Genomic DNA, 72,089 nt, shown 5'->3' with positions numbered 1-72,089 from the left:
CTGTATATTTAAGAAAGGTTTTTATCAGCCACACTCAGCTCAACCCCAGAAGGCTACTAGCCCAGCTACTAGTCCAGCGGAGTCCATCAGTCCAGACGAACTCTTGTTCCATGAATGCTTCCTGATGGTCAGACATACTCAAGCTTTCCTCACAGCATTTTTCCTTGAACCATCTGTTTATCTTTGTTGTGTTGCCATGCCTTTGCCCTCCTCCTCTGGGAACTCAAAGACTTCCACTGAATGTTATGCACATGGAAATATCATTGCCACCTGGCAGGAAGAAAATATCTTCCACGTTGTGGATGTTATACCATTTTAAAATGAAACCATGTTTACATTGAAGAATATAGCATTCCTACAGCCAAATCTTCTTTCCTCCAGTGGGTACTGGGCCAGCTAAATGGGGCCACTTCACTCTCTTTCCCAGCTGCTTTTGGGCAATCCTATTAGATAGCAAGGCAGAGAAACAAAAATGAAGAAAGATGCTGGCAGCAACACTACTGGAGGAGGAAAGGGCAGATCTAGAAGAAGATGCAAATTTTCTGTAATTATTTACAGGTAACATGTATTTGTTGTTGGAAAAACATACATCTTACAAATACTGTGACCTTGTTGGGCAGCATAGTGATGTTTTACAGCAGATCTTATAAATGGGAATATGGAATAAATTAGTAAATATCCTCAGGTAAATCCCAGCCAAAGTCAAGTCAGTGGAATTCTTTTCCTTTGATTTAAACACAGTTGAGATTTCACATCCATTATTTAAATGTTGCCTTTACAACGGTAAAGAAATAAACCAAGCGAGACAAAGAGAAGGTGCTTGGAATACTTTCCTATCAGACTGAACAGTCTTGGTTCAGGGGCCTAAAAGTTTTCTGAGCTTAAGGACTCTCATCTCACTGATTTAAACCACTTTCACATAGGAAACTGTCCCAACATTCTGTCTTTATAACTTATCTGATGGAGGATAACATCAGCCTACAGGGACAAAGGGTACTGCAGGCAGCTATGAAGGTGAGAGCAGTTCTGCCCACAACCCACCCCAAATCCAAAAGCTGCGTGATCATGTTAGCAAGACTCTAAGGCTCAGCAGCCTAGCTAGCTCCAGCTCAGCACCCTGGCTGCATGGCTTTTGCTCACCTTGGAGACCAGGCAGAGTAGAGGCAAGCATGCTGTGCAGGTACCCCTGCCTTGCTTAATTTGCATATTGTAACTTCTTTAGTCAGAAAATGCATAAAAAAGGCCATGCAGATGATCAGAGGTATTTATCCACCTCCATCTGAAAGAAGTCAAAACAGACTAAAACTTTTCAACCAGGACCAGGATGACTAATGTGGTTTAACCCCAGCTGGCAATTAAGCACCATGCAGCCGCTCGCTCGCTGCCCCTGCCAGTGGGATGGGGGAGAGAACCTAAAAACCCCTAAAACTCATTGTTTGAGATAAAGACAGTTTAATAGGACAGAAAAAGGAAGGGAAAACAACAACAATAATAATAGAATATACGTAACAAGTGATGCTCAATGCAATGGTTCACCACCCTCTGACCGGTGCCCAGCCAACCCCCAAGCCACAGTGTCCCCCAGACAACTCCCCCTAGTTTATATACTGGGCATGACATCATATAGTATGGAATACCCCTTTGGCTCATTTGGGTCAGCTGTCCTGGCTGTGTTCCCTCCCAACTTCTTGTGCCCCTCCCAGCCTCCACTGGCAGGGCAGTACGAGAAGCTGAGAAGTCCTTGACTTAGTATAAACACTGCTTAGCAACAGCTAAAGCATCAGTGTGTTATCAACATTATCCCCATCCTAAATCCAAACACAGCACTATACCGGCTACTGGAAAGAAAATTAACTTTATTCAAGCCAAAACCAGGACACTAATAAGACAAAAGTCTGCAGATTTGTGAATGATAGATGGAGAAGGTCTTTCACTTGTTCATAATGTGACAAGCACGGGCATTCAAATGAATTCAAAGCAACGTTTTCTCATACAGTCCATAATTAAACTGTGGACTCCACTGCCACAGAATAATTTGGTGGCCAAAAAGCCATGAGAAAAATTCAGGATGGCAAATAGATTAGTAGTTATTAAACATAGATTAGTGAGTTTTAAACATTGTCTTCCAAACGTAACCTCTGCCTCAGGAGCTCAGTAGATCTCTCCCTGTTGCAAGACCCAACAAGGGAAGCTCCATTAATTCCTTGTGCCATTAGATTATTTCGCTAAGCATCTACTTCTGACACTCTTAAAGACAAGATGCTGGTCTAAACCGGTGTGGCAGCTCTTAAACTATATGTTTTCACATCCCTTTTTTTATGCTTTGATATGTAAATTATACCAGTTTAGACTTCTTTACACACTGCTATTCTGCACATAAGTATGACAAAAAAGCCTAACAGAATAAAGGCCTGCACTTGTAAGAGGGTCACGCTTACATTGCTTTGCACACTACCTTTAAACCTAACTTATTATTTACAGAGAATTCCATTTTAAACCTTTTATTTCTTAAAAAACAGATGCCTATACAAGAATTGCTGATGGAAAAAACAGTCACAAACAAATATGAAGAAATGCCATCATCTTGCTCTGAACTTCATTTTGTGGTAATGTGTGATGCCACTGACACACAGCGTCTTCTCTCCCACTTACTGGAAAGACAAAGGTTTCTTTTATCCCATCATTTCTGTGACTGCTTGAAAGGGTGAGGTAGGATCTATTCATCTGTTAGTGCTTACAGCATCTGAATTCCTTCTCCCCCATGCAAGGCAGAAAAAAGGCTGTTGGTCAAACAGCAGTGTCCTAAGTCACCTGCTGAGGTCTGCAGCTTCATATGGTTTTGAAGCCACATGTTAAATATCACTAAAAAGCCTATGTAGGTTTATTTCTAATGACTTGGTACAATCTGACATTGGCTACGCTTGACAAGTACTATAGATTTCAATATGAAAATAGGAATTTCATGAAAAAAAACCACCACACAAAAAGTAATCAACTTTTCAGGCATGCAAAGAATACAAAAAAAAACCCCACCCCAAAACCTCAAATGCTTGAAGTGGTATTATACAAATCTTTTCCATTGTTTTTACAAGGACATAAATTAATATTTGGTTTTCTTAATAGATGGCTTTTGTCACTTACTGAAAGTGGCAGCACCATACAGATGATCAGTTTCTATTTAGCTGAGCCATTTGTCTCTAAAAACGGGGTGCACATAAACACAGCCTGGTAATTTTCTTATTTGAACCCCCTCTCTATTTTACTATTCAATAAAAACTAAGTATTTAGCATTAAGTCTACATGGTGCTTAACTACTGAATACTGCATAATTCAGGTGCAAGGGCCACATTTGTGATGCAGCTGAAGTGCGGTTCTATCACAGTGCTAAAGAAAGCTGAGCAACTTGACAGCAGCGAGTCATCATTAAGCAGCCGGACAGGGGTTTAACAGCACAGAGCTGTTCTCTGACTTAATAAGCAAACCACAGTTTTGTATGCTGCACAGCCACATTTGTTCCAGTGCTAGGAGATGCAAACAGTGTTTAGATCTATGGGACTATGTCAGTTTCACCACATAAATAAGTGAGACCCTAAAGAGTTGCACTTCTATAAGTTTTTGAAGAGTATCTAGCAAGAAAATATGAGCTACCCCAGCCCCCCCAAAATAAAAGACTTTGCTCTAGCTAGCATTTCAAAAGGCAAGCATTTTTCTTTGTATTTACTTCTATCCCTGCAGCTATAATGAATTATTTAAGCAATATCTATATAGTACAGGATTTGTGCTTTTATTTTATTTATTTGTCTATTTTATCACAGGCTACTTACAAGGGCAAGTGTGCTGAGTCAACACAGGTATAAATCACTGCACTTTTACTTTAATCAGTGGAACTAGACAGACTGACACCCATCACAAAGCTGATCCAATATATTTAGTGCAGAAGAGTTTTTTATTGGGTTATTAATAATGGACTTTTTTATTGCTATTTCTCAGGCAACAGGGTTGGCAAGGTACGCTTTCCCTTTTTTTTTTCCCCTCTCATTTCTTTTTAGTAGCAATAGAAAACCAAGAAATATTCAGTGCATGTAACCAATGCCTAGTCTAGCACACAGTCACACCTTTGGGAAGGACTCTCCAGCTAGGCCTAGCACTGTGAAATGTGCTGCAACGTAAAAATCTTTGAGCTAGTTCTGAATGACCTGATATATCCACTTGGCAGAGCACTTCACTACACAGAAGTGTCAGCTTGGTTTCTAAACACAGCAAAGTTACATCAGTGCTGCCTTCTGCCAGGACTAACTGGGTCAGCAAAGCACCCCATGAAGTCGGCTCTATGGTTACTAGTTCTAGAGGTCATTGTTTTTGGAGCTAGGTCGTATCTCTGCATAGTGCTCACTCTCCCACTTTAAGGTCTAGACCCTCAGCTGATGACTCCATGCCTAGTTGAAAGATCTACATTCATTAAGTCTCACTTCCAAGTTAACTGCATTTATGAACAAAGATCTCTGCAGTCTGTCTTTGACTTCAGAGCATTTCTAAACATTCATTTTCATAAGAAGAATTCAACGCTGTCAAATTCCATGATAGAAACATGATAACTTTTGAAAGAACCTCCACCAGAGGACAAAAAAATGTAAGACCACACTCTGCATTGGCAAACCTGCACTGCACTGGAAACAAAGCAGAGGAAAGGCTAACAAGATCGTGTAAATGGCTTGTTTCCAAGACCTAAGGTAATGTCTGAATGACAGTGCTGGCTCCTATCAATACTTTCTTGGCACTAGGAGGCAAAATATGTGGACAGGAGATGGGGCACAAGTCCAAAGAGTCACTGCATTCCAGGTAATGCTAGCTGGCACAAAACCCCCTTGAAACCATAACCGGCTATTAGTGTTTATGGCAGCACTAAGAATAGAGACACCACAGACATACAAATAACAGCTGACAGTCTGGTCCCTTACGTTGTTTTGTATTGTTTACAGAACTGTATTAAATGCTATTTGTATAAGTTACACATTTATACAAATGTATTAAAATGTAAAATGCAATAATACTCTTTTCTGTTAAATCCTTGACTTGAATTAGTGATTGAAGTATCTGAGCCTAGATCGGTGTAATATAAAATATGTAGACCTCCAGGTATTGTTACAGAATGAGATCAAGTTGTGTCACATTAGTTTATTGTATTGCCATAGCTACCCTTCACTTCCTTGCTGTAACACACGCAGGGGGTCAATAGCCTGGCTTTGGTCATTGCACATGAAATGAATCGTAACTATCTTGCTAATATTTCCAGGTTTGCTGAGACATCTTGCCTTATGTTAGGAGTTTTTGGGGGTGGAACCACGCTGTCATTTTTATTGTCTGAGGTCAAAGATGGCCATGATTGTTGCCTAGGTCCTGCAGCATTTATCCTAAACCAAATCATGAACATGAATTCCAGGGTCCTTTGAGGTATGAATTTGTAAGGTATCTGCCTATCTGTGCACACTTTCCCAATAACAACGTGACACACAAAATGATTAATGCAGGACTGCTAAACAGATCCAGATTTGTTGGCCAGTAAGATTAGCAACTTATTGTAACTTTGCAGGAGGTTTTAGCTTAGAGATGATGGAGCGGGAGTTCAGAGGCAGTCAGAAAGGGAATCCTGCCTTCATCCAGGCTAATCATTCTGATCTGAACTAGCCTGGCTTAGGTTTTTCACTAATGTGAAGGTGGGATCCATGACATCGCTTGCTCATTTGAAAAGAACCCCTGCAGATTTCAATTTAACATAGTCCATGTTTTAAGGAAAGTTCAGGACAGCTGTCTAGTCATTGTATTAGTGAAGTGCCTTTAACTGTAACAAGCAAGAGAAAGTACAAGTGAAAGGGCAGAAAAGCCAGGGTGCCTATTAATGCCAGGCTCTCCATTTGATGACATTCTTTAAAATGTGGAACAAAGCTTAAATTCTCGTTATTCGGAACTCTAAGACCAGAAGAAGCTTTTGGCACCTGAAGAGCAGGTTCAGGTCATGTTCATTGTAAGATGCAAAGGCAAAAAAGCAGAAATGGCAAATCCGTGTTCCAGCCAATGTCTTTGCAAATGTTAGGAAACCAAAGGTAGTAGCAGGGTTTTAGGCTACTGATAGTAAGCCTATATTATATAGATCCCAAGTTTACATGTAGATACACAGGTATCTACATATTTCATGATAGTGTTTTGACTGAGTACTGTTGAGTGCTTCAAACTAACATTCAGATGAATTCAAGTTCACTTATTTTGAAGCACAAACAGCATTAGATTAAAACTAGATTTAGAGCAAGATCCCAGGGGTTACGAGAAAAAGAGGCTTGTATGCTGCTGCTAAGACTAATATAGTCATAGTTTATTAATGTAGACAGTAATCCATAATGAAATGTCATTAATTCTCACATGTAATATAGGTTTCTAATTTGAGGAATTGTGTCCAATTATCTGTAGTTTAGTTATTCAGATTTATAACTTGGCAACTGAGAACAAGAAAGTGCTGAATTCTTCTCCGTTACCTGAGAAGTCGAAAAATAAAGTACTTGTTCCTTATAAGGGCAGCCTGTGTATTTCTCAACCCTTTTTGCTGTTATGGATTTATGATTCAGTTCTCCAAGGGAGTCACTGAAAAGCCATTTGGTAACTTTCACTGCACGCATTATGCCAAATCTTCTTCCTTCATGTTAACTCTTTTGTCCGTAAAAGGGCATTTTATTTCAGTGCCACTCTAAGGAGCTGGGTTTTTTGGTGCTCAGAGGCACCTTCCAGAAAAATTTGTCAGGCTTTCATACTGTCATACCAGTTATGAAGGTCACCAAGTTTATGTTTAGTATCTCAGACCACACCTTTTTATCAAGCAACTAAGGATGTATCAATGTAATGTCAGCCAAGCTAGTACTTGTTGTTGCCAAAGGTAACTTTTTAAAAATGCCCATTGGCATTTCATGTATTCTGCTCCCTACCTGAGTTCAGGGACACTCTGAAGCTCCTCACTGAAACGACTTAGGAATTGGACCCTTTAAATAAAAAATGTAAGTCGTTCCCCATAGAAAGTGCTGCTGATCTCAGCTGCAAGGCTTCTTCAGCCTGCTCAGCAGGGAAGCATGAAGATGTCAGGTAAACATAATCATGCTATTTGTGGAAAGTGTGAGATGAGAAAGAGGGAGGGTAATGAAGCATAGACAGAGCAATTCAGTTTCCCAGCCTATTTAGGTAGATTGTCTTTCTCTAATTGTTTTTCTCCCTGGAGGTATAAACACAGCGAATTTCGATACCATAAAGTTAAGCTTTATTATTGCAGCTTTCAGTTCTTTCACAAAGAAATATGTACTGTATTATAGCAGCGCCTAGTAGCAATGCTATACTTAAGGATGTGTCAGCAGTTGCGCTACAGACCTCTATTTTTCCATGAGATGTAAAAACTAGTTTTAGGCTAAAATTAGGCATATAAGGTGGGTGTCTAGATTCATATCAGTTTATGGAAAAAAATTCCTAGGCATGTTCCTTGGTAATTGCAGATTATAACACTTCTTCCAAAAAAAAAAAAACCAAACCCCAACCAAAAAAAAAAAACCCCACCCTGACACAATATCATCTATATTACAAAAGGTTGGATAGATACATGTTAAATGTATCATTTTGCAAGTGTTAAAATATTGCCCCTGGTGACTTCAGTCATTATCTTCAGTATGAAATGAATTTCATCTTAATGTAGCAAAAGATCTAAATTTTAATGGGCTTTGTCCGGCAGAAGCCAATCCAACAAAGCACATATTTATCTCATTAACACTTAAACACATGAACAGTTCCTTTGAAACCATCAGGACAAGATTGTTCATCACCTTGCAGGACAGAGTTCAGAAGAAAACAAAATGTAGGCATATTTTAAAATTCAAGCAGACACTCAATATTTCTGTGTTTCCTTGCTCTATTTCAAAGTGAAAATTAGCAACTTTAATAACTAAAGAGTTTATAAAAAGTCCTTAGGCAGCCAACATATACTGAAGAAAGTTTATTCTAAAAAGTAAGGTCAGTAAGCATGTATTTACATTTAGATACTGGGTATGCATTGACATCCAAAGTTATAGCCACACAAATGCAAGACGCCAGTAAAGCAATTAACTTCAAAGTAACAGAGAAGAAAGCGAGCCCCAAAGTTAGATGTAACAACTGACAGGAAAGAAAATTAGTGATGAAGTAGTAAGACCTAACTCTTATATTGTCTACTTATGATTAGATCTTAGAGTGCTTTCGAAGCAATTTGATAGAATCACCCAGATTTCACAGAGAAGGAGAGCAAAGTATATGCAGATTAAGAGATTTAGTCAAGGTCATCCACCAGGCCAATGACAAGAGTTAGGAGCAGTAGCCCAGCAGACCAGTACAGTTCAGTCACTGCTCATACAATGCTTTTTCCTGCAGTGGATGAGCAGTGCAGTTCAGCATGCCTCCTGCCCTCAGCAGACTTGGCTGTTTGAGCCACTGATTGTACAAGGCAGCCTGAACAGGTGTCCTGGTTTTGGCTAGGATAGAGTTAATTGTCTTCTTAGTAGCTGGCACAGTGTGTTTTGGATTTAGTGTGAGAATAATGTTGATAACACACTGATGTTTTAGTTCTTGCTAAGTAGCGCTTATCCTAAGTTAAGGATTTTTCAGTTTCCCATGCTCTGCCAGCAAGCAGGTGCACAAGAAGCTGGGAGGGAGCATGGCCAGGACAGCTGACCCGAACTAGCCAAAGGGATATTCCATACCATAGAACGTCATGCTCAGTATATAAACCCGGGGGAGTTGGCGGGGGGGGGGCAACTACATTGCACATCGCTTGTCTTTTCTTGGGTTTGTTTTTGGGGGGGGGGTTATATGCCTTTTCATTATTATTATTATTGTATTATTTTATTATTAGTGTTAGTATTATAGTTTACTATAGTTATTAAATCATTCTTATCTCAACCCACAAGTTTTACTTTTTTTCTGATTCTCCTCCCCATCCCACTGGGACAGGGGAAGGGCAAGCAGTGCTTAGTTGCCAGCTGGGGTTAAACTAGCAGCCACCTAGTAGTGACCTACCACTCCTCAGCTGCATCTTGTTAACCACCTGATCTCTTACCTGTATTAAATAAGAGTCAAGCTGACACTCACCAGCTACTTCACACTTACCACAAAGTGCAGAAGCCTGCACTGGGTGGTTACCATGGCAGAAGTGATGCACAGCAACCTGCTCTCCTGCGATAAGTTGGCTTAAGTTGCACAACTCCCCTCGCTAAAACAAGTGCCACCAGCCTGGCCTGGCCCCAGACGAGCCATCGCTTTCTGGGCACCTGGGTTAGAGCCAGGGCTTGCACACCTGCCTGCAGACATGGGGCAGAGGAGGAGGGAAGTGGAGCTGGGACCGCGCAGTAGGAGGGAAATGGGCATTGGATGGTCAGGTTCCTAGGGTGACATATGTGAAAAACACATAAAAGATGAAGCATGGGTCTAGGTGCAACAAAATGAAAGCCAAAGGACAAAAGATACTGCAAGTTGCTGGAGACAGTGTGCAGAAGGTAGTACAATTGGAGGGTGCGTGATTGCACAGAATGTCACAGCATCTGGAGACACGTACAAGGAAATAGCGGTAGGGAGCCTGTAGGGTCAGATTAACATGCTAATAGATGCTGTTATTTAGAGGACTGTGCTACAGGTTGTAGAGTACTACAAAACCTGGGCTCTTGAGTATGCAGCACAGGGAGTCCCCTGAGTGAGCTGACCCTAGATCTCATGAAAAGAGAGTAACAAGACTGTCTCATTAGCTGCAGGTCTTTAACGGTCTAACTATGTATTTGAATTGCATAATGCTAGATCAGAGAATAATTTTGACCATTCTCTACAAAGCTATTAGCTTAGAATGGAGAAGTACTGTTTATTTTCTGACCAGCCCCCCCCCCCAAAAAACCCACCCAAACAAACTCCAGCAAAAAAGCTTGAGAAACACAAAAAAAGGCTACAGTAGACCACAAAGAGAGCAGATCAAAAGAAATTATTTCACCATCTGAGGGACCCTGTCACAAGGTCTACACTGTTGCCCAGTTCTGAGGTCCCCACTACAGCAAAGTGTCAAAGAGTAAATAGCTTAATGAAGGGTGCCTGGCATTCTACCCCACTGGAAGAGGATACAATGCATTGCCCTAGACATGCTGCCCACCAACATTTTGACACTGCTGTATTGCTCTGGCAAATGCACAATGTGACCTGTAAGTGTAAAGCATCTGGAAGCATAAGCATAATCCAGAAACAGATAAGAAAAGTGAAAAAAGTCAACTTTTTTTTTTTTTTTACTGTGTTTTCTCAGTAATTACCTTATGACCTACGAACTCTACCAAAAAAGCTCTTCACTACCATAATTATGTTCAACAAGGGTGTTTGCAGACTACTAATAACAGACTCAGGATTTCTGCTGTTTCTCATTATTTTAGCTTTTGCCTTTTACATTCCCTTTCTCTTACATCATCTCATTTGCAACCATGAACAAACAAGTCAGTCAGAACTGCATTCACATTGACAAAAATGCCAGGGAGAAAAGAAACCTCAGTTAAATACTTCTGTGGGTTGGTGGGCTAAAAATATGCAGGATGCTATGCTGCAAATAGCATAATCCAAAGTGATAAAATTCTTTGATTTATGATTTGCTTTCAACAAGAAACATTGGCTCCTTGCCGTAATGATGGGTATTTCAGTTGGTCATGTATTAGGTATGCATGTATATATAAATATATATATAAATGTGTACACATATATATGTACACACACCCCACTACACATCTGAGAGGAAAAAAAAAATGAGTTAAAGAGCTCCATTCCCCCCAATTCCTTCCAGCTATCCAGGAAAAACAATAAGTAGTTCAGCAGGTGGCATCATGTGTATGGGATGAAGCACAAATTTCTGTCAGGAAACAGTATGTGATAACTTTTTACTTATAGTGCAGAGAGGGAACACTCAGTTTACACAGCCAGTTGTCAATACTTGTCTGAATATTTTGATAGCTTTACTTCATTCCCTGCAAGGCAGTGTGCACCAGTGCTGTTGTGGGGTTCACATAACATCTTTTTCACCACTGTATGCAAAACAACTTTTTTCCTTGTGTTTGTACTACTTCCTGAACTTCTACAGAGCCAGCGGCAGTTTAGTGCAAAGTATTTTGTATGACACGAGTGCACATCTATAGTTACTGTAAGGCAACACCATTCTTTGAAGCTAACAAAGGCAAACCTGTGTATACTAGCTGAAGATCACACATATTCTATGCTGTCCTTAACAACATAGTAAGAATTACTTCACAGATAACAGAAAACATTAGAGAATTTAACAGGAAATAACCTTACCAGGATACAACTTTTTGAAATATAACTGAGTATTCAGAGAACTTAATTAGAACATTAAAAAGTTACCTCAGTTTTTTTTTTTATTAATTCTATAAATTTGGGAAAAAAAATACAACCTCCAAACAAAACCATTTTAAAGTTAGATAAGAGATACCATACTCAACGAAACATATTCCCCAGTGACATCATGGGACGCATGAAAAACTAATGAAAATGTCATGAGTTAAAAGGGAGTAATTTGAGACTGTCATACTCTGTGTATACTGCCAAGCATTTCAAAAAAGAATATACACTTGTTTTCTAACCCAGTTGACAGGACATAGACCAAAAAATCAGACTAAAGTGGCACTCTGCTCTGACTCCGCTAAATCCTAAACCCATGCTAATATAATGGCAAGGAATGAATAGTCTATGGAAATAACAAGCCAGCACATAGAAGCAAGATTCTGGTCTCTACCTGGTAGACAGTGCTTTTGTAATCATGGAGAATAATTGCAAGAGGACACCTATTCTCTTAAGTGCACAGTCATTTGCGAATCTTAAAATGCAACTCCTGTCAAGCTGCACAGTGCCCATCGTGTGCATACTTCTGGCAGCGAGGCACTTAGATTCATGATTGAGAATGTACAGTTCACTACAAGAAATCGGTCATTTGAATCCAGCAGTGATAAGTATTGATTTTGAACCAATGTGATTTCTTTCTGTAATAAAAAAAAAAAAGAAAAAAGAAACCTCTGCGAGGGTTTTTTCTTCATTATATCCATGGGAACTGAAAAAAGAATTATGAAAAGAGGTGATAAAGGTTAGAAAGTTAGTTCTTAGCTTCCTTCTTTTTCCTCATCATTCTTATATTGTTTGTAATTTTTTGGAAAAGCTTATTTTGGCCAGTGCAAATCCATTGGTGTGGTACTTTTCACCCACAGGAAAGAACGATGGGACGATAGTGCAGTAACAAACTAACAATGTATCTCTCCTTTATAAAGAACATTAGTAGAAATAAGAAGATGCAATTAGATTTTTAATTCTTCAACGTTGACTTATAAATGGCAGCAATTAAATACACTAGTATAGACAATAAAGGAGTGTGTGATACCAGATTAGTTACCTGGCTTTTGTTGCATATTTTTTGTTGCTCTGTTTGCTAGTTAGCATCCATTTTCATTTCCTATTGACATACGTCCCCTTATACTGGCTAGAAGCTTTAAATATGTATGTCTTCTCCTATATTCTAATGATACACTTAAAATTACAGTACTAGCTATGTTGAAAAGTCACTTCTATATAATACTGGAAACAAGTCTCCTAAACAAAATTACAAGTACAAGTAGGTAGAAACTGTGCAGGAATCCTATTTTTTGTGGAGCTGTTTTCAAACTATTCCCACTATTTAATTATTGAAGGTGAGGGCTTGCATTTGCACAGATTTTGTCTGCCACCAGCTTTGTTTCTTTGATAAGACAACCAAAAGTTCCCTTCTTCTAACTTCTATACTTGCAGTTATTAGAAACCACATTTATTATGAGGCTCCATAAAAGCCAAGGGTAAGATAGCTCCATGTATAAATCTAGGGATGTCAGGAAGGGTCACAAAAGCCTGAGTGGTACTTGCCTTCAGTAATTCAGGACTTTTCATCCTAAATCCATATATTAAAAAAATGCTGATTCATCTTATTTTCAGGATTTAAAAAAAAAAAAAAAAAACAACAAAAAAAAAACAAACCAAAACACCAACCCCAAAACCCAAAAAAATAGTACAAACTTTTCTCTGTACTTTAATTTAACAGATGAAAACAATATAATATTTCCTACCTACTTAAAAGTCACCGAACTTCCTGGAAGAAAAGTACAGATTCACACAGAATGCAATATAGAATATTGGAGACAGATTAATTGAAACATTGCAAAGTTGAAACTCATAAAATATTTAGAAAACACAGAAACAAGAAGGAATAATACCAGCTAATCTGACCTCTTATGCAGTATTAATTACTGTTTAGTGTTACCGTTATTGCTGAGGTGCTTACACAATTATCACTCCAGGAAATTACTGAAGGAGGTCTCGATGAAAAATAAAGAATTAATGTATTAAATGCTTTTAAAAATACATCATTGATTAATAGATACAAAGGTAATGCTATAAAAGCTATATGCCAGGATCCAAATACCACTACAGAAAGGCTGAGATGTAATCTAAGACTTATACTTCATTTCAAAAATGAACAATAAACATTTTAAAAATTAATGTAGTGAAACTGGTTTTATAGTAATTATCCTGCAGAGCAGTTCGTATTACCATGAACACGGGAGGTAGTGTAAAAAGAAAAAAAAAATGCTTTTTTTCCCCAAGAGTGGTTCAGAAATGGCACATCCTGTCAGCAGTATCACTCAGTATATCACTGGCATAACCATGTTTTACCTCATATTTTATTCCTACAACTTGAAATTGCTGTTTTGCTTCTCCTACCACGCAATGCTGTCTAGTTGATGCCCATTAGGGAAACTCAACCTGCGGACACTGACACTTTGTTAGAAAACTATCAATACTGACAGCAAACACTGTCCAAAGAAATAATACAGGTTTAGTTACTAAAATGGATGAATCAATTTCTGGTTTGCCTTAAACAACAGTTTGCATTCATATATGATGTAGCATGAAATAGAAACAGGTGATATGACCACAGTTTAGGCCATTGTAGGCACTTGCAGAAATCATAAAAATCATAAATCAGGCTGGCACAGCTTAGAAATTCTGTATAGGAAGGAAACACTTCTGGAAGAGAGAAAGTTGTTACAAATATATATATATAGCACTGGACAGTGGTGTATAGTTTTTTATTGACTCAGTAGGATTTAAGATGTCAAAATGAGTAGTGATTTTACAGAAGAACAGAGTAGGTATTGTGAAAGACACAAGATGCTTCAGTATCCACCCCTGTGTACTTTAGCTGGGCATCCAAAATCACAAGTTGCGATTTTGAAATTTAGAGGCAAGCTATATAAATTTACAAGACCTGTCCTAGGAGCAGCGTACTTTTTCTGGTGCCAGTATAGATCAAATCCTGTTTTATAATTACGTACTTTATTTTCATACCTTTATCCTGTATGTGAACAGCAATAGTTTTCAAAATATTTTAAATAGTGACAAGCAGAGTAAGTGATTCTACTTCACAGTGTTAAGGAGTATGACTGCACATTTCTCAGTTGTCAGGGGAGACACTATGTTTCCTTGCAAAGGCTCCAACTTTTTCCTATTATCTGTTTTTAAAAGTACACGCAGTTTGCCCATTATATGAAGAGATCCTTCAAATAGTGCTGAGTGGGTAGAAGCTCCTTAATAAAATTACTTTATTAATAATTTTCCATTAGTTATAATCTTTAATCCATGGGGTCAATTTGTATTTATTCATTTCCAGTAAACCTTTGTAAAAATGGTCACAATGACTTCTAGACAAACAATGCACATGACCAAAAATTCAGCCAGCCTCAGATGCAGAAGTGTGACACCATTTGAAATTTTATATGAAGCTTAGATCGTTTTTCCATCACAGTTTTAGCACTGCTATACAATTGCCCATCAGATACTGAACGGCAATGAAAACACGACAGTGCAGATGACACTACAGCTCTAGTATATGGGGTGTTACACTAAGGTCAGTGCCAAAATAAAGCAATATAGCATTAGCAGTGTTTCTTATTTCAAATGTGTGCTGTATTTCAAAAGGAGAGTAGTAATCTATATTTGAAATACAGATACAAATCAGCAATAGACTCCCTTTGGTTTGTTTTTTTTCCTATGGTGCGCTGCATATGGCTGGCCAACAGAGAAGCTAGTCTAAGGTTTGTCGTGGTTTAATGCTGGCCAGCAACTAAGCATCACGCAGCCGCTCACTCACTTCCCCCCCTTGCCCAGTGGGATTGGGGAAAGAATCAGAAGGAAAAAGGTAAAACTCGTGGGTTGAAATAAGAACAGTTTAACAGAACAGAAAAGAAGAAACTAATAAAGATAATAATAACAATAATAAAATGACAATAATAATAATAGGATTGGAATATACAAAAACAAGTGATGCACAAAGCAATTGCTCACCACTTGCTGACCGATGCCCAGTCAGTTCCCGAGCAGCGCTCTGCCACCCCCCCCCCCCCCCAAAAACCCCAGTTTATATACTAGACAAGATGTCACATGGTATGGAATACCCCTTTGGCCAGTTTGGGTCAGCTGCCCTGGCTGTGTCCCCTCCCAACTTCTTGTGCCCCTCCAGCCTTCTGGCTGGCTGGGCATGAGAAGCTGGAAAATCCTTGACTTGGTCTAAACACTGTTTAGCAACAACTGAAAACATCAGTGTGTTATCAACATTCTTCTCATACTGAATCCAAGACAAAACACTATACCGGCTACTAGAAAGAAAATTAACTCTATCCCAGCTGAAACCAGGACAGGTTTTGTAACACAAAGAAATAAAAAATGTTCTGGTTTGTGTGGTTTCAAAGAAAAACAACATGAAACTCAATATCTTTAATGTAAGGTTTGGCTTAGATCCCTGATTAACCAAGGTATCAAAAAAAGCCATTTCATGCTACATAGATACAACAATTCAGTAATAATCAAGGTTTATATTTTGGGTGCCACCTGAACCTGAAAGTCACTGTGAAGTAGGCTCTCAACTGATGCAAGTCCCTTCAGATGAAAGAGTGTTGAAAAAATACTGGTAAAAACTATTTGTGTGGTAAGTATGCCAAGTTTGGCTCTTCTGTTAATTTACCAATCAGTATGTTCCCCCCCCGAGGATGGTGCATTGAGAGAAACATTTTTTTTAATCAAGGATTTTCATGCCAACTCATTCGTAAAATCTTGAAGATAGCCTTGTGTATTTTTCATGTTTCATAGCAGTATCCACACCAGAGCAATAAGACAATCCACAGACCGCACTGTGCTGCCCATCTGCAAGTGATCAACTCGCAGAGCTGCACTTGTAGCTGCCACGAAGATGATCAGGGGGCTGGAGCACCTTCCCTATGAAGACAGGCTGAGAGAGTTGGGGTTGTTCAGCCTGGAGAAGAGAAGGCTCTGGGGAGACCTTATAGCAGCCTTCCAGTACCTAAAGGGGACCTACAAGAAAGCCAGAGAGGGACTTTTTACAAGGCCATGTAGTGATAGGATGAGGGGTAATGGCTTTAAACTGAAAGAGGGTAGATTAAGATTAGATGTAAGGAAGAAGTTCTTCACTATGAGGGTGGTGAGGCACTGGAACAGGTTGTCCAGAGAAGTTAGGGATGCCCCATCCCTGGAAGTGTTCAAGGCCAGGTTGGATGGGGCTTTGAGCAACCTGGTCTAGCAGAAGGTGCCCCTGCCCGTGGTGGGGGGGTTGGAACTAGATGATCTTTAAGGTCCCTGCCAACCCAAACCATTCTATGATTCTGCAATACATTAATGTCTAGCAAATCTGCTTGGTTTATAACTCTTCCCTACAACTTACAGTACCTACATCTGCATGAATACATCTGAGGTTGGTCTTGCATCCCTTCCAGTGTATTTTATTGCTACCAGTCTCTTCTCTAAGCATGAGGATTCATGACCATACCTGTATCTCAGCACTCCTACTTTTACTGCTTCAAGTACCATGCTTCCCTTTTCCCTTCTCTTTACAGCTGATTACATGGAAGGTGAATATCCACTTATGCTTTAAAGGAATTAAAACACACGAAGCCCCAAGTCTCTGAAGAAAGAGCTGAGAGTAAATAACGGTGGACAATATGCCTCAAATACAGTCCTTTTTTTCTACTGGTGAATGTGGTAAAGGCTTTTATGATTTCATTTATTGCATGTATAAATTGTTAACTTAATAGTTGCTGTGAATAATTCTAGCACTGTATTGCAATATAGCCAGCTATCAAGTTATTAGCCTTTTGATTTCTGTTCCTTGTATCATTAAGTTTCAATCTCTGTGCGAAAAATTCAAACCATTGTGTGCTGTAGTAAGAAGGAATAGCTTGAATTCAACCAAACAGAAGTAAAATTCATGAGTTTTCCATTTTCATTGAAACACCAAGCAAGAAGAATTTCATCAACTTTTTGGAGTGAAACAGCCATTTAGCTTTACTGAGCATGATACAAACTTCTGTTTGTCCATATATTCACTTTGCTATTTATTTGATTGTTTTATAAAGCATCTTGGTACTCCATGGGTAGGAAAATATATCATACAAGACTGAAATTAAATTGTCTGTTCTGGTGAAGATGAAACATTCTCTTAAGTGTTTATCCTGCTACAGACTTAGAGCTGTGTCGAGATAAGTGGGTGTTTTATAATTACTGAGCTTGAATACTACTGTCAGTTTTATATGTTTAATAATATATAAAATATTTTGATCCATGGGGTGCCATATAAAGACAGAGAAATGAAAAACAGACCTCATTAACTAGTGTTTTGTTCTTTACAGGGTCTTGCTACTACCAAATACTGAAACTTGCCCGAAAAGTTCAAATGGCACTTTGTCGGAGAAATCAGCATCTGCAAGTGTGTCCACTCTGCTTTAAGCTTTGTTTTTGAAAATCCTTATCTGCCTTTATAAATGCTACTGGAGATTCAGAAGTTGAGAATAAGTAATGAAATTGCAGATGCCTATGGAATTTGAGGAAAGCTATTAAAAATGTGCCCAAGTATCAGCCTCTTTCTTCTTTCCGTTAGTGATGGCACTATTTCTTCAGTCAGTGGCTCTTGCAAATGACCTTTATGTGTCAGCAGAAGGAAAATAATGTACTTTGTCTACCTCAACAGATGGTAGTAGAAATACCAATTAGAACTTCAGCAATCTCCTTTGCAGTTATTGCTATCTACTAATTTAGTGACGTGGAGGGCATACAAAACTTCCTTCAGACTTGCACAGCCATAATTTAATTCCCATTATTCTTTGTTTCTTCCCTGTATCACCAAAAAAGGTGCAGAATGCACCTGCAGAGATAAGGCTCATGGACCTACTTTCTCTGTGCTCTGATGGCAGAACAACAGGTAAGTGAATTAACTATAGGAATTGAACTATAAGAATTATGAACTGAAGAGCAGAAGGACCTTACCTCTCTGAATTTAGGTTTACAGGATAACCCATAAGATTCACTCTGCTTAACATGCCTGCAGCCTACAGACTAATTAAGAGGCAGGGAGAAAAGACACAAGTGGAGAAAGCACTATAAGAAAATGACAATTTAGTTCCTTTCTGTAGAGAAAAACAGCTAAGTAGCTAATTCTTTCATGAAAAATGGTGTATTCCAGCTGATGTTGGCCAATATGGTTCGTATGTTTTTCATGGGGTTTACTTATTGCCAAGAGCCCCTACAACATCAGTGAAGAGGTTTGACTCCTGCAGAACTGCCACAATAAGTTCCTTGCTGGCTTCAGCCCGTTTCCCCCCCCCCCCCCCCCATATTTTCAGGATACAAAACTGTCCACTCCAAACTTTTAACTTTCTCAAGGATTCAACAACAGTTTGAGGTCTGTTCCAATAGTTATTCTTTTGTCAGAAACTTGAATGAATGGTCATACCCTTGAACTATCCTCACTAGGAAGAAAAAGAAATGCCATAGTAAGTCCCTGGGGTGGTCAAAACAAAAAGGAGTGCTTCACTGGAGTCACAATACTGAAGATAAAGATGGATAGCTGCAGGTCAGTAATTAATTCAAACAATGAGAGGAGGAGAGATGCAATATTTGTCTCCCACTTACCTTCATCCAAAAACAGTATTCTGTGAAATGATTCTTAAAATCAATGAACATAAAAAAATGTAATACAGAAATGCATAACCATGGTGGGGTGCAAATGAAGTAGAAAAAAGTGGATCTTGCATAAGAGATATTAATAAAAAATTCATGTTTTGATTTTGTTATGTGGAAGGAGCAACACAACATGAACATGATAACATATTCAGAAGTTAAATTGACATACAACTCTGATTCTGACTGAAAGTTAATTCAGAAATTATGGTTAATGACTGAGCTAAGAAAAAGGGAGGCTATAAGTGACACAGGAAATGAGTATAAGACTCCTGGCAACAAAATAAGGTAAGCAGCAAAGACAATATTCTCCAAAGGCAAGAGTAAAGTGCCATACATAATGCCTTCTACAAGCATCGAGTTTGCTGGTAGAAATGTGCAAGTCACAAGAGAGGTCTAGTATAAATATATTTTTCTTAACTCGGAGGTCTTAGGAAAAAGCATCCTAGGATCACACAGCCAAATGAACAAGGAGAATATCTCCAAGCAAAGATGGAATGCCAACTTCCTAAGCTCTTTCTACAGAAATACTTTCTTAAGTAGCCTTGAACGATTAAGATGCATAACCTGCTGTCAAATTCCAAGTAATTTTCGGGCAGATGAAAACAGAATTTCTGAAGAGGCCTTGATGGCAGCGCCAGCTCTAAGTGAGGCAGACCTGAGCTGGCATTCACTGACCCAGGGGAATGTAAATGTTATCTGCTTCCCTTACATAATAGCTACTGCAGCAAGAACTAGATTTTTGGTTGAGGGTAGTTCAGGTCACCTAGGGCAAATCACAGGTATTGGGGAAGTGACCATAAAATAGCTTATTGAAAAATTATTAAAATGAATAAAGCATTTCCTTTGTCTTCAAAGGCCTTGTGGACAGTGAACCAAGGAAACCTGGACAGCGTTTTGTGAATGCTGTTTCAAACTGCACATTGTCCAAGAACAGACACTCAAATATTCTACAGTACAGAAGCGATTAGTATATCCTCTTTACAACCAGCTCAGAAGTGTTTGTATTCAATGGCCAGAAAGCATTATTCATCATCCTCAGAGGAAGAGAATGCAATGTGCTTCTTTCCCTAAGCAACTGTGCTAAAAACTGTCATGCTTTCTGGAAGATTTGAGCTAAAACTTCCACCTCATCCTGCAATTCTATATGGTTTTTATATATATATAAAAGAAGAAATCTGTTGGATATAATCCTTTAATGCGTGTTTTACAATTGTACCAAAATAATAGTCCACTTGACAAATATTTTTTCCTTGAGTAAACTCAGTACGTAGTTAGATCAATACAGCTAGTGGTCAAATGCTGTCCTTAGAAAGCTCAGATTAATCCATTTTCCTCTTTATAGCAGAGCAAAGAACAAGTTTAATTTACAATTGCTTTAGCTGCAGCAAAGTTGCTTGGGAAACAAATTCAGCAGATAGGAATACACTCTAATTCTTTCTTTTCTCTCACCCATAATTCTCACTTTTAGTAGTGGATATTGGCAGGGGAAATGGTAATTGAGGAGAAAATGCAGTCTGCAGAGACATGTGAGATATATCATACCATAAATGCAGTATTTTCCCACCACCTGTCTCAATTTCACATGTGCCTGCCCAGGTTTACTCCAGTAGATCTTGGGTACAAAAGAGCTATGACGCTGGTACTCAGATAACTGGGTGTACATAAAAGCTCCACATAAGCAATAGCTGTTTTCAATTATTGCTTTAGAGCTGTTGGTTTTGAGACTTAGTGAACAAAGTGGGATTGGCAGGTAATAGTGGAGGAATTTGCATAGGGTCTACAGCATTACTTGTAGCTGTTCTTGCTTGTCAACAGCCTAACTAGCTAACCAGAAGTCTGTTATCAAGACTTGCAGTAAGATTGTAAGCACCAGTGTTGCTCTGAAGTATTATGCATATATGAGTTTTGAATGATTTTTTTTTTCCATGTGAAAATTTCAGTGACCTAGGAAATTGTGCAGTGTGCAGATGTCAGGGAGACCTTTGAAAAAAGCCAAACCAACACAACTTACCAGTATACCAACACTCTAAATGGAGCATGACTGAGATTAGTGAAACATAATTTGCCTTAAGTAAGAAGAGAGGAAAATCACTACCATCAAGACTGGAGAGTACTATATAATGGGTTACATCTATAATACAAATTACAGTCTCACAGCAAAACAGAGTAAAACTTTCCAATTATTCAGCCGAGTGCCTCACATAGCCAAGCCCTGACTTCCTTCACCACAGTGGAAAAAAACCCTTCTACTTCCAGAAGACATGATTTTTTTCACACGCACACCAGCATGGGAGAGTTTTGTTTAGCAACATGACTTCAAAATCAAGTGCACTATATTCAATTGATGAGGTAATATATGTAAGGTGACTGAAAATCAAGACAGTTTGAGCCTATCCTTCATTAAAGCTGACTTGCTGTCAGCCAGCTGGCAAAGCCCTCAAACTCTGTGTGCCCAAGTTTAACCACCTATAAATTGGTTTTTAATAACACTGTTCTACTGCACACAATGAGACCTCGTGAATTAGCATGTGTAATGTGGAGGAAAATAAATGGTAAATCATTACCTAAAGACTAAGTGCTATTATTCTAAATGTGTACAGTGATAATAACTTGCTTTTATAGACTAGTAAAATCATGAGATCATAGGAATAAATTCAGATTAGCACATGTCAGAGGGTTGCAGAAGACTAGATAAGGTGACATTCTGGCTTAATCTTCTAAAATGCATTTTACGTAGCAAAACCAGGTTTAGAAGTGTTGTATAAAAAATGGAATATATTTCTTTCTGGATTATGGAAAGTCCTGAAAAATAGTAATAATTTCAAATATCAATTATTCATATTTTTCAATATAGCTCAGAAAACTCAATAAACTTTGAAGTGTGGAGTTAAACACTCACAACAAAGCTATGAGAAGGGGAATGTTTTCTTTCTTTAAATTATGTAAAGAATCGGTTAAGCTATCTGTCTTTAATTTACTACCAATTCTTCAGAAGAATATAAATTCAAAGATCTTTCCTCATTAGCGTACAGAATGCTTTCCTTCAAAAACTGCGGTGACATGGTGCAACACAGCAACATGATCATAAGCAGGACTTTGGTGCAAATTCTTTCAGGTACAAAAAGGTGCTGTGGCTTGGAGAGAAAGGAAATAACCTCATAAGGAGAGAAAGTACTGTTCAGCGAGGCAGTATTTTGGCTGGACATTCTTGTGCAAAACAGCTGCAGATCCAATGCTAAACCCACACACTGGATTAAAGAAATTACTGGGATTTCAGCAAAGGACCACAGCCCTGTGAAGAAGGCTGCAGTAGTGGTCTAACACTCAAAGAAAGTGATGGGGAAGAAGCCCTGCCTCTCAGTCAGAGGGGAAGATTAACAAGATGCCCTTCTCCTACTCATTTGGGAGGTGAACATGGATCAGTAACTAGCCCACTGCAGCAATACCAAAGTGTATATTGCTAACAAGGGGACTAAAAAGTCCTGTTTGATTCTGAGTGGTCATCTGTCATAGCTATGAAGCAGTGTGTGTGTGTATATATATATATATGCATATTTATATAGAATCATAGAATCATTTAAGTTGGAAAAGGCCTTCAAGATCTTCAAGTCCAACCATTAACCATGCCCACTAAACCATGTCCTGAAGTATCCTCACTTATGCACCTGTAAGCTTGTCCACACTTGCAATTACATTCAGGGCAGGAGTTTAACACTTCTTCAGCTCTCTGGAGTTAAATGATAAACTGGGTAGTCAGAATGAGATTTCATTTTGTTCAAAAGACACAGAAAAATAGCTATCACTGCCCTCTGTTCTTCCCACTTCCAGATTTGGGACACTTACATGCACATGCATGCAAATATTTCATTTATGACCAAGTACATCGTGGGAACTGTTGCAGTAGCAAACTAGGATCTTAGGTCATGATCAAGTTGAGCTAAGAACAGTTCCAAACATGAACAAAATGGTCTCTTTCCCTGAAGACTTGCAGTTTAATTAAATGCATGTTTCTCATTAGGGTTCTGCTTGATATTTTGATTTCCTTTACTGGTTAAGGAACAAATCTTTGCTTGGCCATGTTCAATTACCAAGAAACAAAGTCATCATCTTAAAACACTACTATTTTTATTGAATAAGGCACTGTATACCTTTTCTGATATTGACATTTTTCCCCGTCTATCAGATTTATAAAATTTCCATTCAACAAAGAAGATGGAAACTAAGAATGTATTGATGATGGTATCTACTGCTTCCCCCCACCCCCCAAAAAAAAAGATTTAAAAAAAAAAAAAATCAGCAAACAACTAGTAACATTTTCCACAACAGAGGAAGTAGTATTATTTTAGGTCTTTTGGACAGATGAACTCCTACTTTAAACCCTATGATGCAGGAGTGGTATTGTGAAGTTCATTTCCAATTTGGCAAGAAGTCTCACTCTGACTTAAACCTAGAACTTCTGTTGCCACTGTTCTTTTGTGTACACTAGAGAGGGACTTATTAGGGTAGGGAGAAGAGGTTTAGTTATAGACCTCGCCATGGAGTAACTGACCATATCACAAAAAATTTATACCATAGTATACTGATGTAATACAGGGCTTTTTTTTTTTTTTTTTTAATAGGATAAGAAGTGTCTAGGAGGAAGGTGGAATATGTGAGCTGAAAAAACAAAACCAATATGTAGTACAGAACAAATGGAGGCAATACTACACAGAACAGATAAGAGAGAGCAAAAAAGAGACACATAATTCCAAGACAAATACAAATGCCTCACATAAAAAGGTTATAAAAGCAAAAGAAAGAACAAGCAACAAAAGAAAACAGTGAAAACAACCACACTCCATTCAGAGATTGGAAAAATCAACAAACAAAAGAAAGCTGGCATAGATTTACAATACAGTAAAATAATTTTTACTGCTTTGAAATAAGTATTTTTGCATCTACAGGAATACAAAATGTCAGAAGAAATGTATAAGAATCAAGAATACACTAATTGTATATTGGTTTGATATAAAAAACATTATCAGCAAATGAATGGCTTGTCTAAATAGTAGTTTGTTGACAAGTGTTTAAACTTAAAATAATGCTTGCCAAATTCTCTAGGAGGGTCTGGGGAAGGTAATCTGAATGACTTTTGATTTTAATTTTTATAATTTGCCAGCAACATGTGAAATATTTCAAACTACATCTGAAATACACTGATTGGGAAATACTAAAAGAATGGGTCATTACCCTGCATACAAACCAACAGGGAGAAAACTGTCAAATTCTCTTATTTCCTTTCATCCTCTTGCCCAGTTCTATTCTAGAAGAAGGATAAAATAAAGAAGATCTAAATCAATTACCTGGACATTTGATCACTGACATAAGAAACCACTTTTTCCAAGCAACTCAAGGGGTTCTGGAAAAATATCAGAAAAACACCCCCCCCGCCCAAGTTTGCCAAACCCCTATTTCTCCAGCAGGAGATCATACACAACTAACGTTTATAGTTAATAAAACTGTGTTCCATTGGAATTATATCGTAGTTCATAACAAGCACACAACGGTAGTTGTAAAAGAGATTTACAGAGTAGAATTACATCACTTAAAATAGGTTGCTGAAAAGCATTCTGGACACACTACTGATACAGTCATTAATGGCTGCAGTGTATCTCTCCTGCCATATATTTAGCAAAGTTTTGTCTGTGTTTAAGGAACAAAATAATCCATATGTTGCAATGACTAACACTTTAAAACAAAACAGATTTTTTTTTCCACAGAACATTCTTCCACAATTAGAAAAATAGGGAAAGTGAAGTAAAAATATAACTACTATTAATCAGCTTGTCAAATAAGGCAATTACCAACTACTTCATGACCCTTAGCAGAGCTTGCCTGAACAGCAAAGATACATTAAATTTTCTTTTTTGTTGTTTGAAGTTCAGCAATTGTACAAGCAATTTAAGTCAAACTACAGAAATTTTTATAAGTCAAGTCTGTTTTTTTCTTATATTATGGGCTACTAGTGAAAATAGGAAATTTATGGCCACTATGAATGATGCTTGGACCAGGCTGTTACGTTACTGGCTTGCAAATAACAGACTTATAAAATGCAATTTCCCTATATATATATATTCTCCATGCAGTAATAGTGACCTAGCTGAATTTTCAGAAAGAGCTTTAAAATTTGTCTCTAGAATAGTAAATGGTAGCTAAATGATTTCAGGTACTAAAAATTGTCAGGTATAATGGTGTGCTCCAGTGCCACTTGCTTTCAACAGACACTCACTTTTACTTCATCATAAAGTGGATTAGGCCATTCTAGTATACAATTAAGAAAGAATCCATTTCTAATCTTCCACTCAGAGTGCTACCAAAGATGGTAAAGCATACTGTAGTTTAAAGGGCATAGATCTTTTCAGAAATATTTACTGATCCAGTGATATAGAAGTAATCAAGAAGCATATATGATCTTCCAAGAAGTATCTTAAGAGAACCAGATATTCACAATAGTAATTACAGCATCTTGTAAACCTGGAAGGCAAAAATCGCCACCAAAAGAGGAGTAACAGTAAGCATTTAAATCTCAAGGTACTCCAGATGGACCTTTTCCTGTGTTATGCCATATTTCACCAAACATGAAGGATTGGCTTTCGAACCCAGGTATGTTTATTCTGATCTAAACCTGCCCACAGAACTTTGGACTTCAAAACAAAAAAGCATTCTCTCATAGGAAAAAAAAATGCCTAAATTCAAGATGTGAAGTGAAATGGGAAAAGAGTTATTGATATATATTGCTAAGATGAACAGATATACAATATGCAACTCATGCAGACATTAACTTCCACAAGTATTTTTACCAAAGAATTATTAAAACCCACTTTGATATATTCAGAGACATAAGAAAAACACCTTTTACATACATTTATGCAAAACTGTTTTACTGCATGTTTGCCAAACACCAACAAACCCATAGAGAAAAAAATTATGTAGTTTCAAAAACTCCAAAATTATGAATATGTAAATCTGCAAGAACTGCACTGAACATTCCTGGAAACAATGGACATGAGCCAGTATGTACTTCTCTTTTGTTAAGCCTTTAAGAGTTAAGAGACACATCATTACCTACAGGAAATTACCTTAAAGTTACCTTCTCATTTTTCTGATTAAATTCTTCCCCCCCATCTGATTTGGTTCATAGCTGCTTTCAGCCTTCTAAAACTGGCTATTCTAAAAACTTATATTTACACTTAAAGTGGTGTGTTTCATTTCTGGGCTTTACTTCATACTGTTTTTTCTGCTATTACCTAACTGGTGTTCAGTGTATCTGTAAAGCAGATAGATAGATAGATATAGTTATATATCTCTCATACTAAACAATGTTGACATACCATTCCTACTGCCCTGATATCACAAGAGTCATAGATTGCAAGAATAACTGAAGTTGGAAGGTGCCTGTGGAGGTCAATATGCAAGAAACTAAGGGAGAACATGTGCACACAGACACACCTCAAGAAGCCAGAAAACCCCAAAGGAACAATCATACTGGTGATGCCTGTGAATCTGAACCAGCATGAATGTGCTTAAAATTCCTCAAAAGCACAAATTCATTTTTTAGAAATACAGCTAAGATGAAAGATTTTCAGTAGTTGCCAGCAATGATCAGAGTTTAAGGGGAAGACAGTCAGTTTACTAACTACCACTTCCAACAAAGTAAACTCATATTTCTGGTCCTCAGAGAATTTCACTAAAAAATTACACGGATAAATGTGGGATGCCAATGTACATGCTCATGGAAAACCAGCAGAGGGAGAAATTCCTGATCCAAATATGAACACCTACTGAATATTTTGACCATGAGAGAGAGTGCCATGAACTCCACAAATGGAGAAGCACTATACTGAAATAGTTTGCATGCATGTAAGAGATATGTACCAATTAAAAGGAAAAACACCTCTGTGTATCACAACAATAATAAAAAGAAAGGGGAGGGGGATCAATACCTTCACCAAAAAGAAAGCACAAAAATTTAATGATTCAGAGAGTAAATGAAGATTTTTTTTTTTTTAATCATAAAATGTCAATGCATTAGATGGAACTCATCTCGCCAATTGTCTTGTTAAAAGAAGGCTGAAAACTCTCACCTACGACCAGAAGTTTCCGGAACTTGGCTGGGGAGGAGAAGGAAAGCATGAGTACACATTCGATCCCCATCTCCTGCCACACAGGGATAGAGATATTAATTTAGGCCATTGCAGAGATGCAGGGGGGAACAGTAGAGTTTTAAAAAGATGCTAAAGGTCAATCCATTCAAGAATTTATGGAAAATTTGATCATACTGAACTACCCCAACCAATCCATCATGTTCAGGTCAAATTTAAATTATTGAGAGAACTTTATGTCAGGGAAAATAATTCCCAGCATTGGTAGCATATGCCCTGTCAACATAAATCACAAAAAGTGGATATAGCTGCATCCATCTGCACTTCTCAGGTCTGCAGTTAGAAATCTTTGCATGCACCTTACTCTGCTTACACAGCTTAAGGAATGTCCTTGATCCTCCTGCCTGACCACGTTAGCTTTACTTGCTCTCTGGACATTTGACTGAAGATTGTACAATTTTGTTCCTCTGCAGAATCTCTTACTTCTCTCAAATGGAATTATGAAAGCTTTTCTTCAGGTCCATAAGTGGATTATATTTTTCAGACAGAGATATTTAGCCTCCCTTATAATATAATGTGCATAAAACTTAATGACCAAAAACTTTCTTGCTTTCTCTTCCTATTTGCCCCCAGGTCCTGCGCAGTTTTACTTTGTGAAGGAATGGGAAAAGATGGATACAGAAATTCATGCAGAGGTTTGGTATGTATAACACTTAAATAAAGTGTAATAAAACCAAATTTGTAGAAGAATTACTACACATACAGACAGTTTTTTCTGATTTATGCTTAGTGTTCAGTGTGCTTTAACTGAAAGTATTAGGAACACACCCCAGATAATACACAGTATCAGCATGTGACACCTTGATTATCACACCTGGCAAAGAGTATGTGCTGCACATTGGAGGGATTGCAAAGAGAGGCAGATTAATTTTCTGCATAAAGCAAAGCAGCCTGGAGGTTGCATCATATGCCAAAAAAGCCTACCTGACAAACAGAGCACTCACAGGGCTGCTATGCTACTTTTCTTTGAGTCACGTCTTACACCACAGACATGAGAAGTCCCATCCCCACTCTCTTAAGGGGATCTTTTAATGGCAAAGTGGAGGTCTCCTGGCTGCGGTACTTGCTTTCACTCTAATGTCAGCTGGTGATGGAATGTGAAGCAGCAGCAACAGGGGAGAACGAGAGCTATAGCCTACATGACTGACCTTTCGGGTAAGTGTTTGACAAGAGCCATCACGTTACTTAAGGGTAATACTGGTGGTGTTCTAGTATGAAAATGTACAAAGAGCTTCCACTATAATTGTCAATTAGAAAGTCACATCTGTCACATTTGTGTCCATTTTTACTCCCATTTATAGATGAATTTAACGACTAGCATCAAAGAAAGGAAATACACTCATCACAAATTTTGCAGCAGAGAAAGGCTGCATTAGAGAAAAAAAAAAGCACATTCCCACTAGGAACATAATTACAATAAAGGAAATACTCAGGACATCACCAATTAAAGTCTGAACGTCCTTGATGCATAGCAAATGGCAGTTGATCATCACAACATGCTGCTTCTCAGCAATGTTCGGAACTTCTGCCTGATATTCATAAAAACTCCAACAGTGATGCTCTGTAACATGTGCTACTGTAAGGTTTCCCTTTAAAACGATTAGTTTAATAGATGCAAAAGATCCAGAGAAAATTTGGAGAGTTGCACAGTCCTCTGCAGTCCAAACTTTAACACTAAATAACAGAGACAGCAGAAACTTAGAGGAAATGTACGCAATTACTGCAGACATTATTTATCATCCCTTGCAGGCCAAGGTGCAAAATTACCTCTTAACATTAACTGGTTTGGACAGTTCAAATCTAAAATCCAGTGCAACTGCATGCCACAGCCTAGCTTTGGCTGCATAAAAAAAAGATACTGAACAATCTGAATAAGTCAGGCTTGCACACTACAGTGCAGGAGTAGTTCCTTAAATGTCTTAAAATGAAGATGCAGCTCACTTTCTTGTCTGCTAAGAACTGCAAACATCATAGTTTGTCAGTGAAAGCTTATCTTTGATGGGATTTTCCTACTTCATTAAATAGTCTTTTCTATGTATGGTTTATCAAAACAAACAAATTCCTACAAACAAATCCAGCCCTGAGGAACAGTGCTGGAAGTGTCAGTCATGTTCAGCAGTGAGTATTACAATCTTCAGGAGAGCAGAGCTCCAGGCTAGTTCAAGTCTGCCTACATTTTCTCAGACTGAAGCCTGATGGCTTCAGAAGTTTCTTCCCTACATCCTAGTTGATAGCCAAAGGTGGATGCCAATGTGGGGATGTCTGAAGCATTACATTTATTTATTGTAATAAGAAATAACATTCTTGATTTTTGTTTGTCCAATATGTCTTCTAGTTCGGATATACAAATATTGTATAACCAAGCTAGCATCGTTCAAAAGTTCTAGACTGGCCTTTCAAGGTATGAACTCTGTATTTCATAGATGGACACTGGTTAGTCTTTTATTACCACTATGTGACAAACCACAGAATATTCATAAGGAGTTCTTTATCTAGGTGAAGAAAAATAAAATTCTATTTCAGCTTGACATGGGTAGAGAATTGCACAGAAACCATTTTTTCCGCTGGAGTGATCTGCTGTAGGAGTTAGCCATATGCTTTAAATGCGACTGACATGTCTCTGAATTTAATGTGTCACCTGCTGAGTTCAGGATCTGCTGTCTATCTCTCAACGTGTAAAAAATGGATTGCTTCAAAATGATTTATTGCCAGCAAAACAGAATGTGAAAACAACAATAGGAACAGTGCTGTAAAGGCATCCTACGTTTAATAGCATTGTTTGACGAGTAAATTATTTCACAAATATAATCAAACATTCTTATTGTGAAACTCTCGGCCTTGATAAAGTTATTGCACAGTCTAGTATCTGGCTTCCTGATTCATTAAGAGCTAATGCCATTAAGAACATGGAGAAATGTAGCATTAACTCCCTGGGTTCCATTACAGCTTGTAACTCCATGCAGAAAATATAAGGTTACAATTTCACTACCAATCTGTGGAATTAATCTCTCCACTTTTATCTTTTGTGCTTTTTCTTCTTCTCCTGTGAAGTATCTACAGAAGCATCTTTAATAAAGGATTTTCATTTTCTATTTCTTTCTACAAATGGGTGGCTTGCTTTATAAATCTCATCTGTGTACACGCTAGCAAAGGCTTGATACGTAGAAGTATTTTCAAAATATCATGGGCTACCCTTCAAAAATGTTAAAAATGTAATAGATTGATGTTAATGTTTAATATTTGTAATATTTTAACCTTAGAAAGATTAACATAAATGTTAAAAATTAGTGATAAATACTGGAGGTAAAAGCTCCAACTCATCAAGAAGTTTAAACATAAATATCATTGAGCATGTGAGTAGTTTTAATACATAAACAGGACTACTATGCTTAAAAGCAGGCTTAACAGAAATTACATCACATTACATGCTGAATCACACTCAAGCTTCTAAATGCAGCAATCCAGTAGACTTCCATAAAGTATATTTCATGTCCTTAAAAACAAAGCCTAAGTGCTTACCTCCCTTTCCAGACCGCATCCATGTCATCCACACCGATGTTACTTGCCAGAGCCATTCCTAGAGCACAGACAGAAGATACATGAATAAAACTACTGGCTTTGTTTCTTGTCAAGCATCACACCAAAACCACTATCAGTAATGAAAACAAGTGCTACATATTATTAGGTGTTCCTTGGCTGCCAACATAAACCAGTTTGGTTATTTTTTCTGAGGTCAAGTAGCTCTTTGATCACTAGGTTGTTAAATGACTCAAGCTTATAGTCAGCATTGCCACTGGACCCCTCACCTTTCCTTTTAGGTGCCTGCTGTCACATATTTGGGATTATAATCTCTAAGATTAGCAAAACATGGTTGGCTCTATAAGAAATCCTGCGAGTTACACACAAGCAAACAGAAATGGTAATAAAGTGGTTTGTTCTTTTTTTTTTTCTTCTAGCAATTACCAACACTTACTTTTTATTTTCTTCTAGTAATTACTAATGATGGGGGGACAGAAGCACTTCCTCTGAGCAAGGCTGATTTTACCTGAAATGGTTTGTTGCTGTTTGGTTTTACAAGAAACTGAAGCAGTGAATATGAATGACAGTGGCAGTTTGCCAAATCATGGTCAATTATTTTAAACATTGACAAGATCTAGCTTCTTTCCAGCACTTAAATTTATCCACTAACTTTCAACATATATTTTTCCCTCTTTTGTGAATGTTACCACATTATTCTACCTGCAGAGGAACTCTGAGATTTTAATGACTATTAGTCACAGACACAAGACTGGGAAGTGGGGAGGGAGAGGTAAGGATCTACTTTCTGCACTATTTCTCTCTTTTTTAAATATGTGCAGAAGTTAGGAGGGAGCCAGGTACTGTGTTGAGGATTTCTTGGCTGGGCAAAGGCATGTGAGCAATCCAGCCGTTATGTGGGAACGAAGCATAAGTTTACAAAATACTGGAGCAGACAAGGACGCTGTGTCCTTGTACGCTGGGAAAAAGGAAGATAAGAAGAGCCTGACAAACAACACCTGGATGCTGAAGAATGAGATCAGTAACTGCTGGACACCTCGTGAAGAAGTTTGCGCAGCCAATAGAGAGTAAGATAGTGTCGCGTGAAACGGGGTATCGTACCAATTAGAGTATTGTATAAGGCGTGTGGACATAGAAGGTTAGCCAATAATAACGTTATAGCTAGCGCGTGCTATCACCTTTTTTCTATATAAACCTTGTAAAACCCTGTAATAAAGGAGAACGACCATACTCATATTGAGACTCCATCGTTACTCCGGGACCGTCTTCCCACTCCGACAGTACTGCATTTTTTTGTTTGTGATATTCATGAAACTAATAACTCCTGTGGATAAATAGATATTGCTTATGCCCCCAGCATTAGCTAGGGCTTCGAAGTGCAGTTGGAATCACTTTGCCATGCAAGGCACATAGCCATTGTCAAAGTTTACTCTAGAAAACTTCCAATACAGACAAATCTTGGAAAGAAAAATGCAAACAAACCCAGAGCAACAGACCAGTGAAGTGATTTGGCCATAGTTATGCATAAGGTTAATTGCAGACTTGACCATTCAGTGTTGAACTGAAAGTTAACCGGTTTTGCCGGACCTTATGTACTACCCAGAGTAGTCTGCCCAATTACAGACTATTTGTAACCACAAGAGGTACGTTCCTTAGCAGAGGTATGTGCTTAAAGGTACAACTGATTTACAGCCACATTTCTACATGACAGAATGGAAGTGCTCAGCATAAACAAGAACAAGTATTGGACAACACCCATCCGATCTGCATGCAACTCCAAAGTTAACTTCAGGAACAAGCTGTTCATAGCTATACTGGTGGGGATTTTCCTTTCACTTTTATAGCTTGAAGGAGAAAGACTGTTTGCAGTCTCTCCCTATTTGAGATTGCAAAGGAATTCCTTAGCAGAATGACAATATGACATTTGAAATACTGAATGTATTCTCTTAAAGGTACAAAGAAGTCTATTGTCATGCTTGATAAAACATGAAACAAACTCATTGGACTTATGAACATTACTCTTTTCTTTTTATTATGTATAGGTCACCGTGTTGCTCTGAGAATAAAGAGCACAGGTCACTGCAATCTGGTTTGGATGCATGACCTGTTATTGCTCAATCCCTTTTCCCCTCCTACCTGAGTACCAAGGAGAAAGGTTACAGTTTGGGAACAGAGCTTTCTACTTCTTCCACCCAGCTTCAGCTGCTGGCAGTGTAGACATGATGCTCAAAATCCTAAGCTTAATGCTCAAATGTAAATTTAACACATAAAACCCAGAAGGGTGAAGTTTGGGAATGAATTTCACCTTCTCTCATTAAAAAGGAGAGGGACCGGAAAAAGTAAAGAGGATTTCTTTCCAAACACTGAGTATAACACACACAGTATTATACTTCTATCAAAAAAACCCAAACCAAAACAAAGTGGCTTGGCTCTCCAGTGAGCGCTCCAGCATTGCATACACACAGCAGCAGTGGCTATCCCATGCAAATCACTAGCTCCATCACTGTAGAGATACGGCAAAATGACTAACAGTAGGATCCGTGCCACATTGGTTATCGGCAATATCTGTACACATCATTGCTAAGTGACACGAAGTATGCACAGACAGCTATCCACAGCACTATTGCACTAGAACATTACTTTTATAGCTGAGCTGCTTCCTCAAATACAGGAATTACAGATTAAATACAGGATTTGAAATCAGCTTTTTTGGTTGAAAAGTATATAGTTGTTCCTTTTCCAGCTTCTGCTCTATGGGTAAGACTCCAGAGCCCGTGATTACATTTTAGGGTCTTCACAGTAATTGTCGTTTTGCCATTTCCCTTCTTTGCTGCATTATATCTGGCTCTGAAGTCAAAACCTGTCATTTTGCTCTATTGTTTTTTAACCACTTCAACAAAAAAGGAAATTAAAAAAATTAAAATTAGATCTATATTGCACTCAGAGGAGGCTTCGATGGTCTGGACAGATAAGTCTTTTGCTTACCGCTGAGAGGACGCAACATGCTATATCACAGGTATCAAAGCACTTAAGTTTTAAAGGTCTGAAATAACTTCTATGTTTGCTTTTAACTTCCATCACTAACCAGTTTGTGTTAATGCAGCACTTTCAGCTCATGGAAATCTTGAAAACACATTGAATGTCACAGCAAATTACCAGTAATAGATTTTATGGGTTTTAATAATTGTCAATAAAGTCCTAAATAAATGTATTGTTATATGTAAGTTTATCAGCATTAATCTTGGAAAGAACTGTAATGTCCAAGTCAGGTACAACTTCTTCACAAGTTCTCTAACATAAAATGATTTTAAACAACAATAAAGAAATTTATTTTCTACAGTTACTTAAGAACCAGCTTTGCTAGATGTAAAAATGCAAAGATACATAGAAATAGGTAGATGGGTTGAGATCCATCCACCCACCCATCTATCAATGGGTAAACAGGCAGGTAGGTATACTCCATAGGAAAATAACATTCTCCAGAACTGAACAGTCAGATTCTGGGATTGCAGTCAGATGCATCACGAGGGAAAGAACATTTTGTCTCCTAATTAACTATTCATGCATTTTTGAGAAAGGGAAGAGAAAAAGCACATAAAATTACCTCTTGCATCTCCCTGACAGCGTGCTCAACTCCAGTGCCCATCCCACCTTCCTTGCCGGGGGAAGCTGTCTCAGTTCGGTGTGTCAGGGAGCAGCCAGAGCAGCACTGCTCCCCAAGGGCAGGGGAGCCAGGGGCAGAGGGCACCCCACGTCTGCCAGGGCAGAGGCCACTTCTGCCAGAGTGCACCCCCCAGCACACAAGAAAGGCAAGCAGCATGGCCCTGGAGATGGTGACCAGGTCCAACCAAGAGTCCAGATCATAAGGCAATATCATGGTGATGAGGCAGGTCTGCAATCAAGACAGAAAGCCAGCCCACAGGATGAGCTCTGGCTCAAGGGGTGGACCTGCGCTAACAGGGCACAGCTGAGGAAGGGACTGGCAGCCCCAGGCTGAGCTTAAGGAAAGCTTGGGGGGGGGGTGGGGAGACCCAGGTGAGGTTGGTCAGGGCCATCAAGGCTTATTAGTACACTCAGGGCCTCAACTCAGGGTGTCATGGGGTAGAAAAGCTGTATGCCTTTAAAGTACTGGCCTTGCAAGTGTTACACTGATAAGAACTACGAGATTATATGATTTGATGTACTATATTGTTGTGGGGGAGACCCCATATAAACTATAGAATATGGTAAGTACTTTTCTAAAAAGGACTTCTTTTTCTGCAGAAGGGGAATGAAAAGAACTCTACAGACTTGATTTTTGCCACAGTGGCTGCAGATAACTTGTGGGTGGTATTTTGGCAAAGGAAAACCTGTTTCGTTAGAGACACAAAATATGGCACTCTATTACATCTACCCACCCAATGACGGAGACTAGAGATGGAACAATGTATTAACTCTTTTATTCCACATTTGGTTATAAAATCATGGATGTAGTAAGCCATAAGGTAGCACGCTAATACATTTCATATAGTCGTATAGGGTGATTTTGCATATTTTCTAGAAAAAAAATGGAGCAAGATACCATTCTTTGACCAGTGAATAAGGAAATATCAAAGCAGAAATTATTAGACAAGTCCTAAAATTTGAATAAAAAAATAATTTCTCTTTTAGTTTTAGCAATATTAACCATTCACACTAACCCAGTTATTTTCAACTATTTTTTCAAGAAGGAACAAGAAATTTCCTGTGTTTCTTTACAGAAGTAAACCACATTAATGCTGTATCACTAAAGGACTCTCACAAATTAATATGAGATTAAACACATGAAACCAATAAATTAAAAAATTTGTGAGATTTATCAATAAACGGAAATAACAGTAATACTTCAAGATGACATGCTTTTATAGGTAGTTTAATAGGCATAAGATTTCTAATAAATGTTATGAAATCTAATCATTATAACCATGCCAGATGCTGGATTGTACAGGCAAAGGTTGGTTTGAATGTGCTGTCATGTTAGACATACTTGCCAATATTAAACAGACTGTGACTACTATCTGTACATTTGTCTCTCTCTAGGGCATTTTTAAGAATTTTTTAATTAGCTTTTGTTTCCAAGCAGTGCTTTCATTTTTCTTGATAAAGCTTTTGTTTTTCTAGGTTTTATTGAATTCAGATTAGGTTCCACATTTTCTATAGTCATTACAATAAGAATATGAAGCTTTTAATAATATATGAAAACTAGCAATGACAAGTACCTTACAGTGTTTTCAAATCCGGTTAAGAATGAAATAGTTTAATGGTTACTTTCTTTTATTGTTTTAATATTGGCACTATCTTGTAGAAAGAGTGTTTCTCATTAGAAAATTCAAATAATAAAAGTCTATGAAAAATGAATGAGAGGTTGAGCCATCATGACAGAAAGCATAATCTGTAACATAGATGCTAATCTTAACCCAGTTACTCTAGTTTTCATGGTCAAGGTAGAAGGCACTTGTCTGAGAGCTGCGTTTATTTATCCTTTGCTGTATTTGTCTCCATTTGGGGGCAAATACAGGTATGCTAGGTTAAGATAAGAGTAAGCATATTCCATATGCTGCCAAGAGGATGTAAATCAAGGTTGGGCCAGAATATAGTTTAGCGTGATTTCTATCTTCTCTGTACCCTAAGAGCCTATTGTGATTCTCTGAGCCTACTGTGAAATCTTTGCAAGTCTAGACACTCTTGAGACTCAATCTGCCAGTCTGTGCCTATTTTATTTATTTCTTATAGTCAATTTTTCCAATTGACTCCAGTTAGGGCAACAAATTCAGTGACATAGGTTTTAACCTATTGTTTTGTAGTAGCAGTCAGATTTAAGTCAGCAGTTATGAACCAACATGATTTTCAACAAATTAAAGTAACCAAGCAATAGTCATTTACCTTTATAGATATTAATAGTGGGTTTACCAAGCAACAATATTCACTATTACGTTATAAAAAATGATGTTTATTAATGGCGTCTCATTGCCTTTCACAGCAGGGCTCCTCATCCTATTTTGCCATAATGACTGAGCCAGCATCAGATTTTAAGAATGAATGTTATCATTATTCACTACAGTACTCCACCAAAGCTTCACTAGAAAGCAATAAAGAACAAAATGTATATTTTAAAGACCCTCATTTTCCCCTAAATGCTTGAATTAAGTTGCAGACTGTGGTGTTCTGAGAATTGAGTTATATCCTAAAGCAACGCTTCTGAAGAAGTGCATCATTCCTGGAAATTGGGCTCTGATTAGCCTGTGAGTTTTCCAATACAGGCTCCTGATTTTCTGCAACTGTAGCTGCTGCTGGATTTTTGCATTCTGGCATGGGGATTCTTTCTGTCACCTGAGAGAATGATGAACAGTTGTCTGAGTAGCTCCGAGCACATACTTATTTCCTCTTCAATAAGAACAACAGTCAATATCATTTAGGCACAGGAAGGCATCACTACAACACAACAAATCCAAAGAATGTTTTCTTTTTTACTGCTGATCCTAGCTACTAAATTGTAGCTCTTCCACAAGCTTATTTGCATTGCTGCTGTGCTCCAATGAACAGGTATTGCTAAAAAAAGGATGGGCCTTCAAACTCCCTAACATAATAAAGCATGAATTCAAAATGGGGCATGGTACATAAAGTACCTGTGAAACTGCAGCAGTCCTAAAACTTACAATTCTTTCACTCCAATTTGAATTTCATTTTAATGACAACAACCCAAAAGTCATACCAGCAGAATGCAGTGCATGCAAGAAACAGTTTGAGACTTGGTTAAAAGCCTTTTAATGTTTTTGTACTGAAAAAAAAAGTCAATTTATTGGAACTGAGAAGTTTGCAGATCTCAGCTCTTTTGATAAATTTCACCCACTTTAAACTTCTGTTTGTCTGGAGAAAGAGTTTTAAACTGGTAGACCATCCTGGTTTTACACTTTGAAGGTGAAAACCTGGGAGGTTAATTAATTGGACGTGAACACTCTTGAGAGAGAATGAAATGAGAAGGAAAAAGGTTGAAATTAAAATGAAATACTTTGCAATGGCCTAAATGAAACATTTTTATTTTCACTTTACAGAAATCTGTGAGATGTTTAATGATTTCTTTTGTTGATATCCCACAGTGTGCTACAGGAAAAAAAAAACCCTTAACATTTCTTGAAGACTCCATATCACTAAATGGGTATTACTTAGAAATGTGCTTACAGACTTGCATCATATCAGCAAGGTTCACTGTATTCTTTAATCACAACACATTAGTAAAGCTTTCTTGCTAGTCACCTAAGTCCTGATCCCATGGTCACTGAAGTCTTGGAAAGATCCCACGGCTGAAGGGATTGGTGAAGCCCAGAATACTGTATAGAGTATTCTGGAGCCTGAAGTTATGGTATAGCTTTGTGTAATACAGAGGAAGCATGTGTCTGCTCTTAAATTACCTGTTGTAACCAGACATATGTTCTAAATGTCATCACAGTAATACTACAGGTAAATACAATACTGTGAGTATCAAGCAATAACAAAGCTCAGGAACCAGCTTCAGACTTCCTATTTTTCTGACCATTCCCAGGTGGGAGTCACTAGCCAATGTCTCAGAATTTTATGGTTCATAATCAGGCATATTGTTGATAAATTGGTAAAAAAATACAACTTTCATTGCTGCGGCCAACAAAGTGTAGGGTATGACATGGAGAGCAATTGCCCTCCACGTAGCCACAGCCTATGAAAGCTCTACGCTGCTCAGTCTCTCCTTGCATGGTGCACAAGCATTTCACCACCTTTGCCCACCGGGAGCAGAGAAGAGAATCTATTGCTTTCATCCAGTGCAATATTTCTATTTGCAAAAAAAGAAGTTTTAAAATGATGCTACATCCAGATTAGGGCCATAGAATGGAATGGTGTGCAGAATGGAAATCAGACACAAAAAACTGTGCATAGGCACCCCCTCAGCCCGCACAAGAGTAATACCCACCCCTAGTCCCTGCAGTCTCTGCTATTCAAGCCGTGCCCCAGATAGGGATAGCCTTAGACTTTGTTTCCTCTGCCGACAACCCCCTCCCTGATTATTAGAGCAGGACAGCTCTGCCTGGGCTGGGCTGAGCCTATGTGGCACAGCAGCACACTAACAGCATCCTTTTGTGTACTCTAGCAATAAACGGATAAACATGCAAAAAGACCAAGAGATTTACATATCTGCCAAAACCAACTTTCAGGTCTCTGCCTCCTGTGCAGAACTGGGTAATAACTAGGGGCCAGTGAATAATGTATATATTTTTTGTTAATATTGATTTGAATTTTTAAATGGACCCACTCTGGCTGTTGTTGCATCTGTGTAGCTGTCACTGGAGCCAGCGCACTCTCAACCAAAGGGAAAAGACAAAAAGATTAACTCTCTCTAGTCCTCCATCCATTAAGATGAGAAAGCCTGGAAACTAAGTTGTTTTTCATAGCGACTCCATGTCCTTTATACACCAAAAATTCCCTATATTTTCACTGGTCACTGATATTCCATTATCAGAACCTTGTTATACCACTACCATTTCCATCTCGGTATTTAGCATTTTGTAACAATATTAGCTACTGAATATCTAATTAGCAGCTAAACATGTATTCTCACATAGATGCTTTTTTTCAACAACAATGACAAAAAACAGCAAAAAAAGAAAAGGAAATGGAAGAAAGAATTGCATGTCTGACTTACATCCTCATTTCAAAAAAGGTTTATTGGTAAGCTAATTAGCATGAGTTCCAGTTTGGGACTCAGCATCCCTACAATTTGGGATCTAAGGAAAGATGGCACTCTGTAGCTATAAGTCAGTACAGAGCAGCTGAGAAACAGAGCCCTTCAGCAGGGGTGTGGGAAGTGGCTTCTGAGCATCTGGGAACCTACAGGCTGCACACTGCCAAAACAACACTCCTTTGTCAGGACACATTCATCTTCTCCTTTCCCATTCCCCTGCACAGCCAAGCAGTTTGCTGGATGCCGTACCAAGGGATGCAAGCAGCAAAGTCGAAGCACTGCATCATGCATACTTCTTGCTTTTCCTCCCAGAAGGCCGGCAGAGCCCTGAGTACAGAGGAAGGGTGATGAAGCCCAGCCCCAGCTCTCCCAGGCATCAGGCACCACTGCTGCCCCTTACACAAGTGATAGCTGGGAAGTGGGAAAGAGCCTGTTTCTTTGCAAGTACACTGCACTGCTGGCTAAAGGCCAGGCAGATCTCAGCAGGGCAGGTGTTTCTTTTTTAGGTCAAATCTTTTCAGGCTTTTTTTGCTTTCTGTTGGAAAGCTATCCTGCATGCATACCTAGTGCAGCATTTCAAAAGCAGTCTGCTAGAAGAAAACATGCTCTTGACATGAAGCAAACTTTACAGTACCCTTTGATATGTCAAATAATATCAGTGAGTATCAACAATATTCTCCAAAACACAGCATGTTTTTAATACTTAAAGTTCTTGGCAGAAGTGTGCCAAAGTTGCTATGAACAACTTGCTAAAAAATAAAACAGCTAAAAGAAGGAGTTTTGCAGATGTTTTTCCAGGTCTGTCAAGTTTCCTGGCAAATTATCTGTGTACGTGAATTGTTAGGTTACTGAAAGTAAAATGTACTCAGCAAACCTAAATCAGTAAGTCATATAAAAGACAAAACAATTATTTTCTTTCAGGACGGAAGAAAATAAGTGTCTTATTTAATTTCTCCTCCCACTGGGACCTGGATTGGTTGGGAAGATGAGCTGGTACAGATACATCGAATTATCTCAATTTTAAGCCCAGGCAGATTGCCACGATTCGATGAGTTTCTCTTAGAGAGCCTATCTGTAAAAGATGATGTCATGGTATCCACTATTCAGTGCCAGGATTTGTATTAACATTGATTCACCCTTGATGCTGGACAAAGTACTCAAAAATATTGAGATCCTCATGACGAGTTTCTCAAGGGTTTATTATTTGTTGCTTAACTGGTTGCCACCAAATGATCCCTCCTTTGATCACTCTATTTATTATGAAATGACCAACAAGATGGAAAACAGAAAAATGGCACCCTTGTTCACCTATTTCCTCTTCAACCACAATGGTCAATATCCTCTGTCAAAAGGCAGCGGTGGCAGTGACAAGTCAATTGAGCTATTTTAAATTTTTTAGACAACACCTACTTAGTTTAAGATGAAAGGGAGTCTGTGCTCCTCCGATTTCCTATGATTTTTTTTCTTACTAATGAATACATTTGCACTGGAAAGATTAATGGATTATGTTTTGACACATAATGAAAAGAACTCTCAAGTACAAAAGTATGGAGCTCATCAAGCAATAGTAAAATTTAATTAGTACCTGAGATGTCTAAAATGTATAACTTTAATTTGTATTAAAAAAAAAAATCTCCCAAATCCCAGCACCTAGCAAGCCCTTACAAAAGTGCATGTGACTTAGCTGATTTTCAATGCAGTGGATTAGAAGACTGTTTCAAATTCATGTGTTGAGCTGCTTCACAGACAAGGTTCATTAACTATAGAACTCTATAAGTTGGAAAAAACGAAGTGTATCTCCTTCAGACAAGTCTCAGTGCAACAGAGCCTAAACCCCATCCTCCCATATGATACAGACCTGATGATAACCTGCCTTTCAGCCTTCCTACATATACGAAGAGGATGTAAAACACTAAGAAACAAAAAAAGCAGATTTTTTTTTAATGCACTCTACAATAGTGTATAAGGATAGCTAGCATGTGAAACAGCACTGTGAGAATAAGCCGGGTCAAAATATAGAAACACATTGCTACAGCTCAACTGAGAACACAGGGACTATGTTCATTTTAGTCCACTTGTGAATTTGGTCTACACAATATATTAATCTAGGGCTGTTTCAAACCTCTGTTCAAAAATTCAAGCTCAACTTGCAGTTTTACTCCTGTTCTATATGACAGGGAAGTCTTGCTACCCTTTTGTGAACTCAGGGTTGTTGGTTTCTTTCTTACTACTACTTTTATTTGTTATCATACTTCCTGATTTATTTCATCAAGAAATGGGAGTTCAAAAAGACCTCAATATAGGCTGCTGCATCAATAGTTCTGGCCTAAATGGAATTAGAAAGTGATAGGATCTTGCCACAAATTCAATTTCAGCTCTCTCCAGTTGCCAGCTCAGCAGAGGACCTCCCAATTTTGTTGTGTTTCTCTGCATGCCACAGAGGAAAGCAAGAGGCCCAAGAGAGAGAGAATTTCATCAGGGGACACAGAAAATCATATCCGCACACTATGCTGGCTTTCACCAACAGACACCCAAGACTGATGCAGATGAATCCAAGACTGAATCTAAGGAGCCAAAGGTTTCCTGGGTTCTTTATCTAATTCTTTGTTTGAGATTTTGCCTACATTTCACTCCTTTCTTGACATGTATGTCTGGCAGTTAAATATACAGCACTCTGTGAAATGGGTTTGGAAGTATATCCTTAAAAAGACTACAACATAGCAGAGAAGAAAATTGCTAGCTAGAACCAACAATAGCATTTCCACCACCATAAGCTCTGTTACCGTCCCTTACTTATTACGAGACCTATGTCCAAGCTAAATAACAGCTTTACATTTTTTAAACAATCCTGAAATCATGCATTATCCATTCTTATATCCTTCATTCATATTTCCATGGCTGGATGTTTCTAGTAATTGCACTTCTACAAGTTGCTAAGAATGGCACCATATCCCAGTTAACATTTGCAGGATAGTGCTTTAGAAAATAGCACACAAAATGTATTCGTGGGTCTGCTACAGTGACTCACTCAAGCTGGAATATCTCTCTAATGGTGCTTGCTAGGAAGAACATTTTTTGGATCTGTTTCAGAAAGTGGTGTGCTAGTGGTTCAACAGGTAGTTAAATGAACGCTTTTGTTCCACCTATAGGTATATTCATAAAATGAATAACTAACTATCAACCTTTCTCTTCTAGGCAGCAGTACCCCTACTCACATCTCACACTTAGGATGAAAGTGAGGACTGATGCTTCCTATTACTTTTCTGTAATTAGTTTCTTGTACTAATGGTACAGAATAAATAGAATAAACTTATTCCAGGTCTTCCTCCCTGTGTGTCAGGAACACATGCAGAAACACTCTTCTCTGATGTCCAGAGATTTACTAGACATCTGCATGACACAGAGCTTCAGTTAAAGAAATACCTTGCTTAAAGCAACACTCTTAAAATCTACCTCTGTTGTGTGTGTAAGGTACTGAGAGGGCTTAGGGCTATTTTTGTAGGAGACTCAATTTTTTTTTACTATAATGTAGATACGGGGAAGAAACTGCTTATAAAAATGTTAGCAGGGAGCTACAGTGTTTGAATTGACAAGCATTAATAGTTCAAGTTAACTGATAAAATATTCTGTGGTTACTACTTAATGCATGGAAAGGTCAAAAATCCTTTTCGTGTGAAACCTGTTGTAACCTACATCAAAACTTAGCGAGAAAGATCAAGTGTCTGATAAAAGCCTGAAGAGCTGTTAGCTGCGGCTTTAATAAAGACCTGCCTCCTGATCTTACTGTCCTGTAAATAGTGTTCATCACAGTGTGGCCTTTTACTTGGCAGGATAAGCAATGATCTTCAACATTACTTGCAAGGGCTTTTTATTTATAGACATCTCTGACTCTTAACGTCTAAAACCATCATGTGCTGTGTCATATTCTTCCACATAATGCACGTATAAAGCAAATAGGCCCGCTGTTCAGAGAAAAGCCAGTGTGTGATATCTGCACAAGGGTTTCCAAAAATAAGTGGTATTACTAAAATGAATTAAAAATGCAATTACTGTCTCTATAGACATACTTGGCAATGTCTGTATAAATGGAGAAAAACTGTAACAAGCCATGAAAGTCTTAAGTTAAGTACAGAAAAGAGACAAAACAGGAGACTGGATGCTGTATAATGGACAAAAGAAAAACCCAAGGGATGATTTATTTTAACAGCTGTGTTTTGAAAGTGCTATGGAGCAAGTTGTACTTACTGCAGATAGCCTTGAAGGACCTTAGGCCTTTCTGTGCAGACCTGTCATTTCTTGTCTGTCTTCTCCCCTTTTTTATTGGAAAGGCTGGTTTTCATTTTAAAACTTAGACTCAAATAGTTCAGTTCTCCCAAATAGCAGGTACAAACTGCACCACTGGATAAAACCAGCAACAACAACAGCAACAACAAATACAGGCAAGTAGCAAGCTGACAACAGTATTACGCAAAGGAACAAAATTTTTCAAAACTAAATCCAATTGGCAAAAACGTCTGTAGCTGTACTGTTTGACTATTCGCCGTGAATGAAGTGTGCATATTCCAAATTTAAGAATTGGATTTGTCCATTCAGGTTCACATATGACACCCAGAGTAAGATATACACGGGTGTCTCACAATGGCAAACAGAGCAAACTGAGCGGGTAGTCAGTCAACAAGTTCAGATGTTTCTCAGCTTCCCCTCCATACACCCTGGGCTGCACTGGCATGTGACCCTCTCTGCTAGCAAACTGTGGATGATATTTCCCAGCACAAATTTAGCCAGGTCTAAGAAGCACTGCCTTGGAGGTGTCCCGAGCCCTGACTGGCAGTTAGACTTGTTCCCAGGGCCCATCACAGCAGGGAGTTTGCACGCAGCCACGCAGTATTGCAGGCTAAGCAGTTTACTAGACCTGAGCTACTCCTCCCCAGTTGGCTTCAGGGCCTGGAAACATTCTCATGAATGTTAAGTTTACATTAATGTGTAGCCCAAGGCCTTGTTTTGTGGCACTGTGAAATTTCCATACAGGCAAGCAAGCAAAAAAAATGAAACATGAAAAACTTAGCCTAATATTTGTTTGGTTGTAAACGAAAATCACCATGGTGACACTGCAGTAGGATGATTAAGTCTGGCATGTCCTCTCCTAAATTCTGGTCACTTTGTAAAAATGGTGCCTATGTCCTTGCTGCACACTGAAGCAACAAGGGGAAGCAGCACAAGGAGCTTTTTGTGATGCACTTCAAGTCTGAACAGGACTTCAGTAACTCTCCCACAAATTGAAAAATAAAAGCACACTGGGCTTCTCCATCCTTGCTTCAGCACAGATGCCTAACACTCCACAGATGAGAGCTTTCCTATTGCAGCTCACCAGCAGGCATAATGTGATGTGAGCTCCCTTCAAATAGAAAAGAGCTGCCAGTAGTTTTGATAAATAAGACTTGTTTCAACATCCCAAAATTTCTTGAATGGAGTGTCTAGCCTATATGTGACAATTCTTGTAGACCAAACATCAGCAAAGCAAATTAGGCAGGAATGTAAAAACAAAACAATCAATAGCTCTCTTCGGTAAACCCATGTTTTATCATCCTGTGGTACTTACCTGAAGCCTAGTCACTTCAGGAATCTAACACTTTGCACATTACCCAGCCTCTCTATTCTGTATGATAGCCAGGGCATTAAAATAAAAGCCTACCAAGGCAACGCTTGACTTCAGCCCAGCACAGGGAAACACACACTGCACATGAAGGATGTTCTCATTACTAAAGAGCTATAGGTCATGTCATTGTCATCACCCTATTTTAACACTGCTCATTGAAGCAGAGATGTGTTCACTCTCCTTGCTTCCTTTCATCTCCTCTTTCTGATGCATAGGAGACTGCCTGATGTTAGATTTTTTTTTTTTTCTTTTCTTTTAGGATAACTTCAAAACACCTGCCAAGCAGGTTCCTACACCTCAATTAATTCAGGTTCAGTTGATAACTGCATTGGAGCTCAGCTAGTCTGAAAATATTGCTTAGTCATGCATATACTTTGTTTCTGATCTCTGTCTGCTCGGGACTGGAGTCTTGCTCTGCAGAAGAGTGACATAGATTAGACCAATGATTTGAGTAGTTCTCGGTCAGTATCTAGATGAATGCAAACAGTAGTAAACTGAATAAAGGGAGCAGTGGGAGAATAGGTAAATATACTACTATAGAAGGCATATGTGTGGCACATAAAATCAAACAATGTAAAAACAAAGTCAGAGAAGGTCAACTCATCAGAAGAAATGATCCACATGTGGTATTAATGACTTGTGGTGTAAGAAAAGGGAACATTCTGCTCCACCTAACTTAAGCAATTCTCACTAATAGTTAAAACTACCCCAATGGCATCATAAAGTGGTCATTGATTTGTGAGCTAAACTCATCTCCCAGTTCCCAGAACACCACTTATTTCTTCATGTCTTCTACTCCTCAGATCCCACAGCTCAGCTCCCAATTGTTTTACTCGCACAGTACTTCCTTCTGAGGGAGTGCACAGAGTGGGTTACCAGTTGCATGCCTACTGCGGTGACTGCACAAAGTACAATGCAGTGGTGAAGGCTGTAATTAATGCAATAATGAAGGAGAACAAAAAAAGAAAAAAAACCAAACACATGAAAGTGCCTTCAAATCATTGAAATTGGCATTTCTGTCAATGCCTGTCTGTTCATCTGGTTATTATCAGGCTGGGGAAAATTCTGGACAAAAGATAAACCTTAAACTCTTCATACACTCTTTCATAGGAATGGAAGCAGTTAATAGGTGTTATTTTAAGTATTCATTAAGTGGAATGAAATAGTGAAAAACAGATGAAAATCGCAGGACAATTGATAAATTACAATGTCACTTGCATCAGTTTACTTACTGAATCTTACACAGCATTTCTGAATTCTAAGTAGTGATCCACAAGCAGATTTGAATAAACTTGTAGCAAAAATACTGAGACACAAAACTGTTAGCAGTATAACGCAACATTTATTAATCTCTCATCTATGAAATCCATTCCTTGTTCCAACAGATAAAGGTTTGGGATAATTTTATTTTGAAGGAAAGTGACTTATCAGTGAACAAATCCTTCATCCTCCTCTTATTGGTTTCAGTCACAGCTGCTATTACATCTGACCCCTGGAACCCTTTCTGTACCTACAGCAGAACACTATCTTAAATTGGATATCAAGAGATTACGAAATTATAGCTGTTGTGAATCAAGTTTAAACTGTTTTATTTTTTCCCAGAGCTAAGCAGATCTAAGTCAAAAAAATACACAAACTCACAATGTTCAGAAACAACAACCCTGAAAACAGCAGGAGTTACTGTGTTTAAGCAGTGCTATAGTCCTTGCTTCCTGTAACTTTAGCCCTGAGAGGACAGCAAGAAATTTTACATATAGCCAACAGTGATATTATACTACTAAACTCCAAAGAATTTGGCAAGTATGAGGAATACCACTCAGGGCAATGCTAACAACTTCTGCCAAAGCTCACAAGCAGCCCAGGAAGTGTCCCTAGGGCTAAAGAAGGTGGAAAAGGCTTTTGAAGATTTCCCAGGTCTTTGATGTTAAGCCACACAGAACTGGATGTGTGTGTTCTCATCTTTAATGTTACCCAGGAGAAGTGTTTTTCCTACTAACTTTCAGGGCAGTTCCTGAGACCATCTTGTGTGGCACTTTCCCAAATAAAAATTAAAATGAAAGCAATGACAATGTCAGTAATAAGAGAGCACTGAAGACAAAATCCAGCAATCTGTACACATGCTGGGGAACATGCAGCTCCGAGAGCAATTTCATTGGAAAAAGAAAATCCATGTAAGCCTTTGTCAAGTGAGGTACAATCACAGTGCGGATCAGAGGGGAGATGTCACTGTGTTAGGTGCTCAGTCCTGCCCAGGGCAGACACAGAGAGAGTGTATAAAATCATGGTAATACAGTGATGAGCCAGCCTGAAACACTTTTAGGCTCTTTCCTGCCCAATACCAAAAATAAGACAAGGATTGTGGTTAAGCCTAGAATTTCTCAGCTATAGTCTTTTCTCTGCCCATACTGTCCTATTTTGTTACCCTTGTTTCTAGCTTCAGCAGGCTTAGGTGATCACGTTCATCGTGTGTCTGTGCATGTGAATGCCTGTCTGCGTTTGCATGTGTGTGTTTCTAACTCACAGACCAATTTCAGCTCAGTAGGACAGAACATGAAAGGTCTCAAGCATAAATTGAGTTACACAAGTTTAAATACCATAGGGAGCTGAGTGGAGATGGATGGTCAATGCCCTGCCAGGGGGAAGAACAACAGCCTGACTTCAAGCTCCCTGGCTATTAAGGATCCCAAAATAGGAGAAAAATACCCAAGCCCCTTACTACACTAAGTTTACTTATTTATGAACCACACCCATGAAGTAAAACCAGGCTTTGTTAGTTCCAGTCTCCTCAAAGCATCTTGTTCATGCTGTGCTCTTTTTTCTCCATAGACTAATCCTGAAAAAGGCCTGATGTCTACTGCTGCTTAGTATGAGGGACTGCATTTCAGGCTCAAAAGTGCAAACTGTGAACACTTACAAGAACAAGGTTTTGGGCTCTAGGGAACTATTAAAGTTTGATAAATCTCGGCCAAGGTAAGGAAGGAGCTGAATAATTTGGTCATCATTTAATTTCTCTTGTACATGATTGTTGCCCTCATACACTTGCCTCAGAGCAAAAACAATTTGGCTTTCATTAAGGATTAACAAGTCCTGGCCCCACTGAAAATCCTAGCAAAATTTCCTGTGATTGGAATTCCATCCAATAAATCTGAAGGATACTATCCATGTGCAAAAAATATTTCCATTTTCTTACAAATGTAACTACCCTTCCTTCATAAGTAAATAATGTAAGGTTATGGGGGAAAAAAAACAGAAAAAAATTATTAAGGTGTTTAATTCTGAACTGTGGATTATTTGATGTCAAAGACAAATTATGGCTCTTAAGGTTTAGATGACAACTATAATGCTACCAGATAATAATGAATTCCTTTCTGTTGGAACCAGATTCAATATGAAATAAAAGCTAGCTTCAAAACAGTCAGTGTGATAAGCAGATGATCTAGCAAAAACCACTTTGCTCTTCAGATCAATTTTTACTACTGATGAAAGTTTATTTTAGACTTACATGCTATACTTAGAAAGTACAATCTTGTTTTCAGAGAGATGGAGTATGTTCTAGACCTACTTACAACACTGGGGGTTATGGCTCATGCTTGCCATTTCTGAAAACCCAGCTTTGACAAAAGGAAAACCAGAAGCAAGTAAATGAGTCAGATCTTATGCAAGCTACACTTTCAGGGGGAGGGAGGCAAGATTAAATATAGTAGACCATTTTTAGTCTCAGAATCTGTGATGCTAAGTCACTTATTGCACTGTAATAGCTTTCCTTGCTCACCTATTCCCTAAATGTTTGAGTTCTCACTGCGGCGCAGCTGGGGAAGCTCCTAACAGCAGTGTGCAAGATGATATAACAACTACCATGCTTTAACTGAGGATTAATTTAGCTTGTAACCTCTTCTCTAGATTACACACAAGTCTGTTGGCCAGATTTCAAGGTGATATGCAAAGGGACGCAGGTTATGGAATAAGCAGTTACAAAGCTATATATTAAAATGAGTAAGACTGTGTACCCCTGTGATAGACTGAAAAGAAATGAGGCCACATGACAGCTCTCCCAAACTGCACACTTCTAAAGCACAGTGTTACCCTAAATAAATGTATCCAAATTCACAGACAAGTAAGTCAACAGTGACATTTTCCAGGATTTTTCACAGCTAGTAATAAGTTTGATCATCAAGTATATTCTTACTCACTCCCTCTCTCAGGCCACTGTAACTACTGCAGTGTACAATACAGACAGGTCACGATGCTTTTCACTGGAGTGATAGCATTGATAAAAATAAGATACTTGATTTCTAAAAACACACAAGAGTTCTTCTTAATATCAAGTGGTTGGAATGACTAGGCCAGGTGCCAGACTGGGATCTTTGGAGATTTATGTCTTTTCCTCACCCACAGACAGCAAGAGCTTATGCAGCCGTCCCCTCACAATGACTCACTCATTTGTCTCACCAGTTGTGGCCAAGAGGCTTTTTCCAAGAGGGAGAACATAGTTCATACTCAATTCACAATTGACAGTGGCCCTCTCAGATGTTCTGATGAACAAGAGCACTTGTCGTGATCGTGGCTCTTGATTAAAAGCAATTCAGCAATAAGAACAAAGCTGACAGCACTAATTTGTTTCATACAAGCCAGCCCAAAGCTTATCTTCAATTTCTGCCACACTGGGCCAGATTTAAACTGGCAACAAACCAATAAATGTCTACACTTTAAAATGCCTAAGCCACCCAACTTTATGCTGAAGAACACATTTTTATTTGTCTGTAATTATCTATTTTTAAAAGGGAAACTACAGATTCTGAAATGCTGTTCTTCCTCCCCTTGATCTATTTTCTAGTTTCTGACAGCACAATATCTCTAAAGCAGCTCAGATAGGGAAAGAATAAAGTAAGAGGCTTAGGCATTACTTTTGGGTTTTTTTTTTTAATTTTTTAATCTTCTCATCACGTCAGGAGTTCTAATAATCACATGCCAGATGCAAAATAATTAGGCCTACGCCTGTTTGTAAGCTGAGGGATAATTGAAGTGATGACAACCCAAAGCTCTTCAATTATAAGAAGAAGGTGGACATAATCAACTCAGGGAGGGCTGGTTCTATTGCTAGACTGAATATTATCCTGGCATATTCATGTGACCTAAGGAATTCACCTTCAGCTATCAGCACAGGGTCTACATGGTTAGAAGAGGTTTAGTTAGAAAAACTCATAATTACTGTATGTGTACTGGGTGAAAGATGCCATAAAGGAACTTGAGAACCCAAGCAAAGCAATTATCAGGTGAAAGGAAAAAAATAATCTCTTTCCTCTGGCTATAAAATCCAAAATGACACTAGCAGAATCAATTGGTACTAGTGGAATCAGTCAAGGTCTCCTATAATGTTTGTCTTCATTCTCAAACTTGCACACATAGTGCCTACAAAAGAGCCTGAAGTTTCAAGAAAATTAACTCATTTTGTTTCATTCAAGAAAGCTGTTTTCCCTAAGGCTCTGCTGAATCCTCTCACTCTCCCTTCCCCCTGCTCCCTCACCTAGGTAGCCACTAGTTCCCCAGCTTATTCTGTGCTGCGCACATGAGATCCCCTACCCTTACTCCAAAACTAATCACAAACAGCAAGTTACTCCTAACAATCTCCCGGTCCATTAAGGTCATTCCTGATGTCATTAAGATAACGCTTCTTTATTACTGCCCTCAAAGCATCAGTGCTGATAAAGACAGAGCCAAAGGAGGCAGAAAGTGATTCCTCCCTTTCACGTTAGCAGCGATTGGCAAGGGAACAGAATTAAACTCAGGGCACAGCTGCCTGGGCTGGAATGCTGCAAAGAGGAAAAGGGGCTTTTTTCCCTCCTACTCCCAGCACTGCCTGAACCTCAGTGGTGTAATTAATAACAAAAAAAACCCACCACAGTAAAACCCACCAATGCTAAAAATGTTCCTCTTCAAACCAAAGAAAATTAACAGGAAACATTAGTAACTTTATCTGTGCAAAGAAATTAAGTCTGATCACTCAATTAAAAATAAATCAGATAACACACTCCAAACTGATTCCAATGAATCAGTACTCAGGAGTTTCCGATTAATTGCTGCAGCCAGCCAGAAAACATATCGTCTGTAGTGTTAATTTTTGTTCAAAAAGAAAATTGCACTTCCAGAGAAAACATTTCTTGTGTCTTTAGCACTGTTATCAGAAGTGTCTTATTAAACAAGGTTAAAACAACTGGCATTTTGCACTGCAGAGAAAGATCAGATGAGTGAGAGGAGCTGTGGAAGGAGAGGGAAGTGAAAAAACTGTCTCCTTATCTTGGTAGTAAACCATAAAAAGAAATTGAAACTTTAATCATGTCATTTTTCAAAAAATATACTGGGGAGGGAATCTTTAAAAGGTGCAAAGGATTTTTTTCTCATAATAGATATTACATGATCTGCTTGGATGGACAAAAGAACAACACAGATTTTCACCAAACTTTGAAATACAGCTATAATCTGCAAACACTGTTGCATTTGTCTGTGGCATCATTTGCTCAAGACAAAAACATTCATGTTACCCCTTTGCAGGAGAAATGGTAATGCTGGATAACATGGCCATAGAGGAGATACATGGTCTATGGTGCCTGAAGGTAGGTGTAGAGCTGGATGTAAGATGTAGCTGGAATTAGCACACAGCACAGCTAAGTTCTCAGTGTGCAGCAAATATGGGTGCCTCATTGCTGAGGTTCATTCAACAAATAGTCACCAAGGACCCTTCTTAGAAGGCCTGATCAAAATTGGAGGCACAAACCAGGGAAGAAAAATCTTAATCATTCTGGGATAGCTGTGAAACCAGGTACTGAAAACAGCAGCCTGCCTTTATGGCAACACAGTTTTAAGTACTCAGATCCACCTTTGTACTGGCTGTCCTGGCAGGAAAAAAATTCCTCTGGCAGAGCTAAACAAAATAATTTCTATTCGTTCTTTAATGATAACAATACATTACACTGTTACGGTGCTTTATTCTGTCCATAAAATGACTTGCAACATCAGCTAATTCAAAAGCTTGTCCATTGTCGCACAGCCAACTCCTACAGTAATATGGCTGGATTGTGTTAAAGGGATAATCTCTTAGCAGTGCTAGCATTTGTGTCCCCAAGTATATCTTCACTGTATAACCAAAATATGCAATACAATCATCATATAAAATATTTATATATCCAGGCGCACTATAGAAAATGTATATTATATAATAGTTATCTATTTTATAATCACTATACTTCACCCCTGGCCCAATGACAGATACATGCCTTTTATATGTAACCATTCTTCTTAATCCACATATTCAGAACAGGCAAGTTGTTTTTACCAGACATGTTCCTTACCTTACAAACATACATATTTCATACAAAGAGGCACTGTGATATCAGTGATAAACACTGTGTGCAACTGCAAACCATCCTGCACTGCACGTGTGTGCAAACAACATTTTCATCAAATATCTGTTTGCACAAATGAAGCCCTGTGGAAAGGGTTCATGCATGGTACATTTGTGATTTAAGCTCAACCTGTATCCCAAGTCTCTAAGTACAGGCAAATATCCCCAAGGCAAACAAAATCTGAACATAGTAACTGCAAAATTATCCTGGAACATGATGGAAAGGTTCTGGATTCCCCTCCCATCAATTCCTGGTGCCATTATCTTCACCCAGAGGAGCCAGCCACAGATTCAACAAGTGGCCACGAGTACTGGGTATCAGAAAGATCATGTAGAATTGCCATGGCTGTGAACGGATAGTCATAGCCCTCCCTGGTTCTCAAGTTAGGAGACAGGATCTGAAAATGTGAGAGAGGAGGAAAAAAAAAAAAAAGGCATCCTCTATGAAAGTTTTATTGATACTTCTGACCACAATCTCTTTAATCACTGTTAGAAGGAAAAACAACTGTTAAAAAGAACACAGAAGTAGGCCCTTCCCTCTCCCTCCCCACTTCTCTTCTATTCTCCCTACTTATAATTTTTAGGAAGGAGAAAAGCAATTTTGGATGAAAACTGCCATAGGTCTTCTGGTCAAAATGAAGGAAGAAGGATGTAGAGCACCTGCATTAATAATGGACACTGAGCTCCTGACCTCAGTTCTGTCACACCGGCAGACAACCTTTGCTTCAGATTTACATTAGAGACAAGAAGCGAGCTTAAATGATGAACACAAAGAAAAAGAGCAAGTTTGTTCCTCTTTCAGCTTTGTACCTTAACTGCTACTCCAAAGTGAATGTCCCAATCTACAGTCATTCAAAGCCACCAGTCTGGATGCAAGAAAGGTTCCACAATTTCCCCTTCTCAAACACTCAGCCATCAACTCAAGTCAGTCATTCTATTCAAAGACAGAGTTTTTCCATGTTGAAAAAAAATGTTTCAACACATCTAGGACCCACGCACATCTACAATTCATCAGTAAGTAACAGAAGCAGCGAAAAAAAATCTTTGCATTCTCAAGGAATAATTGTTTGAAATAAATTAAAATAATTTTAAATTTGGAAAAGACAAGCATTTACAAAAATCTGCAAATATTTGAAAATACATGGTGTTGGCAGAAGATTGGCTTATGTATTTTAGTTGCTTGTTTTATTCAATGGAGCATTCTGGTCAATTAAAGAAAGGCCTAAAAAATCTCACCCATCTTATAAACAATCACAGACAATAAAAAGCTTCAAAGAAAATATCTTATTTCTGATGTATCATTCTCACATGCTGGTCCAGTTGCAGACAGTGGAATGCAATTCTATAGCTTTTTTTTGCTGTCTTCTGTAGCATTTATTGCTAAGCATGTTGTAAAGGATACTTGGATTTTAGTTATGACATTTGAGATTTTCAATAAAGCATTTGATAGGCACTTTTAATCATGATGTCATTGTAAACTTGCAAGTTGTTAGCTGAGAACTAAACACATGAGAAGTGTTTCCTTATGCAGTTGGACAAGTTTCCTTTCTAAAAGATTTTGAATGTATTTTCTCAGTTCTCTTGAAATCAGGCATATCAGCTTTTACCCTTGTTATCTCTAGGTCTATAGCACTCAAGGCATCATACAACATCCAGTGAAAAATGTCAGCTTTGGCCAGACTATTATGTCTATACGCATACTTTACAAGACACTGAAGTGGATCTTATCAGTTAGTAAAGAAAGAACCCTGGAGACTCAATATTACTGGGAATGTATTTGCAAATGTTTAGGATGCAGGGCTCAAAGCAGGATCCTTAAGAATTGAAGACAGATGTTCTCCTACCTAAAAGTCAACAGAGAGACCAAATTACAGACAGATGATATCCTTGAAAGCCATAGTAAATAAGTGACAACTTCACCAGGAGCGCAGCAACCAGAGGAAACAGCTTAACCAGTTTGCACATCAGTCAGTCTTAAAGTACTATCTATTAATTCTTGTGATTAAATTCAGGTACTTCTCACTGGAGATAACACCACTGAACACCTCATTTCTGCACTGAACATTTCCTAAAATGCTTTTGGAAATCTACACATTTTGTTTGAAAAGGCCACTCTGTAATGCAGAACAGTGAGGCAACCGTGCCTGTGGTTTGTGAAAAGCAGCTGAACAAAGTGCTTCTTCACACACTCAGGTGCTTTCCATAATAAGATTTCTTAAGAAGAAAAGTCAAATGAAACTTTAGTTGAATTTTGCATAAACATAACACATCTCGTGTTTTGCTTTGTATGAGAAGAGTCTTCTGGAGAGAAAAAAAAGTTCTCACTTAACTGCTTATTAGTTGTGAGGAAATCTGAAAAGGTCAGAACCTCAGCCACGATTATTGGCTGTCTGGCCAGGCATGTTGATGCTGCAGGCTGCATTGCGGTCCCAGATAGAGATAAAGCCAGTTACTGAGCTCATTCGGACATCAAAAACAATCTAGCAGGAACAACAAAGACCTCCGCGTGATCTCATTTACTTGGTCCGCCTTTGTTTCTAATATGTGCTTGATGTTTTTTACAGTATTCAAAGGAGCACCACAATAATGAGAAAATAATACCCCATAGCCTTTCTTCTCCTCATGCTGACATTTTAAAGAATACAGTGACAATATGACATTATAATTACAGAACCATTAGGCCCAGTTCTGAAGTTCTTACTTGGTTTCTGGTCAGGAAAACAGAGCAATTTCTGAAGTCTGAGGCATAATGAGTTCAATCCAGCCCTTTTTTTTAAAAAATAAAATATGCTGAACACAAAAGCAAGAACAACAAAAGGTTGTGTTGCAAAAGGCTGGCACAAAACTTGATTCCTCTCTCCAGGAATATACATTAAAACATACGCAAAAGCACATGAAAGTCACTCAGTTATTCAAGAATCTTTGCTGTTTATTTGACTCATCTGGAAACAATAACATGAGGGGAAACTTGGTAGAAAACAATGCTTGCTTTCTGCTCGTTCTTTCCACATATCCCTTCTGCCAAAAGAACAGGTGCCACTGCTCTCCCGGGTGTCACTGAAAAGCTGGGCTCTGCAGAAATAGTGCTTCCCAGAAAGGACCGGCTGAGCCTTGAGTAAAAAAATGGCTATCTGGCAGGAAGCCCTCCAAAACCAGGGATATGAATGTGGATAATTTTAAAGGATAAAAAGGTAAAAAACATACGCTGGTGTATCCTGTGGAGAAACCCATGGATTTAAATTTATGCTTTAGTTATAACAATAACGCAGCTGGGTGTAAGGGCTGCACCTATGCACACACTCAGTCATCAGCAGGGCAGTAATGATTGCTCCTCTGCCCACTTCTGCCCAGGTGAGATTCTTGATGGATAGATAAAGGACCCCTGCAAGGCAGTCCTGGCCTCACATAGCCATCATCATCAGCTGACTGACAGGAACTCTTTGATGGAGAAATGTGGTTCCCGCTCTCTATTGTGCTCAGATGTATTTATTACTGGATAGGACACTTTTTGTAGATACTTAAGATATATTTTCATAACAGAATATTTTTTCATAAGATATGTTTTGTACTTATCTTGAGATAGTCAGTAGACCACCGAGTGGTCATGTAGGACCATAGGTAGCTGAATTACAATAATTCACTGGACAACAGTTCAGGGAGTCTCACCTGACCCAGGTGAAAAAGCTGTCACAAAGATGTCTGTGATGGAAACCCCCATCACCGTCTAGACAGTGAATGACCAACCTGTAAATAGCATTCCCTGTGTGAGTATTAAACTTTGCAGATGATCCCAGTAAATCAGTTTCTTTAACAGTCTGTGCATGGGTATCTGTGCAGCATGCAAGTAGAGAAAAGAAACAAGCTCAGTCTGGATATGACCCAGATAGTGTATGATATGGAATAGCAGAAGTTTTCCTAGTAGGAGAAGGAAGGTTGTTCAGCAGTTTGAGCTTTAGCTCATGGCTTAGGAGATGGAGGTTTAAATCCCTGCTCCAGCTATTTCCTTCCTGTAGGGTTTCTGGAAATTTTCAAGATAATAAACCTCCAAGTACTTTTTAGTGCACTAAAGATGATTAGGTGCTCAGGTGCTGCAATAGTGAGGGCCCTGTAAACATCTGGCTCATAATCTTGTTGATGTGGTGCCTGGCTGTGTGACTAGAACAAATCCCTCCACCTCTTAGTACCTCATTTCTTCTTCAGAATTGGGAGAATATTTTTCTACTCCCTTTCCAAAGTATATTAATGCCAAAAGGTGATGAGAAAAATAATGATGAGCAGCTTCTGAAAGCTTATAAATAAATAAAACATACTCTTGTAATCAGGATCTGTGATAGCTTTACTATGAAAGGAGACTGTAGACAGACAGGCAAAATAAATCCAAAGGAATTAATGGATTTATGTTTTAGGTTCCTTGATATCATGCAGATAAAGAAATAAGTCATTTTAAGAAAAAGATAAGACCTAAGATGCTCAGTGTAAGATTAAGATCTTCTGTGCATGCAGAACAGACCTTTAGGAACCTGGGAAAATCCTGGCCCTAACATTTTTGGGGTTTTAGGCATCTGAAATGTTTTAATCATAAATCTTGGCCCCTCAATTCTTCTTGAATAAAACTCTATACTCTTCAATACTTCTGCAGAGCTTTAAGTCTCTTTACACTTTGACTTCTATAATCCAAGACTTAGAAAAGTATTTTGATGTTTAGAAATTGCAGAGAAATTATCATAGAATTTTCAAATGCTTGTAAGAAGATAAAGTGCTAAGTTCTACTTGAATCTGCATTTACATTCTAGTCAATGCCTGACCACATAGTTGCATAGCTCAATGCCCTAAAAATCAGATCTTCTGCCATTTAGGTGCATTAGAAAATTTTTCCCAAATCATATTGCTCTGATTTATTTTGTGCCTCCCTTATCAGTAACAGATGAGCAACTACTGAGAGAATTTCATACAATATGAATCATCTGGAAGTACTTTGGTCTGGGTTTTACTAGAGCTTAAATAATTGAAGCTTATTACTTGTGACTTATCATTTATTTGTGTAACAGTGGTAATGCAAAGCTATACACTATCCAAAATGAAATACTTAGATAAAAAGGAAAATGAAACCCCACAGCTTTTTTATATTTCTGTTTAAGTCATGGTGGATGATCTACTTTATTAGAGAAGACTGTAGATTGTATCTGCTACATCAGGTAGAACTTCCACCAACCCATCACATCTTCACTCGAAAGTCACCTGACTGCTGTGCCAAAATGTAAAAATCTTTTAAAAGATGTAAAGTAATAGCTATTAAGTCTTGATACATCTGATGCATCACTGTGCCAACTGCTTTCCATTAATAGATGATCTTAAAGAGATGATATAAAATGTTACATAGATGAGAAAATCTTGGTACGCTGTCCAAAAGAAATTGCTGATTTGGGAACTTAATTCCCTCCACACTGGAAGGACAGTAGAAAAATTATTGATGCCACTAAATCAAACTCTATGTTAATGATCTGTGTGAGACCAAGGTGAGGGTCAAGCCTACCATTTCTGCAAATTTAAGTTTCCTTTTAACTAGATCCATCTTTACAGAAAGTGGGGCATCCATTCCATTATCAAGCTGCTGTAAGATGCTTACAGTTGATGCGTTTGGCAAGCAAAATGATTTGTAACAGGAAAAAAAAGGACATGAAACTCAAGAGGAAATGTGGAGCTGAGAGATTCATTCACAGACAGTTTTTATGAGAACTTTTTCACATTCATTTCCTACTTAAGCAGTGGAAGCGTGTATTACTGAGCAGCAGCTATGTTCAGCATGGCTGGGAGAATCACCTATGAAGTCTTTTGCTGAATGACATTCTAGGTCAAAGTAAGGAAACTGTGAGGTGTCATCATTATAACTGAAATGTTTCAGTTCAGATATACTTATTGTCAAACTAAAGACCAAGATCAGGAAGCAAACCCAAAAATACTTATTACTTAAATGTGCAAATCTATCAGTTAAATGCACAGATCACTGTGTAGTTAGATACTGTTATTTTGATGTTTTGCAAATAAGTATGTAAATGAGTTCCTTTTCTTGTGGACAAATCTCAGTGATTCTGCACCTTGGAGATAGAGATCATTACCTGTTTTCTCCATATTGACTCATAAAAGCCAATAGCTGAGAAGTATCACATTTTCTATTATCATGGTATGTTTTTTTTTTTATATATATATAATTCATGCATAGGTCCAAATTGACGTTTTTAACATCACTTCAGAATTGAGAATAAGCTGAAACCAATATATTTTTCAGAATGTTCCCAAATGTCTAGTTATTAATACTCTTTATACGCATATTTGACTTTGTGAAGTGAAATCACATCTTCCCGGAATCTATCCAGGATGTTTGCCAAGGACTGTACGCACATCAAGGACGGCACGTTTCACAAGAAGTGCATTTGGTAGCTAAGAGCCCTCAGAAACAATGTTTAGAATCTAAGTGAATTAAAGTTTCTCTTAAGACAAAAATCTGCCCATAGACTTAGCCCATCAATCACTACTGCGCAAGTTAAAAAGAGAAGAAAATGTATTTATTTTTGGAATTCATATTGATTTTCATGCAATGTATGGGATTTTCAGCTATATAAAGCCAAAATGACAAAAATTTGTGACACATATGTCATAAATAAAGAGAAATAATCAGCGATCTCCAAAATGGCTTTGAAATCACCAGAATGGATGGAAGGCTATTTTCTAGTCTTGGACATTGCCATACATTGGGAATTTCAATTTAGCTAAAAATTGCCCTGTAATATTCATGTTCTATTTGGGAAATTCCCAAGAGAAACTGATATATTCTTTCTTTTTCTCTTTATAAGCATATGCACAGAATCAAAGAATGTGAAGACAGAAAGTACCAACCAGGCCATACATTCATGCCCATCTCAGTCATGTTAGATTGATTGTTCCTTGGTGTACTGATCCAGTGTGGTTTTAAAACTCAAACAACATGTTTTACAGCTGAAATTCTAACATCTGCTCTGAGATATCCACTTACCACATAACATTCAGGACATTTTCTATCTTAAGAGGAAATATTCAGTGAGCATAGTACTTTAAAACTTCAAGCTTACAGTTGTTTCTAACAAGTATCTCATAATCTCTAGTGTATGAAAAATATTTTGACACTATGTTGTACTAATGTTGTAGCCCTGTGAATCTTCAACAGTTTTTAATATTATTGAAGTATTGGTCAAACCAATTGGCCTTGGACAAAAATCTGGCACTAAATACCTTAAAAGGGTAAGAAAATATCACTGGGGTTCTCATTGAAAGTATTCTATTGGAGACAGTCCATAGCTTTCCACCCCTTTAGAATTTGCATCATTTCAGCTATTCATCATAAAATTTCAGTGGGGAATTTTACTGTCATTCCTCAGAGCCTCTTGAGTCCTTCCTTCATGTCTCACAGTCATTTGCAAAGACTAGTTTGATAATCAAGGGCCAAATTCTGCAGTGGTTTTCAGCCAGCTCTCTGTGCATTGCTAACTTCACTGTAAAGACTGCTAATGTGGACAGTTTTTGTAAACTAACTGAACACACTGGAATAAATGCATGTATGCAAACCCCATATGTGTATAATAAAGTTTAATGAGTATTATGAGATATAATTAATGGGTGAACTGAAAACATAAGCAATGGCACTTTGAAGTTGTAATGCAGAGACAGAAACTGCAATTTAAAAATTTAATATCTACTGTCACTTGCAGTAACTTTTCCTAGGAAGGTGAAGGATTTGGGCTGTTTCATTCACGTGTTGTCTTTCCTTTGATAATAACAAGGTGTTGCTCAAATTATTAACATGTTCTACTCTGAAAAAAAAAAAAAATTGTTGTCTTTCTATTACATCAGGAACTTTATTTTCTCACAGTTTTCCTGTTACTTCCCAAGAATAAAATCCCAGGGCCAGTTTTCAGAACTTCTGAACGCTTACAACTCCCACCGACTTCAGCTACAATTCTGTTTTGAACACTTCTAAAAACTAAGCTTGCAGCACAATGGTTCTTGCTCCTTATGAAATACACAGAGGGATTTCTAATGTTCACACAAAATGTCTGATTTTACAGTGTCAGCCTAAAGATTCAAATATGAAATCTGCTTATTATAATTTCCTGTCTCTGAAAAATGAGACCATGCTGCCCACATTTGAATCTATCCCTCCAAGGAGTTTATGAGTTTCATGTCAGAGGTGGAGATAATTATGCTAGGTTTAGAGATAAAACACTAAATAGAAAAAATGAATCATAAGCACTTAATAGCACTTATGCAATTAAAAAACTGCTCCTATTCATCTGCAATAATATAAGCAATTGCACTCAGCTTTTGGGGTTTGGAGAATGCTCATCAGAACATTTTCCCTTTTGTTCTTTGAAGCATACTCACTCACTTAACCTATTAATTTTCTGCCTATTTCCAGAATGCAGTTAAATATCAGATGTAACTTTCAATTGCCTCATTGCAATGCATGGTTGTATTTATAGGACAGCTGAAGAGGTATCTGAGTTAGAGAGTGAGGACACAGATGGGGGGGGGGGGGAACAAGAGAAGACAGAGATGTTCTATGTAAATTGAATCCGCCTGTTGGTGTCTTACAGAAACAATTAAACTAAACAATGTAAAGAAAAATATCTCTAGGGAAATACTTCTCTCCTGGAAAGCTGTTTGAGCATAAAGGACTGCTCTTTCTTCCCCTGCTCTTTCCTTCCCCAGACTCTAGCTGCCTATTAAGCTAATAGAGCTATAAAATGAAGTGATTGCATTTGAACAGGTTGTGTGTGTTAAGGCCGTGGACTGCAGAGTGCATGCTGCCATCATGCCGCACTGAAACTGCTGCCACATGGAAGAGTTCAGCATGCTCCCCTCTCCGTGTTTCTCCAACACAACTGATCGTTCTAGACAGACTGTCAAACTCTGACAGTGGAAAAGGCATAATTACACAAAGAAGTAATTAGATTGGGATGATTACCACAAAATGACAGTTTCGAAAGGCAAGACAATGAAAAGTGCAGGGAAAAAATATTTGAATCAATATAATGGTTTTTAAAATTTAATAAACTGGCACCTCTTTGAAGAGTTGAGCCATTATATTCATTCCTTTTTCCGTTGCTTGCACATCCTGATTACCCAGAAGCCTGCGCTGCCTTTATTTTTGGCAGCAATGCTAAACCAATCAGGTATTTGTTACTTTAAGAGGCTTACATTTTGTCTCGGCTATGATTACGCTCTATCATACTGTATCACATGTTTGTGGTGTTGCTTCCCTCTTGGCAAGCTGAGGATGCTGCCATTTAGCTAGTTCCTAATAAGAAGTAAACCTCCTAAACCTTTTTATTCCCTGCTTGACAATTTACATGAAATTATCATGTAGTAGTTCTGTAACACAGTTTTTAAACCTATTTTAATGCAAATTAGGGCTATTACCTAATACCTAGACATGTTCAACTTAAACAGTATTATTCAGATTAGAGATTTGATTGTCATGTTTATTATCTACCTCTGATCACTAGGCTTGCATGTATTTTCATTTGACCTCTTTTGTTTGTTTGTTTCAGGACTTAAAGGGAAAATATCACTTTTAATTATGTGAATGGATTTTATTATCATTAATAATGTCTTTGTGGTGAGCTACTATAAAGTATTCACTCACATGAATCTCACTGTGGAAGTGGCACCCTCTTTCTTTAGCACACTAGCAAATTTCACCTTTATTTACTAAAACAAATAGTATATAAAATATAATAACTGTAGCACACTGTTTGCTTTCGATGTTTCACTCTGTTTGGTCAGTTACCTGGTTTTATGTGCAAGTGCATTTTCTTCCCCACATTCAACAGCACAATGCTGTTCTCACTGAAATTTTCAATGACATTTAGAAAAATGATAAACATCATTTTCAGTGGGAATAACAAACATCCTGGAAAAATTTCTATCTAACAAAACTACGTGTAGGTCCTCAGCCACTTGACATTGTCTCTTTAGCAACTAATCTTTTTGATAAAGGGTCTTGAAACTCTATAATTACTCCAGTTAATGGGTAAATTGTCCTCATTAAGAATCAGTATTTCTAGCATGAAAGCCAGCTAAATAGAAACATGAAGTCTAGGCTTATTGGCTTTGACACAGAACAATCATCACAATTTCACTGTATAGTCATCAGAACGGCTCTCCCTGCAAGGATCTCTTGCAGCAGTGATTTCTGGAGGGATGAGTCGTGTATCTTCAGAGCAGCAAAAGAGTCGAAACAGTTGTGCATGTATTGGTTCCACATTCAAAAATATTTTTTTAGGATCCTAAACATTTCCTGTACTTGCAATTAATCTGAGATGGTGTTATCTGAGTAAAGAAGTTCTGCCCAAGGATGATTAATATGGAAAGCCATATATCTCCACAGTTAATAGTTTTATGTGAGTTTTATAGTGCAATGCAAGTCAAAATTCAGCATATGATTTTCATCTACAAATCTCTGCTGTTACAGAATCCTTGTTAACTCCTTATAAGACCAAGTGGTAAACAATCCCTTTACAATGCCTTCTGGAACACTTCTGTAAAGGACATCTCATTACATTAAGCCAAGTTGGCAGAGGCATAGATATTGTTGAGCATTTATTAAAGTGCCTCCTACATTGCTATAGCTGTGCAAAATCTAATTAGTATGGAAGCCAATGTATATAGCCTTATAAATAAAATAAAGTCTTGCAGTAGAGACCTGCTGTCTTTGCACATAATCAGAGCGATCATCTATACAGCAGATGGCTACTTAGCCAGTTGGCTAAGGGTTACAGCACATTTACATTTGTAAAAATGGCCGAGAGTTTGTTAAAACCCTTTTAAATAACTGATTTTCCGTGATGTACTTGCCCAATAACATAACTTTAAAGACAGTTTATTGGCTAATTGAAAAGATCAAAAAGGAAATCAAACTGGTTAATTAAGGGGCTGTTGTAATAACACCTTTTAATCTGTTTTCATTTAATATTCCTTGATTTTTACTATCCTGAAAAAATAATGCCACTTCACTGAACATAAAGCTTAACTGCCCTGCTGCTCTGGATAATCTTTCAGACATTTAACAGCTTTTTAGCCATATGGACAATGTATATACAGTTAGAAAACAGCTTTTATCCAGATACATATGAATTTACAGGGAAATAAAGGGAATTATGTATCTTAGGAAGTTAAGGGCAAGCATCTGGCAATCCCAGAAAATATGTAATTGCTTATTTGTAAACCAGGTATATTGGAAGTTATCTTCAAATAATAACAGTAAAAAATAACACTAAGCATAGATTCATGCATTTATGTTCTCTCTATATACAAACACACACAGAGTACAGGAAGGTTGTGGATAGCTCTATAATTAACTGGTTTCAGCACTGCAGTTAAAAGGGACTCTATCTTTTGATATGCATGAAAATTACAATGTATCCTTCCCAAAATTACCACACTGACTCATTAGGAAATGAATTTGTACAGAATGAATCATAAATCTGCTAATTCTTTTAGGAATTACAATTAATTAAAATTTATTAATTTAAGATACTTAACACTCAATGCCAGACTAATCTTAGTAACAATAACACTGAAGCTTCAGGCTTCTGATATAGTTAAAATAGGGGAATGTTATAGATAGTCTACATTACAATTTTTCAGAGTTATGGTCATTTTTACTTCCATTCTTTTTCATTCATTGTAACAAAAAGTTATTTATTCACTGCACTCTAAAGGATAAATAGTCAACTCCAAATCATACTGTGAAGAACAGCCTCTTCTAAAGTGATTGTCACCTCTTATTCTTCCCTGGTGAGACTGAAACCAAAGCTGAGCTCCACTTCTGACCGCTCTGAGAAAGACTGGATGGCAGCCTCCACACCCTCACCGCTCAGGGGACCACTGTTCTCCCTATGTGGATCCTGGTTAGGATTAAATTCACACTGTGCTTTCAGGTCGGCATCACACCTGAGTTAAATCCAAGACTGGACAGGAAAAAACTTACAAGATATACATGATGTATCTCCTAGTTCTCTCCGCTTCTGAACATGGTGGGCACTCATATAGGTGCAATTCCTTGGCCTGAAAGTACAGTGTATATATTAAATTGCTTTGTAGTGCCATATTGTGGCAAATGTGCAGCATATGATTGCGATTTCTTTCTGGGAAGCTCCTGGAGTTGTGTGCAGCAGCATACTGTGCTGTAGGAGACTGTCATGCTTGTCAGACGCTGGGGTAAGATATGTGGATGCACAGCGTGTAGATTATACACCACACCATGCTTTAGATTGCTCTTGGCCTGTGCTCCACTGAACAGTACAGATACAGCTTTTGACAACACAAGGTGCTGCTGATTGATCACTCTGAAATGAGTCCTTTCTTGTGCAAAGAACCATTTTTGAGATGATAACTGCAAAAATGGACCATTCATTTCAAATCTATGATTTCTGAATAGCTATCCACTGAATCTTATTATCACGTCTGGGGTGGAGGATGGGGAGAGGACAGTGTACATACACTTGCAAAAATGAATGAAGCAGGTGAGAGAAGCAGAAGAGTGTTTGCACAGGAAATTCAGGGATGCAAGAAACTGTGTGTATTTGTGAAGATATGATTGCACAGGTATCAGGTATACAAATTAAAGAAAGCCAGAAGGGGCAAAAGCCAGGAGCATTTTAAAGCACAGGAGAAAGTGAACAACTAGCCTGGCAAAATGCAGGATATCTCAATCCAGTTAAAATGGCTAGTTTGCACTGGCAGCTTTGTGCAGGGATAACAAAATTAGAATGTATTGTTGAATCCACAATGCAAAAAAGTTGATGAAAGATTGATACTTGTTATTTCAAATTACTGAAAATATCAGTGGTCACACCATATTTGGTTTTCAATGTTATTTTGTGCTTAGGGACACTTTTTTTCACCTAGAAGAACCAAAGAACCACCCCCCCCAAGAAACTGTGCAAAAGTGAAAGGTGGGGCAAATGTACATGTCTATGATGTGGAGTAAAATACTCTACTGGGATGTTGTAGGTCTTCTTAAACATGCATTATGACCCCCAAAATTAAACATTAAGACTAAGCTTAGTAGCACTCCAAACAGATCACATTAGAAATGTGCTGTAAAGGTTCTGAAATGATTTGGTACTATAACAAATTCTTCAAATGAGGAAGAATGAAGAATTTGTCATTCTTCACAAATGAATGATGAAATTCTTCACCAATGGAACTGTACAGAAGCAACATTTGCATATTACTTTTGGACTAAATTGTATGTTTCCTTATGCAATTATTCAGTGTTTATATTCTTTTTCTTTTTCAATAGACATATTTACCCCTTGGTGATGCTACTGTTTCTGGTACTTGACATAAATGAGAATGAAGAAGAACGTCCCACTTATCTGCAGTGGAACAAGAATTTTCATCTTTTCTAAGGCAAATAAGGTTTAAATAAAATTAAAATAATTTTCCCTCAAATCCCAGATGATTTTTTTAATTGAACTTGATCTGTTCTTTTTTTAGCTTCTAAACCACTTGAATAACTTCCTCTCTCTGCCTACCAACCTAAAGCAGGCATTTGTTTTAGACTTGAAACTAGGTCAGGAACTGACAAAATACAGCGATAGGATTACTTTTTTAGCAGTGTCAGCTCCAATACTTTTTAGCTGCTAGGGATTCTTCTTTGCTGAGGGCTACTGCATAGGCACCCTATACTTTCAGTTCCTGTGTGCAGTGGTGCTGGTGTATAAGCCCCTGCCATCGTTGCTTAGTGCAAGAGGAAAACAACTAGGAGAGTTGTTACAGAGGTGATGCTCAGGTAGGTTCTGGTGGGGATGGAAGAGCTTCCCTGTGGAAGAGCACCCCCTTCCCTGTAGTATTTCCAGCTGGCAGCAAATGAGGAAAATACTGGGAATTCCAAAATAAAACCTAATCAAGCCTCTCCCCTCCCTCAAATTGATCTTTCCATGTATGCTTACCTCAGACTAAACTTGCTTCTCAATTACCTTTTCATGTTTCCTCCCTCACTATTTCCAAAGGGATTCTTTGCCTCTGAAAATCTCAGTGGATATCAAACGCCGAATCATCACAACTATTCCAGACTGATCTTCATTTGCCAGCTTTCTTCAACCCTGGGCTACTTCTTAAAGTAAAACCCTTTAGATATTACTGGAAAAAGAATTATTTGTAAAGGTTCATTATTTGCAGTTCTCTGTCCATCAAAGTGAGCAGGCTATCTTTGGTATTTTTTTCTACAAAATTGTTCATTTTAAAAGATTTTCATATATCAAGTTGATATTTACTCAAAATATTTTTAAATCTAAAAGCTTGTCAGAATTTTTGACTGCAGTCAGTGAATTATAATAACTAATAGGCTAGTCACTTATCATGTTTCACAGATTCGTGATAAATAACTTGTAGCATTTCAATTTTTTTATAGTTAGACCCACATGTGCAAACACCTGAGGCATTAGGGCCTCATACTATCTTAAGAACAATTTCTTGCTATGTGAGAATGGCATTTTATCAATAGCTCTTCCATCAAACCAGCCTTCTGCCTTGTTAATGCCATGGTCCTTTTTTAAGATCTTGACATCATTACAGAATGTGACTGCAAAAGAAAATCTTTGATGTTTTTAAATACCAGATGAATAAATACATATTTCTAGTAGTGATAACTTAGGATTCAAAACTTTCTTCTCCTTATAGGACCTTGAGCTCTCCATAAGACACATGCAAATACAAACAGAACTGCACTGGGTGCAACCTGAAATTCCAATAATAAAATTGGAATGTTTCAACTCCTGTAAAGTTTATTTATTTAATATTTTGAGATATTGTTATCATCTAAGACAATATTACAGTATGCATGGTGTATACATACTACATATTTTCCCTGAATATAGGAAAATATTCTGCCTTTGAAGTATAGCAATTCCCTGAACATACTAATTATCTCTAAAACCACAACCTGCGAGGCTTTCATCCTGACAAGGATTTGATTGTGTAAATGTAATTTGGAGCATTTAAAATTGTACATGCATTAGAAAATGTTTGTTTGTTTGTTTGTTTGTTTGTTTCTCCTGGTGTTTCTGGCAGGAGGCATGATAATTTTCATGATTATTCTAGCATGCAATCACATATATGCCATTTTGAATGTCATGTGTCAAATGTCTAATAATCTGATCCAATGCGTGTTGAAACTAAAATGAAGGCTCTTACTAATTTCACTGAACATTAAACATAACCTTATATGTAGAAAAGGAGTCAAACCCACTTTTACATTTGCAGAATATTAAAGTTTGAATGACATGGTGAACTCTGACTATGAAATTATTTGATCTCTTCCTGTTTTTCCACCGCCTCTACATTAAGCAACATACAAAAGTCTTAACAGAACAAAGAGGAGGTAGAGGACAGTTCTTATGTAGTTTCGAAATAAGATCTCCCTTTTCTTGGCTACTTCAGTGGATGTATGTAATTCAGATTTTTAATGCGAAGTCCTGCCTGTCTGTCTTGGTATTGTATGTCTGTGACCTCGACCCATTAAGAGATATCATATAGCTACTGTGCATTGGAAAGATATGAGAACCCATTAGAAGGAAACAAAGTATAAACTGTTGTAATTGACTGAAATGTGATGCTCTTGCTACATTAAAAATGAAGCAAAAAATCAAAACCAGAGACAGAAATAATCAGAATGCTGGGGGCAAGGGGGAAGATTACCAGTTATCAATACTGCACTATTACAGTATCTTTAAGTCTGTTCCAAGTTATTCACACACAGCCTCAACATGTTTTTGTTAAATAATTGCAAAACTTCAAATGATTTCAAGAAAGGCTGAGTCAGGTCTACTTTTCTTCAGGAATATTAGCGCATTATTTTCTGTAGGTTCCTACTGCAACTACCACTTTGTTTTCTACATTGAATATTCTGGCTGAGTAACTTGAGGACAATTTAAAGTTGCAGGACTGAAACCTTAACATACACCTTTGGTTTTGATTAACGTTTCTAAGTTACATTACACAATTTGGCAAGCTAGTACAGGAAAGTTCAAATCAACACATTTCACAAGGTACAGTTCAAGGAGTGGTAGGGCAGAGAAGAGAGAAATCAGGATAATTTCCAGGATTTCCATCAGTTTACAGAGCTATCTATGATTAAATAATATTAAAATCAATGCTAACATCTATGTTGAACAATGGTATTGCTTATCCATCAAGTCTGGGGTATCTTTTCTGCTAAAGGCTGCAAAATTGAAAGTAAAAGACAAGAACTAGACTTCAAAATAGAGGAGAAATCTGGTAAAAACAATGTGTAGCAAACTTAGAACTAAGTTGCATGAGCATCACCAGTGCTGAGATCTGCTTTGAACCTCTAACAGCAGAGCAGAACATCCTCAACCCACTGGTAAAGAGATTACTTTACTTGATCCTGACAGATTTTTTATTCTGTCTGAGTATCAAACTGTATTCCTTCTATGTATCATATGTAGAAATTTTTTATTGAGATTAAAAATGGCCTCCTCCAGACAACCGCAGTTTTGTTTACTTCAGTTTCTATCAGTAAAACCCATAAAACATGTCTTTGTTTTTAAATTAGCTAATTAAAACATATAATATCAACTTTCCCCTTTTTTTACAAATAGATGCAGTTTGTGCTTCTTTAACTATTCTGGTTTTCTAAAAAATAAGAGAAGATAAAATGTCTTTTTCCTTCTTACATAAATAGGTCTGAGTATGAATGGAACACATCACTGAACAGTCAAACTAGACTCGTTTCCTCTGAGTAGATAGCAATATTAACAGCAATTTATAGTCCTTTTAGATGCTTTTCCATTTTTGGTTTCAGATACTCCCTATTCTGCATTTGAGGAAATGGAGATATGGTGATGATGTGACGTTTACAAGTTGAACCTCCAGAGCTTTACAGGAATCTCTTTTTTGGTGTATTAATCTCCACATGAATGCTGTAATGTTTAGGCTGCAATTAAGAAATGCATATCTTTGTTGCAAACATAAACATTATTTATCACCCTGACCATTTGACCATCTTTCATCAGCATGCTCAGCACGGTCCCCATGGCTTCTTCATATCCATGTTCATTACAATAAATAAAAAACAGCTTTTGGAAGAGAAGATGAGTAGGCAGTTTGATCCATCCTACTTACAGCCTGCAGCCTTCTGCGCTACCTGAGTAAGAGAGACAAACTCTCTTTAGTCTTGTGTGGATTAAGGAAAGAAAAATTTAAGTACCATTTAGAAATGCCAATTCCTTCCACATAAACAATTGCCAGCAAGTAGTTTATTGGTATTGATGCCTATCCATACTCCAGAAATCTTGAATGAGTTCTCATCCAGTGGAAAGGTGGTATATGTGTTACACAAAGCAAAGCTTATGACCATTTCCACTCTTTCAACCAAATTTGCATTTTGAATAATGTACAAAGTTAGTCAATGTGAACACAACAGCAAATCAGAACTTATTTTGGAGATCCCTGGGTGGACTTTTATTGCTGAAGACTGTAGTTGATAAGAAATGAAGAAATAAACAACATAAATTAACAAGCAAACAAATAGAAGTCATCTCACAGGTGTGACCTAGCTGATAAAACTTTTACAACCCCTTAAAGAATATTTTCTTCACCTTCTCTTACTTGTTTTTTGTTTGTTTGTTTTCCTTCTCAGATGCCACAATTAAATAATGGCTCATCTTTAAAGCTTCCTAATTAAGTTGGTGACGGTTTTTTTTACCTGTATCAATGGATCGCTAGTTGGGTAGAATCAAGTTACAATTGAGTTTTTAGCATAAGGCTAGCTTTCACTTTTACTAGGGCTAGTTTTAACTAGACACCTAGGTACTTGCGGTATGTGTCATAGAAGCACAGATACTCCCCAAACATTTGATCTCGAGTATGGTGTTTGCTTTTTTACCTCAGGCTTTGTCTTTCTTGGCTGCTCAGGACATGAAGACTGATCTAAAGAACTCCTTCTATTTGAAATACCAGTTTTCCACTTTTTGCAGGCATAAGAAGGTATGCAGGAACAAAATGTACTTTTTTTGAGAGGACAGAGCAGAGACTGACTCACAGAATATGGTTGCCAGAAAATCAAAGCTACAATTTGGTGAGAATCTTAGGATATCTGTAAGGGTCCTCCCTTTCTATGATTTTTACAAATAAAAAAGGAAATTCCCTTAGAAACATTTTGTTAAACTAAGAGTACAATTGAAAATCATTACCTTTAAAGATGAGGTATTCTTAACAAATTTAAAAAAGTAAGAAACCATGAAATTAATCTACAGTCAGCCTCAGAAGAAAAAGCCTTTAGAAACAAAGATATTAACCATGACAGAGCTAAGCAATCCCACCAACTTAGACAGACAAAAATTTTGACTAGACCATAGTGCTAAATGAAATGCTGACCCACGCTAAGACAAAGCAGGAAAGATTTTACCACTGCAACTCAGTTTTACATGTCCTCTAGATCCGCAGGCTGCATTATGTGGTTTAGTGCCAAATGGATAGCCATAGCTGTAAGCTAACAAGTACAGATGACTGCAACAATACATTTCTCAGAGACCTGCTTATCTGAAACAGATAACACAAAAATTGCTCTATTTATCTGAACTGCAGAATGTGAGGTGTTTAATATTGCTTATCTTAACTTAAGGCCCATAAATCCACTGCTTTATATGTCAATACTCATACTGCACCCCCCTCTCAAGTGTCCTCATTCACACATGGCCTCCTGCAAAAACAATCCTCATCCTTCCAAAACAAGTCTAATATGAACAAAGTTACCTCCTACACCTAACGTCTGCTTGCCCCTTCCAACTTGGTATATCATTGTAATTATGTTACAATAATAATATTGCAATAATATTGTAATTCCTGGTTCAATTACAACCAAGTGTGGCAAGCAATAGCAACTCATCGTTCCTCTTCATTCCAAGCTTTCAAGCCATCCATTTGCCATCTTTTGCACTGGTCCCTGTGGAAGTCTCTAAGGATGTTTTCCTAAAGAGAAGAATTGGTAGCTGGGAACCTGATATGAGTGTTAATGACTGGAAGGTATAACAAAATGCTGGAAAGGGTTAATGTTCTCTCATCAACCAAGCGACCTCCAGACATTGTCAGTTTGGCCCAGCTGAAGTGATTGATGACTGGAGAGAAGAGGTTAGCAAATATCCCCCAGGTATTTGTGTACAGCATCCTCACTTACACCCTTTCAAACTTTTCCAGAGAGACATTGATTTGTTGCTCAGCTTCAAAAAGGACTTGACAAACTGTTACTCAAGGGATCCTGTATTACCACAAGAACATCAATGTCAGTGTCAAGAAGAAGGACCACCTTCCTCCACCATACTCTTTCTATCCTGTAGTTTTAAATGTTTTAGAAACTTTTTTCATAAC

Source organism: Haliaeetus leucocephalus, unplaced genomic scaffold, assembly GCF_000737465.1.
Source record: "Haliaeetus leucocephalus isolate CR32 unplaced genomic scaffold, Haliaeetus_leucocephalus-4.0 Scaffold140, whole genome shotgun sequence".
Classification (NCBI taxonomy): Eukaryota; Metazoa; Chordata; class Aves; order Accipitriformes; family Accipitridae; genus Haliaeetus; species Haliaeetus leucocephalus.
This window is presented reverse-complemented; position numbering follows the sequence as displayed.